The sequence below is a fragment of the Tyto alba genome, unplaced genomic scaffold, assembly GCF_018691265.1.
Source record: "Tyto alba isolate M040663 unplaced genomic scaffold, T.alba_DEE_v4.0 Super-Scaffold_1000006, whole genome shotgun sequence".
Classification (NCBI taxonomy): Eukaryota; Metazoa; Chordata; class Aves; order Strigiformes; family Tytonidae; genus Tyto; species Tyto alba.
The window spans coordinates 15,869,812-15,941,900 of record NW_024881272.1 but is presented as its reverse complement, the minus strand read 5'-3'; the positions used below and the strand labels follow the sequence as shown (position 1 = coordinate 15,941,900).

General features: G+C 40.1%; 1 long non-coding RNA gene across 1 annotated transcript; it reads left to right on the top strand.

Moving 5' to 3' along the window:
* The first annotated feature begins 33,283 nt into the window (after nt 1-33,283).
* Nucleotides 33,284-40,491, top strand: LOC116963565. The gene is made up of 3 exons (XR_004408279.1): nt 33,284-33,364; nt 34,685-34,911; nt 40,098-40,491. It is a non-coding gene; the product is annotated as an uncharacterized LOC116963565 (long non-coding RNA).
* Nucleotides 40,492-72,089: the final 31,598 nt, after the last annotated feature.

Below are 72,089 nucleotides of genomic sequence, written 5' to 3'. Positions count from 1 at the left end.
ACTTATAGAGGGAGGAAGGTATTGATTGTCACTAAAATGTTGCATTATGTCTTAAGAACTCTAGCTTTGCTCCTCATTGTCACAGCATCTAACTGACTTTGGATTAATAAAATTATTTCTAGGTTACACCTGGTTCATGATGTTGTAACTGAGCCCTTACCTATTTAGATAGATAAGCTCTCTGAAATAGGGAACATTAAAAATGTTAGTGGGGTACCAAGAAAAACAATCTTATTTTGGCAGGAATGCAGGTACCCTTCAAAAAAAAAAAAGGCTAACAAACATTGACGATGGAACTATTCATAAAAAGATGCCAGGACAAGCAAACTTACTAACTTTTTCAAAAATGTTTAAAATATGAAAAATGAGAAGTATGCAAATTACATTGTCCCCAAAAGAGGTTATTAAACACCAGTGTCACTTGTTTTTATTTGTTTAGGTTATTCATAAAATTGACTGCATATCTATCTATGTGAACTTTGCTGAAAATGCATGAGAACTCTGCAAACTCTTCCCTAGACTGCTGCTTTTCCGTAAGTTTTGTGGCTTCTGCATGTATGGGGTATAACATTAATTTAGGCCATGCTTCACTTCATATACCAATCCCAGAATGAAGAAATAAAATTTACTTGTACCTGAACAGAAGAAAACAGCTCTGTCATAATGCAGGAAAATTCAGTGGAACCACCACTAGAAAGAGTATAAATGTATAAATGATGTGTAATGGCTTTAGGTAAACAAAAAATAAATATATGGAAGTAATTTTATTATGTGTCTTTCAGGTTGTGGTTGTGGCCTTTTCTGTGAATTGATAATTATGTTGCAGTGATTGTAATATTGCAAGTTTTTGTTAGTACATTTTTAATTGTATCTGAACAATGACAAAATGAGTACAGAGATGTTAGAGCTGGAGAACAGAAACTTGAATCTGTGTTGTAGAATGAAATAGAGCTTGGATTCAGCTTACAAGCTAAATTGCTTTTGAAATAGTAGTATGGTAGTCAAAATATGAAATTATTTCGTGGATAAACTGGACCTTACCTTAATAGGTTCCTGTTCAAAAATATATTAAAACCACTGCAACAACATTTTTTTTGTGCTAAGTGTGTGAGTAAATATGTATACAGTTGAACACATTGTAGTAAAACAAATTGAAGATGTATGTAAAAAAATCCCCAAAATCAAAAGTCATCAAATGTTTAATGACCCCAGTATTTGGCATCATTGCAGCTGAAATTATCTGAAGACCCTTCTCTCCAGTTTAGTCTTTGCATCCGTTGTTAACACATGCAAATTCCAGCTTTTCCTTGTACAAGCAGCAGCCATGGCCACCCTGTTGCACTTACCACATTTCCTCTTTTAATGATTGGCATGTAACAGGTAGAGAGTAACATGTTGTTTTATTTGGAAACTTGTGGAAAATTAAAAACAAAACAAAACAAAACAACAAACAACCCACTGACAAATGAATTTTTGGTCACTCTTCTGCTTTCCGTCTCCAGACAAATAGGATTCCAGCCATGTGCCTAGCACTGCGTGATTGTTGCAAAGCAGACTTGGGGAATGTTCTCTTGGTCTAAGCCAGGTTGTCAGTTCTTTTGAAACAGTGTGTAACTGAAAAGGAGCAGTATGTACTGTATATAGTTAAGATACTTTCAGTAATCGTCACAATTAAAATACATATCTATTTTGCTATCACCCACCTTGTCCTTTGTTAGTGTTCACTTGGACAAGGTGGATTCTCTTTTATTTTTTAATTACTGTATCTGCTCAGTGACAGAGCAGGGTAATGTGGAAATGGTAGGGTGGGAGGAGAAGTGGGACATGAATTTGAAGTTTGGCCTGAAGAAGTTATGGTTCTTGATAGATGAGTGCTAATGTTTCTTATCTCTTCCAGCTTGTTTGTCTTTGTCTCCTCTGCCACACTCTCTGCAACCTTTAAGAAGGAGGCCAGACAGCAGAGATCCTTAACATCACAGTCATATTTCTCAAAGATACTGACTCTGTTTAAGGCTAAATTGTGCATATTTATCCTTAGCTGAAAAGGATCATTAGATTATGCCCCACGCTCACATGAAATCCATAGTAACATGTTCAATGAGCCTCTCCTCTCTTTTATGACATTATGGACTCAAGAATGTTACACATAAATAGGGCAAGATATGAAGCAGAGTGTATACTACTTTGAGCTGAGAGACATGCACCATAAATCAGGATATGTGTGCATAATTACAAGATATCAGAACAAGCCCCAAGGGTATTTTTAGCATTGTAAAATGTTAGATAGACCTGCTTTCCTACAGAACATTATCCTTCTCAATTCTCCACTCCTAGGTACCAGATAGTTTTGTTGGCCAGATTACTTGACACGGTAGCAGTGTGATAAATGGCAACTGCAAGAGTGTACTGTGTTTAATTGCACAATCAGAATTTAAAACTTACTCTGATTAAATTGTGCAGAGCCTCTGAACTAATTGTCTGAAAATGTCTTCAGGGTTGAGCACTTTCTTAGCTAATATTTGGATGTGAAAATCAAAAGCTTGGCTTTTCTACTGGTGTGCAATATTTTGGGGAAGGTAGCTCGACCTGGGTGAATCATAGAATTGTTTAGGTTGGAAAAGACCTCTAAGAGCATACAGTCCAACCATTAACCTAACATTAAGTCCACCAGTAAACCCTGTCTCTAAGTGCCACATCTACATGTCTTTTAAATACCTCCAGGGATGGTGACTCCACTTCTCTGGGCAGCCTGTTCCAGTGCTTGGTAATTCTTTCAGTGAAGAAATTGTTCTTCATATGCAATCTAAAGCTCCCTTGGTGCAACCTGAGGCCATTTCCTCTTGTCCTATTGCCTGTCACTTGGGAGAAGATACCAACACCCATCTCACTATAATCTCCTTTCAGGTAGATTTAGAGAGTGATAAGGTCTCCCCTCAGCCTCCTTTTCTCCAGGCTAAACAACCCCAGTTCCCTCAGCCGCTCCTCACAGGACTTGCACTCTAGACCTTTCACCAGCTTCATTGCCCTTCTTTGGACACACGATGAATGGCTTTGGGAAATGGAAAGAATAACAACATCATATTTTTAGAAATGATTGGCTATTAGAAATTTAATTTGTATACATGAAGTGTTTGAAAAGATTTAACAGGAGAGGGGAAGGATCTCTTTTGAGTTTAAATACTATTTTTTGTCTTTTTGTTAACATAGATATGAATATGAGTTTGATCATAATAGTACCTTGTATGTTTTTGAGGTAACTTTCTTCTTTTTTCTCTATTCCCAGGATAGCCTTTGCATCCATGCATTTTGGGAACACATCAGCCTTCTCCATGTACCTTGTCCTTGTTTCAATACTGAGCATTAGCTGTACCTTCTTGGCTGCCACTGTTCAGGACTGGCTTGATGAAAGCCCTCAGTGTATGTCCAGTGCTCAGGTTCACTGAGTGACATGGACTGGCACAGTCAGTGTCTTGGTCAGAATTCTCATTCTGATGTCTGTAAAACAACAACAACAACAAAAAACCTAAGCAACAACAAAAAAAAGAGTGAGATGGATAGCAATATTCCATCTTTTTGTATTGCCTACCTGGGCTGCCACTGTCTGAGGTGGCAGGAAGGAGGAGGATGGAAAACAAACCACTACTAAAATGAAAAAGGATGAGAAGTACCTTAATGATATGAAAAGCTGTGCTATTTTTTTTTTTTTTTAGTGGAAGCTTCTGTGCAGCCTGAGAGTGTGTATTTCCCATTGCAGCAGAGTTCAGGCTTAGGAGTACAGTTAGAGCTTTTATGTGATTATTGTTCCTAAGAGCAGATTTTAAACCTGCTGTTTAGTCAGCATTGATACTTACATCAAAACAGAAGGGAGTTTGTTTATACTATTTTCCTGCATTACCTGGCACTAAATTTCTAACCCCACCCCCAGTGTAATGAATCCAGATTCAGTTCTCCCTGGCTTGTTTAACTATTGCTTTTAAGAGTCCTGTGCCATCCCCTGTGCTATCCTACATTTGCACAAAGCCAAGACAGGATTCTTACCAGACCTTAAAAGTAGTTAACCCGTGTAATTTTGTAAGAGACTAACAAGCTTCCTTGAGTTTTCCTGTGTGTCATTCCTGTCTCAATGTAAAAAGAAGCACCATGGAGGGCAGGATGCCTTCAAATTGGTGCAGCAGGTGTGGTTGTAAAAGGGGATGGGAGAACAGAGGCAATGACCTCTCTTCTCTTTCCTTGGGGATGATAGGAGAGGGACATGTGAGATAATAGGTAGGAAAGATCTTATTTCATCCCCTTCATGGAAGAGTCTATATGAAAAAAGGCTGGCTTGCTCTTGCAATGAAACTCTCTACTGATACTGCAACACCTGTAATCTTTTCAATGAGTTTCTGAATATGAATTACTTGTCTTATTTTGTTATTCTTTTTTTCTGAAGGTGAAAATATAAATGTCTTTTAATGTGTTTCTAAGGTTCAAAAGGGAAGACCTCTGCACTGACTCAATTACCTGAAAGCCTCATATTCTGATATACTTTTACCTTTTGTGGAGCAACTAGCTGTCATTTAGCTTGACTTAGCCAATTTACTCATATCAATTAATCGGATAATGAGCCACAGGCAAGCTTTAGGTATCTTAAAACTATCCTCATTCCATCATTTACTGCAGGAGAAAATAGAATGTAAAATTTCCCCAAATTTTCTAAAAACGTATGTCTATTTTGGTAAGCTGGAATTGCCAAAACTGTATTTGTTCTCACTGTTCTATATTGTTCTCAAATCAATTTTTACATTGTTCTTCACTTCTTATTTGAACAGTGTAAAGATGTTCTCATGTCTTAAAGTGATGAGACCACTCATGATGCCTGAACATTTGCACCTATTGCTTAAATTGTGTACCTTGCACCAGTAGTTCTGTGAGTGTTTATTTGGTAGATATTTTAAAGGCTAATCATGAAGCTAGTTGGCTGTCATTTTATTCCTTGATCTAATAGATGAGAGAAGTCAAATTTGTGATATTCTGTTTACTGCTAGGGATATCTGGGTGGTTTGGTTTTTTTTTTTTTTTTTTTTTTTTAATTATTTATTTTTTATTTTATTTTTTTTGTGGCTTTATAAACCATTTATAACACGGCCTGAAATATTTTGGGATAAAAGGTGCTACACCAGCTAATGGGAACATTAAGCAATATGTGTTCCTAAAACAGACCTTATTCACCACTTAAAAATAAATGCAAAGAAAATGCTTTGCAATGTTATTAAACATTTAACAGCCTTAAAAATATATTTTTAATAACTGAGGGACTGATTCCTCTAATAAAATAGGCTTTTGGATTAATTTTTGGAAGATGTTAATTTTTATGCAATGGTAATATTCCACTACAGATTTTCACATATGCTGATAATAACATCAAAAGACCTTTAAAATTCACCTTATGAAGCATTCAGGGAACTTTTTTATTAAATATGGTGCTTGTAGTTTTATTATTGGTTGAATTACTATTTGACTTGTTATCTGCCTTTAAGTTTTATACTCCCATCTAGGTATATCAGTCAGTTTAGTCATACTAAGCCCTACTGATTTTGACAAGATGATACGGCTTTCAGCAGCAGTCTGGGGTTTCTGGACTTTTCACAGTGTAGATGGACTTCCAGGTTCCTGGAGGGCAGTCCTTTGCATCTTACAGATATCTCATCTGTGAGCAGACGATGTCAAAATGTATGTGTCACATTATATACTGTGATTAATTTCTAGGTGCCTGAAATATCACCCTTCCTGTGTAGAAGTGCTGGATCTATGACTTATGAGTCTGTCCACATGAACAGGTCTGTTTCTAATGTACAGTTCAAATGTATGCCTAAAGTAATTAAACACATATATCTAAATAAGGGCTATGTTCTTTTTTCAGATTTATATTACTGTTATTTATTTCAAAGCATTTCCAAGTCACACATGTTCTTATCAGGAGAAGTATAGCAGTGAGAAATTTTACGTTAGTCCTAAGCTAGACCTTGAAAATTAAGGGTAAGGGTTTTAAAGTTTTAATATGCATTTCCCAACAATCAGTATTTTCTCTTTTGAAAGGATTAATGAAACTCTTTAAAGCTGCATTTTGTGATGGCCTGCAGCATATTACTGAGGGCTCATTATCTTGTCAAAGCTCGTAAAATACGGACTCTGCAGGAGTGATGTTGTTACTCAGTGAGTTAATATGGAGTTAGCCTTTTTGCATGGTGCTGGGAGGAAAAATGCTACAGTAGATACAGATGGAGATGAAAATGCAGCACCCTGTGAGACTCTACCCACTGTACTGGTTCTAAATTTGTTTTGGACAAATTGAATTTGTTGCTCTTCAGTTTTCTTTCTGAAAACTCTCTTGTGACTTTATTGTCAGCTGAAGTGTTTATTGGCTGAGAAGTGCTTGCATTTTAGTGATAGATATGGTGATCTTGGTAAACACTTTGGGGCCTTTGTGATGCAATGTGCTGTGTAAGTGTTTGTGTCATTTTATGATGGAGTGGGCAGAAGCGTATTTAAATAAAAAGTAGAATAAAATGCCCACAGTTTCAGCAGCCATTAGTTTCATTAAAGCTAGTATAAGGATAAGAGTTAAATGATTTGTGGATATATACAAATGTCTTAAAGTAGAAAAGTAACACAGACTCCAATGCCATTATTGCTGGGAGAAGTGCCAGTGTTCTCATTATTTTTAATGACTTCCACACTGGGCCCTTAGTGACTGATGAGGTAAGCAGTTTCAGATGGGAAATGTGATATCCTCAGTGCTAGAAGGTGCTGAACGCCCTCAGCTGTTAGGGGCCATGGCCTTGCTCAGGGTAGTGTTAAAAGCAGCAGGCGAATTGTAGGTTAAAGGCAACCATAGCCACTTCTTCAGGAAGCAGGAGGAGAAAAAGGAAGTTTTTGCTAGGTTGTTTAATAAAGTAGAACAATCTAGATGATAAATATTGTGTGCGATGACACAGCTCCTGAACAAACATCCATTACTGCAGAAAGATAGGTACAAATAATATGTCTGCAGTGCTTTGGATTTTATCCTAATATTTAAAAAAAAAAAAAAAAAAGAGAGAGAGAGAAAAGGGAGAAAACCCAACTTCAGTAACTGTTTCTGTTTTAATAAAAAAGATAAGCATCTTGCAAAGGTCTGGAAGTTGTTAATAACAAAGTGATGAGTGTGAGAGGTGCTTACCTTGTAAGCAGGTGGCCTGTGGCTCCCATCTGCCTGATGTCCCTCTTCCTGCAATGCCAAACATGTTGGAGAGCCATGTCCCTTAGAAATCCCACCAGCACTCATATTGTCTGCTGGTGGGGAGGCAGTTCTTGGCTGTCTCCTGCTGTGTGGGAGGATATTTGCAAAAGCAACTTCTCCAAGAGGACCTGGGGAAGGAACCCAATTTGAAACACCTCTGCCTGCCTGCGGGGCTGCTTGACTCTGGGAATTAAGCAAGACATGCGAGTCAGGAGTATTGAACAGTAAATAAGGGGGATAGCAAATACTAGAAGTGTTTTAATGCTGAAAAAAGGATTTCTGCTGGACCCAGGTCCTTGGTTTTCACTCTTTCTGGCACGTATTTTTCTGTATTTTGAACAGGAGTCCAGGCAGGCCTTTGGCCATATCTACGCAGGCAAAGAGCCTTCCTACTTGCCTGCCAGCTAGCCTGGGGACAGGACATCCCTTACATTCCTTTCTGGCTGGGCATGTCTGTGTAGAAATGGTTCTTATTGGGCCCAGTATGTCAAAAATTAAAATATTTTCAGCATTTTAAAGTTGCTGTTCAGCACTCCAGGCAATGAAAAACATTGCTTGGTGCAGTGCAGGGAAGTTGTGTAGTGTCACTCATGTGATGATGAAATGTCTGCTTTGGAAGTTAAAATTACTGTAAAGATGACCCGGTGATAGCAGACAAACCTACAAATTTGGCAGATTTAAAGCAAATACAAAGCAGTATATTTTTATGGGATTTTTTTTATGCAATAGATTAAATGGTGTAGCTTGCTGACATGATACTTGGGAAGCTAAAAATATAAACAGGTTGCAAAGGTATTAGATAAATTCATGGAAGATTGGTTGACTGATGGCTATTAAAAGTGACAGTTGACATGAAGCCCCATTTTAAGAATCCCATAAATCACTGGTTGCTCAAATTTGGAGAAATAAAGCAGAGAAAGGCTTGTGCTTTGTGCTCCTCTTCAAGTTCCTGGACCTCTGTTACCGACCATCACAGAGATGGGGCACAGTGTTGGCCTTGCCCTGGATCCAATTCTGTATGTCTGCTCCAGTGTCCAAAGATTATCTGCAGGGTCAAATGCAGAGGTGAGAAGTTATCTTCTCATTTATATTTCAGCTGGGAGCCTTGCGGTTATTAGTAATGTTAATCCAAGCCAGGTGTGTGCTGGTGGTCCTGCTTGTTTTCAGGCACCCCAGATGTGGTCCCTCTCCAAACAGGGTAAATAACATTGCTCTGCAGTCTTAAAAGTAGCCACTGCAGCTGACACATGCACAGAGTTACAGCTAGTGGAAATTTAGGTGAGCACTCTACTGTATAAATTTTCACTACCCTCAAGTATACGTTACTTTAGACACATAGTAATATCCATAATTAAAATGCTCCCTTGAAGTAAATAATTAAATGAGGATTACAATTATGAGCCACAAAGTGACACAGGTGACAGGCTTACCTTAAGTAGGACAATTAAACTGTAAATTAAAATTAAACATCTTAATGAAATTAGAATATTATGTAATTATCTAAGAGTAATAGGTTAGGTCTGTATATGGCATCAATAAATCCTTTCTGAGATCTCTAGAAAACAGATTTTCTACTCTGTTGTTTTGCATCTGTGTTTTTAAAAAATATTTCCTAATCCAAATGGGAACAAAAGCTCTAAGTACATTTTCAGTGTTCTTTGGCAAAATTGATATTTTTATGGAAGAAGTTTGGTTTACTTAACATTTTCCCTTAGCAAACTCTTTTATTATTATTATTATTATTATTTTTAACATAGTAGAGATATTGAACCCTGTGGGATTGTTTGCTGCTGGAGAGATGCTTGTATGCCTGAGCATGGCTTGGGTATGGACTTGTTCAATGTTAAAAAAAGATAGTGCCATCTTTGCAGCTTCTCACTTGCTGTGTGAACAATAAATAGTTCTTGTTATTGGCACCTTTGTGCATGCTCAGAGATTATTTGGTACCAAATTACTTAATTATTTTATATATTTTGCATTTTAATTTTTAAAATTGTTCTTGTGAGAGTTAAAATAGAAGTTTTGTTTTATTCTGCTTTAAAAGAATAAATTTATTCGCTGGACAAGAAGTGACCCTAGATCTTAGCAATCCCTAAATCAAGGAGCTATGAGCTATGCAAAATGTGCTCTAAATGATACAAACATATTTTTTTTCCTCTATACTTTTCTTTTTCTTTTTTTTTTTTAAGCAAATCAATGTTGCAGAAAATAGTGGTAGTAAAGAAAATTTTGGAGAAAACCCTTGCGTTTTGGTCCAAATTCAAAAGACCCTTTCTGAAAAAAACATGTTGATTTTTAGGAAAAAAAAAAAAAAAAATAAAAGGTTTATTTTCCAAGAAAACTGTGTTTGAAAAAAACTGTAAATTAATGCTTCAGCTAGAAAAAAGAAAAATAAGATTGTTGTATCAAAACAGTGAATAAATTGAAGTATAAATTAGGATTAGACAAAGTGGATTTTTAAAAATAAATTTCAGGAGTTCTGTAAGCAGACTTAGGAGCTTTGAGCACCTCTAGTGTTAACCTTAGGGCCCCTTCTGGAGTTACAGACATTTTTGGCTTTGTCCAAGGGAGTAAGTTGACATGTGTTATGGGGTGCTGTTAGGGCTACTGTTGTATGTTAACAGCAAGATTTAGCAAATCCTTACTTGAATTAATAACCCTTTCTTCTGTAAGTAGTCTGACTTGGTTCAAGTTATTTTTGTGAATAAGAATGTTCTGAACATGTAAAGGATCTACACATTTAGGTCCTCAGCAGGTTACTGGCATGTAACCTCACTATCTGCAGACATCACAAAGCCTGGCTGAGCTGGTCAGTGCCTTCTTGGGAAGGATGGGCTGCTGTAGCTTGCTGGCATCTCAGCAGCTTTGATGATGTTGTTTATCAGAAATGTGGAGCTGCTTAGATAATTTTTTATGATATGTTACAATTGCATGGCATTGGGGTTTTTTATTTATTTAAAGTTTTATTAAATTAAATAATCAGAAAGTATGAAATTCTTAATAAAAAAAAAAAAAAGAGAGATTTTGATCGGAGTAATTCTGTATCCTTTGATAATCTGAATCACACCAGCCCGCTAAATCACAGTATCAAAAAATCACAAAATGTTTTTCATATTTTACTAGATCCTTCTATGCTGCAATTCTTAATCTCTGCTTCTAATATTATATTTTAGCCAAGTTATTAAGATGACAAGCAAGAAACCAATTTTGACAGCTTTGTTACTCTCAATTCAGAGAAAAGGAACAGAATTTTAATGTTTGAATATACAATCTTAAAGCCTGGAACAATTTAAATTGCTTTTTTAGATACTGTACTCAGTTTAGTAAAATATTTAGTGCTATTATGATAGTATAAACCATTAGGCTGCAATTACACTAACACAGCACAGAGACTAATAGTTCTGTTGGAACACAACAGTGATGCATGATTGTCCCATTAGGATCGGAAGTGTTGAAGCACTGAGTTTATTAAAAAAAATTAATCACTGTTACAGTCCTGATTTTGTTAGATTGTAATAAAAATATCTTATTTATAGATATAACTACTACTGTATCAACCTCTTAAAGAAGTATTTAAAAAAAAAAAAAATCCTAGTAAGGATTCTTTGGATTATAAGGTCTTTTGCCAGCTGGAAATCCAGAACTTCATCTATACTTTCCCGAAAGTGTTATTTAGGCAAATTGTACTGAGGCGTGTTTTCAGGACTTAAATGGAGCTATTTTTACAGGTATTTGAGAGCAGTGTTATAAAGGTTGCAAAAATATTTAGGTCACATTGTTGTCTAAATATTCTGTTTCAGAAATACCCAGACGTACATCCAGTGTATTCACATAATTTGGAAGACGGGTATAGATGAAATGTAGGAGGAAATATTTTATTTTTTGCTGCTTTGTTTAGCTTTTAAAGCATTTAATAAGAAAGTTTATATACATAGTCAAGTTTTCACAGCAACAGGGGAATAAGAAAATAAAAATGAGAATGTAAAATTTTAAAAAATGGGATCAGGCACTTAGGAGCTGCATTAGCACTGATAATAGCATCTAACTAGTAAAAAAAAGCTGATTTCATTTCAAATTGCTGGCATTCCTTTACATTTGTGCATGTGTTTCGGTAGCGTATCTGCCTGTGCTTAATATAATCAGAGAAGAGACTGCAAAATATCTGAACTAGTCACCACTGAGCTAATTGCTGGGGACTAAAAACTGCAGGTATTTGAAGATAATTCTCACTCCAACAATCCATGTAGTGAAAAATAAAGCATGAAAAAAAAATCACTCTCAGCTGAGAAATTCATTTGAGAAACTCATTTAAAAGTTTAAGAAGAATTAATTTCTGAGAGTGGAAAGAAAGGCTGAGTTTTGGGCTGAAAATTATTTGTGTGTACTTCAAAAGTAGAAGGAGAATGAGTTTTGCCTATGGTGACACACCCGTGCTCCTTCACTTGCCCTGGTTTTGCAGGGCTGGGCACGCAGCTAGCCGGGTGGCTGGTTGGTGTAAGGGCTGAGCCGCCCCCTGTGCGCCCGTGCTGCAGGATCGCACCCGTTGCAGCAGGGTTTGGAAAGAGATAAGCAGAGATCAGAGGGAATGTGAAGAGTGAGAAAAATGGGCAGATTGAAACCGTAGAGAAAGTGGGAAAATGAGAGTGTATGCGATACTGGCAGAAACAGTGATGTTCCTTACCCTAAACGATTCCTTGTCATGAGTAGTGGATGAAGAAAATTTTTAGACTTTTGACAGTTATTAGGTATAGTTAAACAGTGTTGTTGATGATAGATGGTTGCTCTTGCTTCTCTTAGTTTGGCTGACTTGCCTTTCACGTTCAAAAGTAGTTTAGGTCAGCGAAAATAGATTTTAAATTTAGATTGATTAAACATTGTTTAACTTGCATTCTCTGAAATATACGTAAAACATGCCAACTGTCTACATCTTCAATTAACCCCAACTTTAGTTTATGATAAAATTATGGTTTTGATTAATACTGAATAGGGATTTAAAAATGTGTGGGTATAGCTATTAAAAGACTGTATTAATGAGAAAGGGGTGTATTTTAATGCAGAATTAACAAGTATGACTCAAGGATAGGAGGTATTGCTTTAGAGAAATTATACCATTTAAATAAGGCTCTTGAAAATAACACATTAAAATGCCTTTAATGTTATAAATTCTTTGAATTCTGTCCATTAGCTTGATAGCAGTATGTTAGAAGTTAGTTTGTATGAGCTATGGTACAGAAGTGATCTGGACCCTATTTAAGGATGCTTTGATGGGGACAGATCTTTGAAGTAATGCAGAAATGAATGTGAACCTCTGACATTCACAGTCATATCATGGTCCCTGGATTTGGATCAGCAGCTGACCACATTCACCAAGCACCTGTGGTCTTGGGACTCTGTTGACTGCCATAGAAGACAGCCCTACAGTTGTTAATCTCCTCCAATAACACCAGTTTCTTAATGCCTGCAGAACACAATATTCTTGATTCTGGCTCTGCAGATCATGTGAGGCAAGGAAAAAGAAAAAAAAAAAAAGTAATTGGAAATATGGGAATGGCAGTATTAAAGAAACCTACTGCAAAGAAGCTTCTGTCTCTTCCTCCACAAATTCTATTTAAAGAATCCCAGTCAGAGTACCTCAGTGTACACAACACACAGACTTGTGATGTTTTCTGTGTATTTTAGAGACAAGTTGGATGTTAACTTCTCCCTTATTTGGGATGCTTTCTAACAAGATTTCCCTGCCTGTGGGCAATTGTCTCTTATCTAGATAATCTGGAAGAACTGCTACATAAAATGAAACAACAAAAGTGTTGTATAAAATACTTTAAATTGTGTATTAGCAAATGAATGAAAGAGTCTGGTCCAGCCTTTTAGGGCAAACCTGTTTTGTCCCCTGTACCATATAGAAGCACTGATAACAACTTTATTTTAAGTGGAGCTTGGAGTGAATCTATGCTTTGGCAAGTGGCTCCAGCTGCCTGTGCCTTGGCTTTGGCTGCATCCTCTGGCTGTTGTCCACAGTGCCTGTTGCAGGGTTTTGAAACTCTTAACCGGCCTGTTCTATTTTGCTGTTTAAATCGAACTCTGAATACTGTAGCTTTCTGAAGCTTGATCTTTTGTGACACTCGTGCAGGTTTTTTTGCCTGGTTTTCTAGAGGAATGAGGTGGATACAGCCATGCTGGTGTCTCCAGGGCACTCACTAACTGTTGAATGTGTTGCTGCATTTCAACCACATTTGATGACATGGGACAGAGCTTCAAAGATGCTAAGTTTCTTGGAGTACAGCTACATAAATACTGTATAACTGCTCACCTTTAGCTGAACGTTAGAGAGATGTTACACATCCCCAGTGGGGAAATCTTTGTCAAGACACCAGAAAAGCTGGAAGAGGAGATGCGAAGCCGTAGGCAGCCCGGCTGCTAGTGGTGCGGCTGCGGGGCCGCCGGCTGCCCCCGTGCCGCTGGTGCTTGCCCTGGGCTGGGCAGCTGGACAGGCTGGTGCCCCTCCGCCCCGCTGCTGCGGCCTCGTGCTGCAGCTGCGGGGTGGCCCAGCGTCTCGGGCAGCAGCCAGTGCTCACCCTGCGCGTCCTTCTCAAACGCAGCTGGGGAGATGGCACTTGCCGCTCTGGGGCAGGCGCTGGCCCGGGCTTAGGGCCACACAGGGTCTGGAAACCTCTCATTTATCTGACTCGTCTGTGTGCTCCTCTCCATATGTGTGGTATCCTTCCCAAGCTGTGCACCGTACATCTATCTCCCGTGTCTCTGGGGTACCCCCATGAGCTTTGCTGATGTCTTGTGCTAGCAGAGATAATCTTAGCACTGTCTTTCTTGATTCCAGTTTAATGCAGTTAGTTAGGATTTTTAAGTACTCTGACTTGTTTTTTCTCAAATACCAGCTGTCAGAAGCACACATAGGTCTCATGAAACAGGTGCAGTTTTTGAACTGATTTAAATGAAGGGAGAGACATTTGGTAAATATTAATTGGCAGGCACTCTGAGTAAGGACAGCAGACAAAATGGGAAAAAAAACATGAATTTGGGAGTGCCTCACAAGTGGGATTTCTTTTTTTTCGATTTCTGTATGTGTTTTAAGAAAAAGGAAAAGGCGTGCAGATATCATTTGATTCTGTTTCTGTGGAGCCCTTCAGGAGGCTGTATCTCTGACTCATTAAGTGGATGGGAGCATTTGTCAATTAATTGTGTGGCACCTCACAGTCATTATCTTTTTCATCAGCATTATTCCTGTCTTTGGTTCCTTCTATGTCTTATAATATTTGAAAAATGTAGTGAAAATGCTAACACAGGAAATCAACATGGAGCTTTTTTTTTCTCCAAGTAACACACATTGCACAAAGCTGACCTGAGAAGTATTGAACATGAAGTGAATATAGGAGTCCCAGCCCATTTTGAGTGCTACCTTGGTTTTACAACAGCTGTATTGCATTTTCCTAATCTATGGATCTACTTTACAAGAAATATTTTAGATGAAATTTCATGGATGGAGGTAAAGTAAGGAAAATGTCCTTTTATTTTCTTGTCTGCATGAACAAACAGAAAAAAAAATGTTTTTTATACTAGCTGGTACACTTTTACACATTTTTCAGTGCAATTTTTGTTTATTACTGACTGAAATAGGAACTTTGACATTGGAAAGAAGAACTCTTTGTGTCCAGACAGCAAGAAGGGTACAGATTGCCTCAGCCTCTTTCCCCCTTGTGACTTCTCTTCGTTTATGGACTAAATCCTCCGGTACTTGTGTGCTCAGAGTTTCACATGGAGCACTTCAACACAATGTGACTGCTTTGGGGAGCGGGAGGAATGGTGCACTTTTAACAAGTGTCCTTGAGGCAGAGAACAACAGGAAGGCACACTGCCTCGCATCCTCCTTTATTTATGCATATGGAGTGCAAAGTACCCACACTGGGGTCTGCTGTGGGAGAAGGCGCAGCGGTGTCACAGAGCTCTGAAAGTTCAATAAAAACAATGAAAGACGTGCAGCTTCTCTGTATCTGCTCTGCATAATGGTGACTGGTTTTTACTGTGCTTGGATGCTTAGTCGTCCTGGGATTTAGTGAAGGACATGGAAAACAAGTGCATTTGCTGTACCTACTTCCTGCTGATAGTCTGGAAATGGAACAAGTCAGAGAGAAATGTAGCTTTTTGGATCATTAAAAATCCATTTTCATTAAAAGCCAAGTATTGCAGTGACATACTTATTTATACATTCATCCCATGTCTGCCTATGCCTTACAGATAGAGTGAAAAGAGAGCCTTTTCATGAGTTTTAAAGCCTAAATGAAAGTAAAGCATTCTATTTACCTTGAATTACTTACATGGCATACTTGTTTCGTTTTTTCAGACTGTATTGGATGGCAATTACTCTGCATTCTTTCTTTACCACCAGTTCCTTTTGTCCTATGTATCTATCATTTGTTTTTATCTATATCTTTCACATATCTATCTATTTCCTCTTTGTGCTTAGAGTTGGTTGCAAATTATATTTGTGATGCAGGGAGCTTTCAATCTGACTGTCTTGATATTATTTTATGCAACTGTGACTACCGTAAAAATTGGCTTTACTGCCTCTTTTGTGTTATTGATTCAAGCCCATTTCAGAATTAACTTGTTTGGAATGATCTGGCAATGTTGTGTGCCCCAGGTTCTCTCAGGAAAAATTCATATCTCATAACTAAATGCAATAAAATGTTCAAATATATCTAAACATAGTTATATTTTGAATTTAGATGAAAACCTTATGGAGTCAGTCAAATATACAAGGCATGGGTAAGTTTTAGTTCTAGGCTTACAAGTACTGTATTGCAGAAAAAAGTATTCAGAGACCAACTTTTTCCTAGAGGTCTGTCCCTTATGTATGCTTTATGAAATGAGTAATCACATCATTCATGTTTCCATCATGAATTGGATGGACATAATTTTGACATTTTGACTGTAGGACTGTCTCTGTAATTTGAGATTATTGCCTTAATTCATTCAGGGATTCGGTCTTTCAAATTTTAGCGTTACATTTGTCCTCACAGTTAGGCAGAAATATTTGTGTGCTGACAGTCAGTGGAAAGTGATCTATAAAAATAAGTCTTCCCTCATTAATGTCTTGACTGGTCAATTTTGAACTTTCTGTTACAAACAGATAAAATTCAATGTTAATATAAACAGGGAAATTTATAATATGAGCTAATTGTAATGTTAAAATTCTCAGGTGTTAGAAATTTTTTAATGACACCGGATCTCAGTCCTGAACATCTTTAACTGATGCATAAGACCAGTTGTACCCTGGAAAGATCATCTTCAATTAAATTTTTTTTTCAGGTACTCACAATTGTGAGTACACTTTGAATGACCCAGCAATTTTAGCCTTTCTATTTTATCCAGACTCCTCTGCCCAGACGCACACCACAAAGGCAGCATCTCCTGAGTTACAGATTTCAGGAGTGGCAGCATGCCCTGGGCTGGTGGCAGGGGCTGGGCACCCGCTGGTGCCTGCACAGCCCTGACCCACCTCTGCTGCTGCTCGCTGCCCTGGGGCCCTGAGGGTGGCCCGGGCTCCAGTTCACTCTGGGAGCAGATTGGGCTTTTTTAGGCTGGTGGAAAAAAACTGTATGCCAGATATTCTTTAAAATGCGTTGGCAGTCATGGATCTGGAATACAAATTCTTCCTTTTTGTTTCCCTTCATAGCTTTTTTCCTGATTGGTCTGTCTTAGTTTTTTGCCTATCTTTTTATTGTCTTTCAGAGTACAGAGCCTTTCTTGAGTGGGTATATCAAATGTGTGGAGAGGAAAAAGCTACCCAGCGTGAGTACAAAGCAGATGCATGTATGTCCCGAGATGAGTGCATTATGGATAAAGAACTATTATCATTCTTCCCACATTTGCGTTTCCATCTACTTACGAGATATATACGTGTGCCTTGTTAGCAATGATGTTATAATGCAAAAGCTAGAGTTTTCATATCGGAGGAAACATATATTGTTAAATGAGCTGAGAACATTCTCCCAAGGGTTAGCATTTCTCTCGTACATGTGAAATCCTACTGAAATAAATGGCTCTATTATTTTAATTGGATCTTTTGGTATTAGAACATCTTTCTTTGTATTGCAGTAAAGAACTTTCTTTTTCTTCCTTCCCTGAAAATGTGAAATGAACAAACACAGGTGATGCATTAAAACATTTATGACTTCACTGATAGAAGACTATACCAATGTACGTAGATGCACATACACATATATAAATTAAATTCATATTTTATGATGTATCCCTCCATTCTCTCTGAAAATATACAAATAGGGTTTCTACTTTTAAAATAAGTATGATTAAAATTTTGCCTTGCTCTTTTGACTGATACCTTATTTACAGTACTAGTAATGACCAAGGCACTTAAAAAAAAAAAAACACCCAAGAAAAAATGTTCTGTTCTTTAATCAGAACATAGTAGAAATTTCTCAAAAAGGATTGTATCTGTTTAATAAATGAACAAATACATGGACTCTAATAAGCTTAACAGTTGTGAATATAATTTAGTTCTTCAAATAGTTGGACTGTGTGCTTAATTTGCTCCTGTGAGTGAGGAATTATGCAATATAATAGATTAAACTTCTATGGACTATTCTAATCTGTTTTGTAGAAGATCACAGAAGTGAGGAACTCTGTTTATCACATTGTGATCAAAAGCACAATAGAGTAGAAAATTTTCTGTGAACATAGGCTTGAAAACTAATTTGTTGGTATGTTTGTTTCCTCTCTTTTCTGCAGCTGTTCAATTACGAACTGTTACTGCTGGTCAGAAAACCAAATATCTATTCTCTAGGGTAGCTACACTGTACTCCAATGTTTGAAGATTTGGTTTCTTTTATAATTGGAATGAAATATTGATTTTTTTTTTTTTTTAAAAGGAATTCTCCCATTCCATCTGAATACTAGCTGAACATGCTCGTGTATGTCTGCACTGTGTTTAATAGATGTATCCAGTAATGATATACAGTAATGATAAACCTGAAAACAAAATTAATTGCAATTACAGAGGCAAAACCATTTTTAGTCATACAAAAAAGATCAAGGAATGATTTGTTATGAGCAAAATTAGAAGGTTATACAGTTATAATTTATTGAATTTTTGTGTTTGCCTGTTATCAATTCTGCTTAAGTTCTATAAGGGCAAATAAGATTTGAGAGGAAAAATGCTTGTAGACCAACTAGTTACCAAAACCTGGATAACAGCCCTTTTAGAAGTCATGAAATATTGCTGTTCAGCCCTGTACAGAGGGAGAATCCTGTGGCCATGTGTGGGATGAGGATCGCTCAGCAAAGCTTTGGCAGCTTTAATGTGGGGATGGGGGTCTTTGCAGGCACCAGCCTTTCCTGTGCACAGCTTGCAGAGGGATGCTGGCTTCAGTTATCATTGCATGCATGTGTAACTAAATATCTGCTGGTCATCTGTTTATTACCTAGGAGAAGAAAACACAACTGCAGTGACAAGCACTGAATTGTCCTCTTTTGGGTGTTTCTCAGTGGAAATGATGGATTTTGTTTTTCATCTTTTCATACAGAACGATCTGCTATTTTGAGCAAATTAACAAGATAACTTGCTACTTACAAAGTAGGTCAGAACTGCTCTAGCATAAATTGCAGTAGCTTTCTGGGAATTAGTGCTGCTTTCCCCATTTGCTTCACCAACAACCTGTCTCGGTGCGTGCAAACCTCCTGTTGGGTGCTGCTCTCGCTGGGTGCTGAGGGCTGCCCGGCTCAAGCCCACGGCTGTGGGGCTGCGCTGCCAAAACACGGGGTGCCTCGTTGGCACCTAAGCCTTGACACAGTGCACTGGAGCAAACAGTGTCTTGCAGCTGTTTCCATAACAACGCACTTGTTAGAAAATAAATGTTTGCTCCACTTTCACAATTGCCGTTTTGCTAAGAATTAATTGATAGCAATGTTTGTCCCCTTTTTGTGTTTGAGAGCATTTGTAGAAATAACCTGGAATTGTTTATGGGACAATGCAGCGTCTGAGACTGTTGCAGCTGGCTGTGCCCTACTGTGGACTTGGGTTGGTGAGGAGCAGGAGCTGTTAGAAAGCTCTCTGGGTTTGGTTGAAAGGTGGATCAGATCCTGATCTGCTCTGTAGGGCAGCCTGGGGAACAGCTGTGTTAATGGGTCTGGGAGCAGTGAGTGGTATGGCTGGCAGGAGAACAAGGCAGGAAAGGGCTGTGGGATGGGCACAGCTTCAGGTGACATCCTCTGTCACCAAACCTGGCTCTTGGGTCTCCTCCAAACTCTTACAGCCACCTCAGATAGTGTAGTGACCCATGTCAATCCTCACAAGTTAAATCCCAAGAGTGGAAAATGTACTGTGGTAGTCTTGTAACAGAGAGTGTATACTTGGCTATATTTTTGTTATTTTGGAATGTATAATCATGTATAAATGTGTAAGGGATGATTATTTCTTAATATTTCTTATAGTACCTCCTAATTTCAGTATTTAAAGACTGTGAATTCTGATTTTTAAGAAATCGGTTGTTTCAAAATTCCTGGAATTCAATCAGTAATACAGTCATTCAGATTTATAATTATTTCTGGAGATATGTAATTAGTTTTTTAATACAGGAAAGTTTTTTTTGTGGGAGGAAATTTTTGGCTGCTAGCTACTGGTTTTCTATATGAGGTGTAAGCCTGCGTGAATAAAGACTTGTAGAAAGCGGGCCAGAAGTTCAGCCATGGCAGCATTAGCAACTGCAGTAACTACTGTCATGCAGCACATTATTAGCTCAGCCGTATTTTTTTATCTTAATCTATTCTCATAGCAGGACACACTGATATCACTCAAAACTGAAATGTGTTTTCCTGCCCTGTTTGGGTTCTTTTCTACTGTGCCCACCAGTATGACAGCTATGTGCCACAACACCATGGCTAGTATCTGTAATTTGTCACGATAAGTGAAACTGATGTTTGTTGCCAATGTAAATAAGGGACCAAACACAACACAATTACCAACACAGGACCTTTGGACAGAGCTGAGTGATGTTGCAGTTGTTATTGCATCCTCATCAAAGCAGGGATTACTGAAGTGTTTGAGTCCTTGTTTAACTGTGGTTCATCTTTCAGCAGTATGAAAAGTCTCTTATCTGTCAGCTGTCAATCCACAAGGACACAGTATAAGAGCAGGTCCAGAGCAAAACTTCAGCTCTAGGGGACTGGAGATGGGTGAGCTGATCCTTGCTGCTAAACAGGCAGTACTATTTTGCCACCAGTTTAAGGGAAGCAAAATGCATAAACTGGACAAAGAATTAGTAATGGTAGAAAAATAAGCCCATTTTAAATAAGTGGGGCTTTACAGTCTATCCTTGTTTACTTTGAATAGGTGATTTATGTAAAGATCAAAGGAAAAGGTTGGGTTTTTTTGTTTGGTTTTTTTTTTTTTTTTTAAATCTTGGAGGCACATTTGATGCTGGGGAGTGGCTGTTCTTAGTGCAGGACTTTTAATTGAAACACTGTAGATCTTTCAAAAGACAGAGGAATTGGCTGGAGGAGAATAGATCTTTGTATTTGGTAGTCTCACTGTTCATACTGTGCAAATACTTTCTGAAGATGGTCTGAGACATTCTTGTAATTTGATATACACAGTGAGCTAAGTGAATACTGACCAGCTGAGGAAGGTGAATGAAAAGGGCACAGATCAATTTGATAATGACTAATTTGCTTAATGTCAATCTTGTGCTTTTAAATTTGTTCATAGAGAATTTTTCAATTACATTAGGATTGCTGCAAGAACTAGGAATAGAAAAGATGTATTTGAATTGATGAACTGCCTAACATGCATAAGGGCCATCTTTTGTTCTTGATTCTGCATATCATATGTTTTGTATAGGCTGAGCCTGTAACAAACTTAAAAACTGTTCTTGATCCAGGGGGTCTTTTTCCATATGGTTAGAACAAGCCTGAAGAATGCTATACAATTAGACTGGTAATTCAATATGTTGGTATAATATAGTGAGATGACATAACGTTAATCTTGCTAGAACCTAAACATGGCTTCTTTATCACCCAATGGCTTTATCAACCAACCAAAGGTGTTCTTTATTTCATAATTAGCCTGCTATTTGTATTGCTAATCTAACCACTAGAGAGAAACAAGGCCACATACCTAAGCTAGTAGACATTGTTGAATATTGACTTCAATATTGATGTAGTTGGAAGTTGGAGTTTTTTATGGCCTTTTTTTTTATTTGTGTTTTAATTTAACAAATTAAGAAGAAAATAATGTTTGCATCCTTTCAGGACTTACTACGAACATGAAGCATGGAGTCAAATGAGAGTATCAGTAAAGAGTGGTAAGTGCTGGATGGGCAACAGAATAGTGATGGGAGCTGAAGGGCAATGCAATTTACTTTGCAAAATGATGCGGGCATAAGTGGAGTAATGAATTCTTGTGTTAAAGTGTTTGAGTTTTGAAACCACATTTAAAATCTGTCCTGCAGATATGATCCTTCCAAAAAGTCTTTGAAAAACGACTGAAGCTATATTCTTAGACCAGTTACAGACCTCATACTCCTTGTTCATGCCAGATTTTTCCTTGGGGAAGAATACGTGTCTTTTTTCGTTATCTGACTTTTTATGGAGTATGTTGACAGCTCACATTATGAATAGTGTAGGGGCTGGATAAGGTCAGAACAAGAGGAGAGAGGTATAACAATAGGCTGTGTATTGAATCAAGACACAGAATGCATGGAGAAAGAAAGGAAGCCCTAAAATGTAGGAGCATAGTCTTGAGGAAGGGCCCCTTTGGATTACCACATCCAGACGCACCTGGGTCACACAGCACCTTGAGCTGGGAAGCCTCCACCCTACTCTCCCATGAGCCCCAAAACACGCACCTGCAGTACACCTGGTTCCTGCCATATGTATTGCTGGTGAAGTAGAGGTGCCTTAAAATCCTCACAGCAAATCTGAAGAACTTCATTTGGTTAAAGGCCACCTGGTTGAAGAAGGACTTGAAGGAACATCCAGGGGAACCACTGGAGTCACAGTTATTGTAAATATTGGGAGTCTGAACAGGCTCCAGGCATCGAGCTGCACTGGGGTCTCTCAAGTCTACATGGCTATGTTTAACTTCTCAGGAACACGGCGACTCATTGCCCATCTGCTGGTATAGCTATGTGTACCTTGCAGGATAAGAGTACAGCCTGCAGGATGCACCCAGGGCAGTCCGGCAGGAGCTGTCTGTGGGAGGAGAGCTTGAGGGAGATGGCTGTGCTGGGTGTCACCTGCTGGCTGGGCTCCCCTGGCTCTGGTCAGGCACAAATTCACTGTTTGCTGCCAGTTTAGGGACCAGGAGCTCAGAGAATGGAGAAAGGCAGACAGGGGTTGGATATCCACCCTGGCAGAGCTGGTAATGGGCAGCAGGGCAGCTGAGACTTGCCTTACTGAAAACAGAAATGCAAGGAGGGATAGCAGCCCTGCGGTAACCTACAATTGGCATCTCAAGCAGTGACTGTGAGACTTATAAACCAAGTCCTGCTGTTGTCGAAGTAGCTTAAATATTGGGCCAGACAAATTGATGAACTCAGCAAATCTTTTAAAGAGAAACTGTTGAAACTTTTTAGTTAAGTGCATGAGGCCGGTTTGCCTTGTTTATTCAACAGTGATGCACAGCTGAATTGTCTTGTTAGGGAATATCTAGTCTGAATGTTTTCCTTTCAAAGGCTCTTTATTTGTCTTCTGATTTTTAGTTCTGTCTACTTGTTTATTGAATTTTGTTATTCTTTTCATATAATATCTGGATTGGTGACATTGGCAAGGAAAAGCAGTGGAGACAGAATATTAGACTGTTGAGGCATATATAAGGTGACCTAGAGAGGTAAATTTTGGAGACTTATGTTCCTGAAATATTACTTAAATATCCCGTATCACACAGTGAGAGCTTTTCTCTTGGCTGAAAAGGGAACAAGAGGGATTCCTGAGCACAGGGTTTCCAATAAGCTGAGCTGTTTGTGGTTCTTGATAAACTACTGAGGAAAAGGTGGGACCTCTGCTCTCCCAGGCCTTCTCTTTACCCAGAGCTGACCCAGCAGCAGTTTTCTATATTTTCACTAAAATTCATGGGTGGAAAAAATTCTGCACATGGCACATGTGCAGCTGAGAGGGATATGAAGAAACATGAGGGAGGTAATTCTGCAGGAGAGCACTGCTTTTTCAGGAAACCTGCCTCTGCTCCACTTGGGATGCTGTGGCTTGCCAAAGCGCAATACAGTGCAGGGGAGGTCATTTCACTTTCTGTGGAAATAGATAAATAAATGGTGTACTTGCTTGATTATTTTTTTTTTTTAGCAGTACCTTGGCTGTGTGAATATGTTACAGCTATATACCTCATTCATTTTTGCTTACTGCAAGTACACTTTGGAAAATTAATAGAGAGTAAGTAAAGCAGCAGCTCCCAGAAAAAGATTGGAAGAAACAAAGAGCATCCTTTAAAGCAAAACATTAATGCTAATAGTGTTTGAAATATGCATTAGATGCATTTACATATTTATGTAATGTGAAAGACAAAGGGGTGTTTTGTGATTTTTTTTTTTTTTTTCTTTTGTGTCTATACATTCTTTTGGTTTATTTTCATTTTTACTTTCAAAATAATAGGCACCTCCTTTCAAATGGGGGCCTCTAAACAGTGTCTGATTTGGTGATGTCCAAACTTCAGAACATGGAATTTCTGTTCACTTTTGCTGATTTGAATTTATGAATGCAGGTTTTTCAGTCTTCTACTTGAAATATCTTCTTAAAATCAAGTGTTCTGTGAAATAATTTCCTATTTATGACTAATATTTGTGCTTAGGAAGCCTATCCCAACCTATCATAGACATAGTTAAAACAATAATTTAAGTTTAAGGAGCCAGACTTTGTGCACCCCCCCCAAAGCAGAAGGATACTACTAGGAGGCTTCTATTTTACAATAAGCATGTGACTTGTTTTTAACTTGAAAGTGCCCACTTACAAATATCCTGTATCTTACTCACTAGTGATTTTGTTCCACTGTGCAGTGTCATTTTCATCTTTCTCCCTTCTTTCCAACTCCTTTTCCCCTTCTTCCTCCTCTTTTTTTTTTTTCCTTTGTTCTACAACCTTTTTATATTTTGTATAGATTTCCCTCCCCTCTGACATTTTTACTATTTTAAAGCATAAAATAGGGCCTCTCTTCTCCTTCTGCAGCTGTGACCCCATCCCCTGCTGTACCAAATTGACACTTCTGTGAGCAGCGGCACTAGTCAGTCAGTCGAAGGCTGCTGCTTTCACAAGTGTTGATTTAGTGCAGCAGGGGATGATGTGCCAGCTGTAAAGCTCAGACAGAAGAAATAATAATAAAAAAACCTATGAAAAATCTTATAATAAGAGGGGAAAAATAAAGGGAGTTTGGGGAGAAAAGGTGGGAAGGAGAAAGGGAGTGGGGAGGGGCCAGTCATGGGGAGGGAGGGGACCAGAGGTCCCAGCAGGGCAGTGGGGTACCCGGCTGCCCAGGGGGCAGTGGGATGGGTGGGAGGGCAGCCCATGAGCAAATGCTTCTCCTCCTTCACTCTCTTGCTGCTTACAAGAAACTCTTGTGACTGACAGGACAGAGCGGCGCTGCCTCAACACGCTGAGGTTTTGTATTTCTACCAAACTGGAGAGTTATTTTGGGATAAAATCTTGGTGACAGGGGTGGAGGATTTAAAATATGACTAAGGGAGTGAGCGGCACCTGTGCTCTAGAGTTACTTAATATTTGCAAATGCAACTTTTGGGCAACAAGATACTTGGTATTCTCATTCTTTGGTTATACATTGTATGGTCTATGGGTGTACAGACTGAATTTCTTAGAAATACATGAATAGCACATTGTTATTTAAAGCACATAAACGGAGAGTTCCTTCTAAACCAGCCCTGATTTACCTTCAGCAATGTTCCAAGAGGAAATAGTTTACAACTTATTGGTGTGAAAGTATTTAATAAGAATTGTATTTCTGCTGTAGAACTAATAAAATTCCGTGAGGGTTCTGATAGGCTAACATTTTCTAATGCAGTCTCCAAGTGCTCAGAGAGTCTGTTCATCCCCACTGCTTTATTCTTGCTAAGTTCTGCAGGTATTTTCCGAAGGGAAGCAAAGCCCTGGCTTTCCATTCGCTCAGGGGTTGTGTGGCAGGTGCCAGCAGTGTCCGCTCAGCGACCATGTCCGTGGCGGTGCCAGCAGGGTCACAGCTAGGCACTGATGTAGCACATCTGCACAATGCAAGGTCTGTGCCCTCGGCTGGCGCTGCCAGGCAGCATTGGGCTGCACACTGATGGTTCCTCTGCAGCCAGAGTCTCCCCTCCCACCCAGGACAGCAGCTGCAGTGAATGGTACAGGCTCATCCAGTCTTCCTTCATGCCTTGCTGCTGCATAAAAGGCAAACCTTACCGAGGGGGCTCAAGCTGCTGGACTGAGAGAGGCTCTTGCAATATTCTCCTGTATCTGTTGCTGTTGGATCAGCCCTTCACCAGTCACCAAAAAGAAAGAGAAACAACCCTTTTTGATCCAAAATGGAATAGTCCTGAAGTTTTGTTTTGTCGGGAAAAAGTTGAAAAAAATAAAATGCTGTAGGTTATATTTACTGCTTACTTTTTTAAAAATAATTTTCATTCTCAGCCACTGACCCAGGAAATTAATTATTCCTATGGCCCTAATATTTAACTACTCACCAGTGATCTGGAGCGGTGAATGAAATACACTATGTGCTAAATATTAATATTAGTAGTGATATAAATGTATAATAAGACAGGATGATTTCAAGATGGACATGCAGAATATAATTCAGAGTATACTTTCCAAATTAAGTTCAGCATCTGCTTTTATTGTGTACAAGTCAATATGACAGACTGTAATGTTCATTAACACTGTTCACAGTGTCAAGTGGGTTAAACTAAATAGGAATTAGTGCAGGAAGGTGTGTGGTTTTGACCAGTGATCAAGACAGTAGCTCTGATTCAACGTAGCCTGTCCTTGTCAGCAGAGGCTTGAAAGGTGTTAATACATGTGTAACAAACATTAGTGTTTGTTTAAATTTGATTATGCGTACATTTGCCAGGTTTGTGTTGAGAGTGGAAATTTTCAAAGACACTTGGGAAGCCCTTTTCTTCTAAGTTTATTTCAGACCATAGGTTTGGGTTCTCTTTAAATTAAGGGAAATAAGGACATTCTTAAAATTAAGCATGTACTTGAAAACTGGTGGACTAAGTTAATATTTGGCAGCTCTTGGGAAAAACTTCCATCATATGAAAAACATCTGCTTTTCAGCATTTGAAGAGATGCTTTGCAATAGGCTTTCACAGTGATCACCTTTGTAATCTCATTGTTCATCATATTAACTGAAGAAGATCCTTTCTGATAACCTTTGTCTGTTCAGGGTGTGCTTGCAAACAATCAAAGGGCTGAAGAAACTCAGAAAGAGAAAAGACATAATAGATAATTCAGTCCATTTTTCTGCCAATGTAGGATTATTTCATAGAGAACATTTTTTAGTGTTATGTCAACTCTAGTTTTTAAAATCCCAAGTGAAAGCTTCCATATCTCTCCTTGGGAGACTATTTCACAGGCTAATACATCTCACTGTCATGAAGATTTTCCTGATACTCTATTGAGTTTAAGCTTTTTCTTTCCATTATTTCTAGTTATATCCTTTTCCCTTGATGGCTTTACACACTTCAAATATTTATAGATTATTATATTTTTCCCTTAAGAAGTTGTTCTTGAAACTTTCTTCAGTTTATCAATATCTTTTTGTTTTTGAAAAACCCACCTAAGACCTTCTAGGCTGAGAACTACATTTACTATCAAACCATACTACAGTCAAATGCTCCCCACAGCGTTTTCTTCAGGTCCTTTTTCTCAAGGTTCAACAAACATAGGATATCCTAGCTTAAGAGAAATTTGATAAGTAGAATATTTTCATCAGTGATTTGTGAAAGGTCCTGCTGCTTTCTTTCTGCTTCTCAATGCACAGGTCTTCTGGCTGTTGTGAATGAAGACACCTGGCTGCTACTTAGTTCTTAATCTCCCACCTCTGGGTGCTCTGCTCCACAGAAAGCCTGAATCCTTCTTAGTCCTTGTACTTCTGCAGCTCACACAACATTTGCTTCATTCTTAAGTGCAACTGCTGTGCTCAGAGCTCAGGATATTTCCAGGGAAACAGAAGGCAAGAGAAGGAGGGTGATGCTTTACACTAGTGTGAGGTCTGGTTTGGAAGTCCTAGGTTGAATTTTAGCTCCTTGTTTGTGAGAAGCTAAAATATGTCCATGAAAGCAAATACAGAGAGATTTAACAAGTTCTCAGGTGGACTTACTAGAATAGACCAGTCCCGTGCTTGTATAGCTCAGGGTTGCAGAAGGGGGGCCAGCCCGTGCCAGCTCCAAGCACAGGCAAGTCGGTGCATTACTGTCACTGAGAGACAGGTTCTGCTTCTCTGTGCAACCTTTCCCTGCCACAGAAGAGAAGCAGTAGCAGTCTTCTGCTGCGTGCTGATGGATGCTGGTGCTATATAGACCACCTTCTGTAGGCAACGGGAAAAATTTGCGTTCTTTTTAATGCAACTAAGATTGTTACTATTAGTGACAACTGTTAATTCTAGCTTGCAGAGCAGGGAAACTGAAACGGCTTACATGATATTTGACTGTCATTTCTAGCTTGATGTTCTAAGGGAATTCTGTCTGTCTGTCAACCATCTCTAATTACTGTTGAGCACAATGGACATTTTCACAGCTGAGTCTAGTGGTGGTGAAGGTCACAACTGTACACAAAATTGCACAAATCCACTATTTGGTGTCCTGGCTGGCAAACATGGTGTGTACCTAAGCACATCACTTCTAGGTAGCAGTGAAGCAGCCCAGGAAGGTTTTTGGAGAGACACTGTGGGGAAGGAGGGCATGGTAGGGAGTTTGGGCACTTGTGAGTGAACCACAAGGCAGAAAGTAGTGTTTTCTTGCTCAAAGAGCTTGAGCCTTTCCCAAGGATTTTTCAGACTGACACCCAATGCTTGTCTAATTGTTCTCCCAGAATCAATAGTTAAACGCTCATTGATTTCTGCTGACACGCGATGCTTAGGATTCCAGCTGTATTGCTGAACTTGAGATTTCCATGTTTCACAGAGGCTTACCTGCCACATCCATCTGCCACCTTCTGAAGTTTTAAGCACAGTGTTTCCACAAGAAGTGTGCAGGTTGGGAATGCCACTCTGGGTGCCCTTGTAGCCTTTGTAGATGCTACTACCTACCAGGCTGCTGTTTCTCCATCCATTTCACAGGGAAAGCCTCTGCCTCGTGTGCTTATTCCCAGGTCTGCGTGTCTCAGAATGGCAGCTTTCTGCTATTCTCTCCCTTTTGTTTATTCCAAAGCATTTTCCCTATATATTTTAGCTGACATTTGTGTAAGAGATTTTTTTATTTTATTCCTTTTTGTGTGTCTAATTTCTATACATTGCTATATATACTTTCTGCTTTACTTATGCTTGCAATATTTTCCAGATTCACATCTTCCACAACTCTTGACAGTGAAATTTACTGCCTAATACAGACAATTCCATGCCTTTATTTCTGTATTTAATTTTAAAGAGATTACTTTCCACTGTATTTCTAAAACAGGTATAAAGAACAACGTTTACTAGCAAGTTTGCCTTAGCTTCTTTTCATTGAGAAATGGAATAAAAAGAGTAATCATATTACACTTCTGCTGACTACTCTGCTTGACTGATTTGCAGGGTATTTGCTCTTAACATGTTGTAAGAGTTAAAAAAAAAAAAGTGTCAAACTTTTTTTGGCACCCGGCTACAGTAGATCCTGTTAGAAGAAACATATGGCCTCACACTAACAGTGTTAAAGCACTGCTAAAGTATTGCATGCATGACATTGACAAATTTCCCCGCGGCTTTTTGTTTTCTGTGCTATTAAGCATTCAAAGTCCAGTATTTCATTACCACTGATGATACGGAGAACCTTATTGACATTCTATCCATCTGTTCATAACATGCATTATTAAATGTGAAGCAACTAGTAGGTAGGAGTGCACTTGCCAGCTGTACAATGAATTCTCAGCAGTTTGGTGCCCTCTATAAATTTTCTAGTATTCTGCCAGTTTCTCAACATAATTTGCAATGGGGATTTTTTTTTTTTTTTGGTGCTGCACATTTTATAGAGAAAAGTTGCTTCAAAAGAATTCTCTATTTTGTTATCCTTAATGTGCAATCTTTAGATATAGTTTCAAAAAGCCCAGGAGTCTTTTAACATACAAAGACTGTCTCTGATATCAGATCTCACTAAACCCAGTTTTGTTTGGTTTTGTGTTTGTGGTGTGTGGTTTTTTTTTTTTTGTTTTTTTTTTTTTTTTTTTTGTTTTTTTTTTTTTTTTTTTTTTTTTTGTTTTTTTTTTTTTTTTCCCCCTAGGAGCAAATCTGCTGATTACCTATGAACAGCACAATAGGGCTCCAGTGAGTTACACTATTCATATATTTTTGGAACCCAGAGGAATTGGTTTGACTATTTACAGATTATAACAGTTGGTAGTTGAATGTTTTATTTTCGTTCCCAGTTGGTACAATATGTTCACAGCTGATGCTAATGGCTTGCCCATTTGATATCACATATGGTCCACTATTTGGGTCTCCTAAAGCTTTCTTTTGTGGTCAGGCTGCTTTAAAACTCCCATATATTTAGGTTTGTTCTGTCTGCTGGGAGGATGACTATGAAACTCTGAAACTTGGCAGGTGTAGAGAAAATCAGCACTTCTGTTGATAAAGATTCAAAGAATTTGGGTCAAAATGTCCAAGAAATAATAGTCTTATATAAAATTGAATACAAACAAATGCCTTAGCAGATCACATGCAATTTAAAAAGAAATGTCCTTTTACTTTTCCTTGTCTTTGGAGGGTAACTCAAACACAGCTTCAATGTTTCAGCACCATTGAGTGTCATCGGGACTACTTTCAGTGGGTGTTCTGTTGCAATGGAAAACAATTTATGCATAATTTGTATTTATATTTTTATTTGAATATTACTTTTCTGTTAACATTTTATGAAAGGAGAAGACCTGAAAAAGCAAAGTAATTTTTCCTTTAGTTTCTAGAATAAGATCATAGGAAGAGTGAACTAAACCAATATGAGAACAAAAATTAAAATTACAAGCCTGTCTTGAAGCTCTTATCCTATGATGCACAAGTGTTTATACTGACTCTAAAACATAACTGATAAAGCCACAATTTTATAAAAAGATTACTTCCAAAACTATTGTATTACCCTCTGAGACCTGAAATTCTCATTTATTCACAGGAGTAGATCATAATAGCTCTAATTCCCTGAGAAGTGGGCATTGTATGATAATTGAGCAGGCTAGTATATTAATTGTCCTCCACTTCACCTCTAGATGTTTAACTCCTTATCTAGTCAACCAGCAAACAATAATACTCATTTATTTGTGCTTTACTGTTCAAGTAATTTTTCTAACTGGGTAATTTATTAGAAATAAAGCAGAATAAGTGTATTCATGTGGAAGGGACATTGAAACCATGTTAGATTAACACATTAAATGTCATTTACTGGGAGGATAGGGGTCTTATGGTTGTATTTTTCAGCCATACAACTTTAGCTGAATAATAGCAATGTGATTTTGCATGCAGGAGTATTTCTCTAATGGGACAGATATAGCAGTTCTTATCACATGGCTACTGCTTTCCTATGGCCTCTTTGTTCTCTCTCACTGATGCTTGTTAGGAGAACAGGTAAGTGTGTCTTGGAAGCGGTGTGTGTGCCTGCAACATCTAGCTCCTGTCACTGGACTGAATGAGGCAACTGTTTGTAGGAGAGAAGCTCTGGCTTGTTTAGTTTAAGATAAAAGTATGCATGTTGCTGGTTTAGAGTAAGCCTCTGGAAACAGACTGAAACAGAGCTGAAGTAGGAGGCTTTTTCAGGTGAATAAAGTAAGTATTCATCCTGGAACACTACAGAGGAAACTATCATTTTCTCTTCAGGTGGAAAAGCAAAGTTTTTGCAAGTGAAACTAGTAGATAGGAAGTAAAATTCTGCCCTCTACTATAAGCGGTCTCAGAAAATTACAGTAATGCTTTAGCATGCTAAGAAGTTCACCTACCTTGAAATGTCTTAAAAAAAGACTTGAGGAAATCAAATTATTAATGAATAATCTCAGCAAAGGACTGGTTGGCTAATGATATGGTACAAAGCACTTGTTAGGCAAGACTTGGTCAAAATTTGGAGAACTGACAGTACCTAAAAGAGCTTAAAAAGTTAGCAACATGTTGCCTCTAGCAACTTATTAGATAGAAATGGAAGATTATGCAGGAAGAATTTGGACTCATTGGACACAGTTTAAATTAAATGATGTTCAGGAAAGGACACATTTCTCATGAATAGCAGAACTAAATGTTAAGAACTAGAAACAATACTGTTGAAACATTATTTTCTTAGTCTTATATAAATAAATCACAAGCCCAGGAGCAATAGCTTGTGCTTTGGCTTGTGGATGTCTAACAAAACCTGGATATCACAGTGCAAAAAATAGTCATAACTTGGGTATCCTATGTACATCAGTATGTCCCCAGGGGTCCATATACATCATATTTGGGGTGACTAAGCCTGGTTTGAGGGCATTGTGGTAGTCTTGGCATGGCACTGTGGCTGCACCAGCAGCACTTGTCCACAGCTAGCTGTGGAAGAGCAGCAGGGCAGCGTGGCAGCAGCCCTACTGCTCGTTGTGGGGGTGGTGTGTCTTGTGCCCTCTCCGACACCAGAACACCACCTTCAGAGGCAATCATGGTATGTCCCCTGTGTGCTGGACAGCCTCTCCTTCCCTCTGCTGCATGGGCACTGGCCTCACTGCAGCCTTGGGGCAATGGCTGCAAAGTATGCAGAATGCTCATGCAAAGGTGGGTTTTGCAGTATATTGTCCATGCTGAGGAGATGCTGTTAGAAAGAAGAGTTATGCTCACTATAGCCTCTGACTAAAGAGACACAAATCTAGTGGTGAGTGCTTAATAACCTTCATCCTTAAGTATTCAAAGCAGCTGAGGACCTGTGATGTTAAAGTTGACACCAAGCCTGTGTGGGTTGCCAGATCTATAATGGAAGAGCATGGCTGAGAGGAAACCTCTTGCCTCTGTATGTTAGTGACATAGGCTTGGATTGTAAACCTGAACCCATATTTTGTGAGAGAGAAAACAGAGAGATCAATTGGGTATTGTCTTACAGTGCATTTATAACTGATGATTTTTGCTTCCGAACAAGTTTGTTTTACCCAATTAAAAAACAAGTTACTGCTTCAGGCAGGCTTCTCTGTATAAGAAGTCGGAGTTATCCTCACCATTAAACCACCAGTATTTTGGATCACTCCTCCTCCTCAAGCATTATATATAATTTTAAAATCCACGTAGTGAATCTCACTTTATGAAAAGGAAAGTTTTGCTGATCTGTTTTTATTTATGGCTCTCTAATACAGGCTTTGCGGTAGTATCCAACCAATTTTAGGAACATATGCAAGTATGCAAGGACAGGATAATTTCTGATTGATACTTGGAGAATTATGTGTTTCCCAGGGGACTTTTTTCTCCTCATTTGTTAATATGATTTATTACTATTATTTTACCACCCAAAACATGTGAGTGCTTCAGCAGAAACCTCTTCCTGTGATATTCCTCTTCTCTCTGGGACCATGCAGCAGGGGTGAGTAGCCACACTAGACACTACCCTGCTGTCAGGGGCTCCTTCCAAGCACAGCAACTGCCAAAACCCCTGAGCCCAACACTGATGTTCTGCGGGCAGCTTGGGCTTCCTGTGCCTCATCAGCTGAGTGGCTGTTATCCACCCTGGGCCAACACTGAAGCTGTAGGTCAGACCCCTCAAACAGACACCAAAATACTGACCTCACTCTCTACCCCCAGAATTCTTTAATTCCTGAAACAGTAAGATCTTTGCAGCTCTCCACTAAATATACTTACCCCTTCTTGTTTCACCAGAGGAAAGACCTGGGGCTGGGGCTTGCTGAGGAGGAGAAGACCATGTGAAAATGATTTGTTCATCTGTGATCAGCACACTGTGGAAGGTGAGGGGTGGGATGGACTCGAAGCCAGACTCATCTTGGGAAAAGCTTGATTAGAAAATATCATCAAATTGTAATTTATCAGCTCTAGATATATTTTGGGGAGTCCTCTCTCCTGAATGGGATTAAATTACATATAGTGTTCACACAGAGTCTTCTGCAACAATGTAAATGAGTTGTTAACACAGCACTTCATTGCAATAATAATTCAAAGCTACTAGCAGGCTTGATGGGTCTGCAATAAATGTTTTATTATTTAGGAAAAATACACTCTACAAGTTGCAATGTGCCATGCTCATTCATGCTGTAAATCAACAAAGATCAGCAGACTGAATAGGAAAATGAAAAGCTTATTTAGGAACTGACACAAGCTTTCAGATGAGCAGGGATGGCTGAAGTTAACTGCATTCATTTTTCTTTGCTTGTCACAGTTGCCACTTGAATTTCACTGCTAAAGATTGTACATAGTTTTGCTTTATGAAATTATATATACAGCAACAGTATTTGCATTTATATAGGCTTAGTTATAATAAAGTTAAACCTAACACACCCCCTTGCCTCCACAAACAAACAAACCAACCAGCCAACCAGAAACCTCAATATTAAAATAATATTTATCCCTCAGTTTTTATAGATCTGAATAGGATTCATCTAAATGGTTCCTACTGACTGCTTTAAAGGCCTGAAACCTAGTGACCAGGTGAAATGCAGGAGTGCAAAGCTATGGCTGCCCCTCCAACTTCAGCTCTCTTGTAAGGCTACCTCTGCCCTCACATGGATAATAACACAGTTTTCTTTTAATATGTGCCTGATGAGTGGTGAGTGAAGGCACAGATTGGGTGGAAGGGTTGAGAGACTGGGATTAACATGGTGCTCATGGCGTGGTGATAAATTGTCTGAAATCGGCTCCACTACCATCCTCTTCCCCAGCATGTGAAGACCCTCATTTGAAGTTTGCAGCATGAAAATGCAGGTGTTTAATGCTGAGCAATGGCTTGTCCTGAAAACTGGACATGTTTGAACATGGTGTAAAACCCTTTCCAAACTGTACATTGATATCCTTAGAGAGATGTGACTACTTCAGTAGGTTCTACAAGGGGAAGGAGGAACCAGGATGAGAAGACAAGTGAGTCAAGATAATATATTCCATGCAAGCCAACTTCAGAAATGTTGTGGGGGTTTTTTGTTTGTTTTTGTTTTTTGTTTTTTTGGTTTTTTTTTTTTGTTTGTTTGTTTGTTTATTTTTCCTCAGAAAGGAAAGAAGAGAACATGAAAATATTTTTTTAAAGCATTTACCTGATGATGCCACACCTCTGGTCATAGGTCTCCAGAGAGAAGAGCTGCTTTGTGCATGGAAATTCAGCTGGACCTGCCTGATGAAGATGTCAGCAGGCACTGGGCATAGGAGGAGGATGCACCTGGACCAGAATGGGACAGAGCAGAGCATGTCCTGATGAGTGTGCACAAGCTTCTGACTGCAACACCATCCTGAGAAAGCTGCCTGTGGATGGAGGGAACAGTAGGAGGAAAGCCAGCAGGTCTCTGTTCAGGTTTGTGTCCACTGGTATGTGTGTGTGTATTTGAATGTGTATTTGTGTGAATGTGAACGTTCATCTGTGTACACAGACAGACACAAAGCAGTTTTTGGTTCTCTGCAGTTATCTGTGGATTTCTTCTAGTCTGGCAGGTGCATGTGCCTGCCAGTGAATTGATGTTTTCCCAGTGCTTTTGTTTATGGAGTTACTTAGCCAGCTGCAAATCCACTGACCATCTCAAATATCCATTTTCAGTCGGTCAGTTTGCATCACTTAAATCTACCATGATTTTGTTGCAGTGCCATACATGACTGTAGGAGAGGAGCCTAATCTTGTAGACACCAAAACTGCCTCTGTGCTGGGAAGGCTGTGTGTATTTTCAAATGAAAATACAACAGTTTTGTTGCAGGACTTTGTTCCATTGACTTGGTCTTGAACCTGGTGTTGGGCTGTTCAGATGGCATCTCTGGTGTAAGCATCCTGCAGCAGGAGGCAATCTCCTTGAGATAGGTTGTCTGTGCCCCAGCGAGTGAGCCTGAGTTTGGTATGTTCCTCCAGCCCCCAGGAGTACTGGTGAGGCCCTGATGATGATGCTGGCTGGTGCTGGGGCACCATAAACTCCTGTGGCTGGGCAAAGCTGAGGCCTAGGTGTCATGTCATGCTGGGGAGGCTTCAGGAGTGTTACCCTGAATTTTCTCATTCTCTTGAGTTTTAAAAACTGTACTTTAACTTTTCAACCCTAGAAATATTTTAAGGATATACATGATATGTGACAGTCCCTTCGAAGTGATGTGTTACCTTCCCCAAACTATTTAACTTATTTTGTCAACCAGGAAAGTGAAATGACTACCCCCCTTGGAAGTGTAATAATGAGTGCTTTGTTTCTGAGAATAGTATCTGCAAAAAATTTGATTTGGAGAGCTGTCTTAGACTTACTTCAAATAGAATTATATGAAGCTTTTGTCATCATGTTAATTTAAGAAAAAGGCAAACATAAGTCAAAGACTCTAAAAAACTCACAGAGATAGTCTATAGTGTAGGTTTTGCTTTTGTTTCACAGAAAAAAAGTTTTGCTTCTTGAGCCAGCCATTTATACGCTAAAGAAAGTCCAATTAAGATGACTGAATTTTAAGTGTCATAAAATATAGAAGGCAAAGGACACTTAATTATAGATGTGCTGCCAGGCACCAATATAACAAAAGAAATAATGTTCACCTACAACACAAATACTGCCTAATACATTTGGTGTAATAAAGATACAATATACAGTCTAAACACACACTTCTAAATAGTTCAAAAAGCTGTATCTTCTGATTTTCATGAAGCTGTTTTCCAATTATCAACACAGTTTAAGAAAAAAGTAGTATTTTTTTAATATTGAGACCTTCAACTTTGTTCACAGGTTGAAGAAAAAGCATCATGCATTAAGACAAAAATGTCACATAAGAAAATGGATTTGTGACCCAGAAGAATGTATAATTGATGTGTGTGGTTGTCTGGATGGTAGAATAACAATAGCAACCATTAGAGATGAGAGCTGGAACTAGTCAGGCAGTGAGGCAGGATGTATTTTATAGGTCATCTGGGCTCCATTCAGATCTACAGGTTGCTATTCCTTCTCCATACTTGAAAGCATTTAATGGATTATTACAAAAGGAAAAGGATAGTATGCAATAATGGTTTAAATTGAAGCTCTGTATATATATCACCACTGTGTGACTTCTAAATGAATGCTTCATTTTTAAAATTCTCCCATGACATACTTGAAAGTTTGCCAGAGCATCAAGGAATTAAAACAATGAATTGACCAGCAGCAAGAGTAAAGGACACTGAATAGTACAGTAGAAACAGTTTTTCTTTCTCATGGCATGGACAATAATAAATAAGAAAAATTCACCAAGAAAGGTTTTTCCAAAGCTGCTGTCTATCCTCCTCAAGGCAGATGAGCTGGTTTTGTTCTATGTTGTTTCATAATATTAAATTTAAATTAAGAAAAAAAGAGAGTTCTGGAAAGAGGCTTAACTGTCCAAACCATCAAAACTAAAAGAGCATAATACTGAAGTCAAATTCAGAATCCCTCCTTGACTGGAAAATGCTTCTTTCATATCAAAATTGATACAAGTTAAAGGGTGGAGAATTTTTTTGCTTTGTTTCACACGAACATAAAAGTTTTATTCCTGCTTTTAATGGGTAGTATTTTACAAATGTAATGGAACATAATTTTACCAGGTTTCCCTAAGGGAAAGTCATGGCATGATTACACAGGCAGTCCCATCTCATTTAGTATAATGCTTACAATATACATGCAAATATACTTAGACAACTCAAGTTAGACATAGATTGAATGGCATTCAGATAATCATAGAGCAGTGCAGATGCTGAAGAAAGTTTTGCAGGAGAAATATGTATTGAATGACTGGTCCCTTGCAGCCACACATGCCCTCAAGTAATGTTTCTCTGTGATGCAGAATATTCAAGCTGTGCCAGACGGAAGTACCTGGCACGTGTACATTTGGTGATTCAGGCTGAACATCTCATCTTGGTCCTGTTTCAAGGGACATGCCAGCAAACAGTGAGAGAGATGGGTAAAGGGGATGAGAGCCCCTGTGGCTTACAGTGTCCCCAGCAGCAGGGCCAGCCTGGAGAAGGAGCCATCCCCTTGCTGGCAGAGGTCTTGCACTGTCCCTTGGGATAACTGGCTGCAGGGGGGTGGGACACAGAGGGGCTCTGTGGGCATGGGAGGAGGTTCAAGTCAGGTCAGAGGCACAGGGGGACAGAGCTGGGAAATTCAGGCCAATGGAGTTTGATCGACAAACTCATTACACATGAAATTTTTCAGCTAGGGATTAAATAAATCTGTAAGTTATAAATAATAAAATAATGATTTAACACAATGCAGTGCAAGATGCAATTTCAGCATGTTGGATGTAAAAAACAAGTAAAAATCTGTGTTATAAGCTAGTATGAAAGGTCTTATATTTAAGGGAATTGTAGGGGTGCTCTTTCTGGGGTGGCTTGTGCATTGATGAAGGAGACACCTGTAAGAAAAATTATCTGAATCTTCTGTTTGTTTTTTGTTTTTTTTTTTTTTTTTTTTTTATGGGGTATGATTGAGAAATTTTAAAACATTCTACTAGCACATGTGAGGGTATTGTATTCCCTAGTCCATGAACAATACAGTGTATTTTGCTTCCAGTCTATTTGTTTTTGCTGAATTCATGCCAGACTCTTCTAAGATTTGGTTCTCATTTAACCTGATGGAGATCATGGTACTATCACAGAGATCAGATAAACCATCCCAAGTTTTCATCCGTGAAGTGGTGCAAAAGTCTAGTCTACATGAACCTAGTCTTGACACTGCCTATTTGGAGATGCACAAAAGAAGCAATTGTAACCTGCTTGGAGTCAAAGCAACAGCAGTTTTTAGAGCTCTCCCGCAGGACTGCTGGCAGCAGAGCAGCTGCCTCTGCACTGGTGCTTGGAGCTGCTGCTGTAGCTGACATCTGGATTGTAGGCGTGAGGCCAGCAGTGGGCCTGGCAGATACCGCCCTGTTTGGGTAGGCAGAGCCTTTCTCGTTCTTTTTGGCAAGGTCGAGGAACAGCAAAGAAATAATAAAAAATGAAGTACAGAAGCTCAACATCTGTCTGTGAGATTTCTCTTAAACTTTCCTACTGTCAATGTTAGTAGCTCAGATCTATAAGAACAGCAATAGATAGATTAGTGCAAAATCTGTATTACAGATATATGCCTCTGCAGTGGAGAAAACTGGATAAAGGCAATATTATAAAAAATAGTTGTTTGTTTGGTATTGTAGTTAGCACTCTCTGTTCCTTGACACATTTGAAGCCAAACTGATATTTAGCGTTTGAGAGGAATATTTGATTAATATGTTTTTGCTTTATTTTCTATGCATTTCTGTTTGCCACATGTCAATTACCTGCCAATACTCAGGCATGTGAATTGTATCAATTTCTTTTTACTTAAGTGTAAAATTTATCATTCAGATAAACTAACACCTCAGTCAGTATCAGACTCAGAAAATATTTGCTCTTCCTTGTTCATTAGTTAGAATTTCATCTATGAGCCTGGGGTGGGTAAATTTCTGACTGCATCTTATTTAAACTCTAAAAACATATCCTTTGTTCAGTGACAAGGGGTACCCCAGGGCTGTGCCTTCCCAGCTCAGGCTTCTAGAGGATAAAGTTACTTTCCATCACAACCTTGTCCCACAAGACTGCCTTGTTTGTCTGTCTTTTTATGTCTAAGGATGTGTTTTCAGGTGGAATGTAACACTGAATTAAAGTTTTTTTGTTTGCTTGCTTTTAAAGATTAACAACAGCTTAGTATGAGCACTGATGTAGGCGATCCTGTTGGATGTCCCAGGCTCTATGCCTGCTGCTGCTGTTTTCCTCTGCAGTACAAAGAGATGGCTCTGGTTCTGCTATTTGTAAAACAGCTTTAGCTGTTTTTTTAGAGGACATTTGTAAACCCCGTAAACTGGTAATATTGTTTAATACCAGCCAGAAACACAGTATGGGAGATTTTGGTTTAACCAAGGCTTGTTTCAGTTGTAGTAAAATTCAGACAAATGAAGAAAACGTGTGAAGTAAGTGAACCAAAACTACAGTGCTTTAAGGTCCTCTGCAGATGATGTCATTCAAAAGGAAAATGGCCTTAGTTCATGGTACCATAATCCTCTTTTACAGTAAAGTCAGGCCACTTTACCTCTCAGTGAGAATGTCCACACAGGAGTTTAATGCATTTTACCTCACATGCATTATCGTCATGAGTTGAGTCAATTTAACTTAACTTTCATGAATGATCTTTTGTAGAAAACCCTATAGACATAGATATAGGGTACAAGTTTTATTTGAAGCATAGTCATGTAGCCATGCCCTTAATATGACATGGGGTTTATGTAACCATGTTAAGTGATAAGTGAGAACTGCTTTGCAAGTTGTTCGCATACATCCTGATCCCACAGGGTAATAAAATTAATTCTTTATTTGTGACTGCACTGCCCAGAAATACTTGGAAAGCCTCAGTATAAGTGCTTGGCATTTGTTCACATGCTGGGCACTGCAACACCAGCGACTCTTCACACACAATTCCAAATTCTGGAATTTTGGGGATGAGCCTCAAGAAAAATGAATCCTGTGATTACTCTTAGTTCAGTCTATCCTCTGTGGTTTTTTTGCAGGCCAAAGATAAAATGATACTAATCACTTCAGAGGAACTTTGTCTAACATGGTTATAATATCAACAGAATGCCAGAAACCTCTCTCAACTTGTGTGGAGATCTTCAATCCATACCTGATGGGAAGGAAGGAACAGTGTTCTTTAAGGGAATGACATTTTTAATGCCAGAAGAATGGTAATGTCCAACAGGACAAGATAGTGCTGGAGGCATGCAATGCTGCACAATGTCAGCAGAAACCAAGATTATGGAAGTCTATCTGTTTTGAACAGATTAGAGAACCACCGACCACCAGGGATGTCCCATGGCAATGAGAGTCTTTGTTGTTTCTCAGCTGATTCGACTGGACACCAAGGCAAACAGAATGAAAGATGTCATCAGTGTGATGCTTGTCTCCTGGGTGGTGAGTACCAGCTGTCTCAGACCACCATTGATAACTTCGTGAAGCTGCTGTGGTCAGGAAGCCCCACAGCCACTTCTTGGCCTTCCATAACAGGCGTCGTTGTTCAGCAAAAGAAAGCAGTGTTATGCTTAGATAATGTTAGGTGGTGAGTCTCCATGGGCTGCTAGTGTGGGATGCTCCAGAAAGGCTGAGTACAGTGGGCTTTTCTGCTCTGTGGCTAAAGAAGTCCCTTGCTAAGAAGCTGGGAAGGAGGTGGCCAATATTCAGAAACATAGTAGGTGCATGAGAAATGCTGAGATGGCTGCTGTTTTCCTGGTCACTGTTCCCAGCAGATGGGAAGCACAGGCTGTGTAGGTAGCATTGAGAGATTTACGCTGCTGTGTAAGTGCTACTGCTGCAGCATGTTGCCTCTTATTTAAGTTCCTCTTGTCATCACACGACAGGAGGTGCAGCAAGTGCTAGGAGCAGTGTTCCCTGGTGCACCACAGGAGGAGTGAGGAATTCTTTGCAGATTGTTTAAACCTTTCTTTCTGGTTTGAGCAGTTTACTTCATAGTGACTTTGGCCTAAAGATGAGGGCACTAATAAAGGTGTTATGTAAAAACATTATTGACATTTGAGGCCTTAAGACTGTATTTGAAGAGTTCAAGTTCGCCCTGTCTTATGTTATTTTTTATCTTAGCAGTGTTTGTGTACCATGCCTTTTGGAGTTAATGCATAACAACTCAAGGTGGCTAAAAGTGTATGGCATTAATGAAACTGTGAGCCACATAAAAGACTAAATTGCTTTTTCTCTTTCTGTAATCGCCACTATAATAAAAGCTGCCTTTACTGTAAAATTTTTCAGGGTTAACTCCTGCAGAGCTCCCAGCTTGATGAGGGAGAAGTGTGATTAGAGGTGTGTAGAAGGGGGAGAACAGTTGACTAATAGTAATTAGGGGTGCTTGAAGGCTGTAGGCAGCAGAGGGCAAAAGTTGTAACTGTACTCCCCAGTTCCCAGATGAATTGCAGTGTAATGAGTAAGGGTCAGCTGTGGTCCCTCAGCAGAGCAGCTCTGGAAACCCTGCCCTGCTTGCATCCTTTTCAGCAACCCTGCTGAACACGGCAGAGAGTGACAGGAAGGGGATGGAGTGGACAGTTGTGTCTGCAGGTCAGGGGAAAAACAGAATGAAGGTTTTTGTATTCTCTGTGGCCACTTTTTTGAACAATAACATAAATATTTTGGAGTGAGAGGGCAGGTGGGGCAGTCCCCTTACATGTGTGGGTGAGCAGAAGTTCTAGGCACCAGAGCAAGGGAAGAATTTAGTGAATGTGCAGGATTTCCAATGGGATAAGCATAACTCCATGCCAGTAAATATGCCATCCCTATATTAATCCTAAATCTAAACAAATCTCCTTTTACAGAAAGATCAGGAGTGTGTGCTTAAGTATTAGATAATTCGCTGCATACTAAATGTTGCTAATGTAATATATTGCTGAAAATTAAAAAGATCATCCACCAAAGGTATGTAGGCATTGAATTGGTTTTACAAATCTACTTTTGTTTTTAAAATGGAATAAAAATGCTATGTCATTATAATCTGAGGGACTGCCTTTGCTAGAGAGATTAAAAATACTCTGCAGTATTCACATGGTCAAACAATGCAAACGCTAACAAATACTGATGATGAATGCTTGTCTTGCTTTCAGGATCCTATATGATTTGTTCTGTTTTGTTGTTCGTTTTTTTCCTATTAGAATAGAAAATAATTTTGAGAGCATGGAAAACAGTAGATTTAAAAAAAATGTCTCAAATACCATTTCATCCAGAAAAAGGTTTAGAATAAGTAACCTGCTGTGTTAGAAAAGGTTGCTAATTATCTGAATTTCACTGTGGTTTAATTAGCAGCATCTACAGTAGGATGTGGGAGGTGGTGCTTATCACCTGCCAAGGAAAATGTTGTCTTTTGGAGGAGGGTAAGTGATGTTAACCAAAATACAGCCTCATTTTAGATCTTCAATAACATTCCCTTTAAAGCATTTTGATGGGCAGAGGTGATTTGGCCTTAAGCAATTAAGAGAGTGGAGAACAGAGGTACTAGTGCCCCGACTGTCTCCAACCCAGGGCCTGGGCAGGTCAGAGAGCCACCAGCATCCTCAGTGCTTGCTGTGAAAGGAGATGGCTCTCACTGAAAGAGGGTCTCAGGGTGCAGCTGGATGGGGCACATTGCACCCAATAACTCCTTACAATTAGAGCAGAAATTAAAACAAGGGGGAGTGTCAGTTCAGGTGTATCAGAATAATAGTTAGCTCTCTGTGAACCAGATGCCTGTTAGCAGAGGCAAAATATTTCTGGTAAAGCGTGCTCCGTCTTGATGTTATACTTTCTTTGTAGTCCTTGTTAGCTGTTTTAATAAATGCAGTCTTTAATTTTCTTTGAATATACCTTATAACTAAGGGAGTTGGGTACAGGTTGAGGCCATTTGTTATGGACAGCTCTGCCCATAGCAGCTGGACACATAGACACACAGAAATGGTGGAATTGTCTTAACGAGGTGACGGGTCTGAGCTGGAAGTTGCTGGGGTCAGCAGAAAAGTGGCATTTAATGTCCACTGGATCAAACAAAACAAGGTTTAATCCTTACCTTAGGTTAGACTTGGTAAAGTTTCTGTAATCCAAGACAATAATTTTCTTGCCTGCTCTGTGTGTTTCCAAACATTTTTATTCTTCGTCCAGAGGTCAAGATGCAGAAAGCCGGTATCCAGGATAGAGGCAGTCTGCTGAGATATGTAGTAGTTTCTATTTTAGCAAATATTTCAGCAATAATTTCACATTCACAAAGATGTTCTGGGTTCTTTCTGTTTAGAAATGGCAAGGAGTGTATTTGGTGTATTTCTGCTTTGTAATGGAGGAGAATAAAATGGGACATTCATTTTCCATAAACAGGATTAAAGACTAAAAGATATTTTGGACTTCTTTATGATGGTGTCCATGATGATTTTGAATGTATTAGGCAAAGCAGAAAAGATAAAAAAGCTAATCTGCAGATCATAAGTAAATATTTTTTTCACTGATTCAGTCCATGAATGCTAGAGTCAAAAAAGAAAAGAAAAAGTACGGTTTTCTCTTATTTTGATATTTTTGTAATAGGCACACAATAAGAACCAGAGAGGGGTTGCTTTATGACATTTTTGTAATTTTTATTCCCCTCCTGCTAACTTTTCACTCATGTCCAGCAATCTATCTCTCTTTCTCTCACTGCTGGGAGTGAGCGACCCTTGCATGGCTCCCCATGCTGGGGCTCCTTGCTACTCCAGAGGTGCTAGTTGTCCTTTTCTCTCATATCATCTAATTGATAATATAATAACTTAATCCCAGAGCATATCTTCCCAATATGCTTTTACTGCAGCTTGAAATCCTCTGTTTCAGACCTAAAGAATGGCTTATTTGCTTGTGTATTTTTCCCCCCTAACTCTAATAGTTGGTCTAATAAAAGATATAACTTCTCCCCATAAACCTTAGCTCTCTAGCTTGCATATTTGTTCCTTGGGGGCAGCAAGCATGAAAACAATCTCCTGCAAGCTAGAAAACAAGCTTGGAGATTCCTTGTAGGATCAAACTGTAGACACTGAAATATAGATTTAATCTTTAAACTACTTCTCTGACCCCATTCCACCCAATTTGAATATGCATTGGTCTTGAGAATGGAAGCAGAAGTATTCCCAAGATTTTCCAGTCTGATGCTGGTCCGAATGACCCTGTCCTGCCTGCACAACCAGAAGTCCCAGTAGAGAAGGACCTGAGAGTTCTGGCCATATTTTAGTGGGAGGGCCATATTTTATGAGGGGCATAGGGGCCCTGTTCAGAGGCAGGAACCTGAACAACAGCTGGAGTTCCATTGTGGTGGTGCCAGTGATGCCCCAGAGAGGCCAGAGGCGTATGGGGGGAGAGGGACAGTTTGTGCAGTGCTGGTGACCATCCCTTACCCCAGCATGTCACCTGCAGGCAGACTGGGGCAGAGAGGATCAGGGCACAGCCAAGCCCATGGTTGTCCCCGAGGTCACCATTTATGAGAAGTGTGGCTTTGCCTTTATATATGTTTTTGCATTTGAGTGTATTGCAGGACATGGGTGACCTGCCATTCCTAGGTTTGTGAGCACGATTTGCTCATGAGAGGTTGGCTGTGGTATTGTTTGCACAGCTCTCAGCCTTTGGGTGGAAATACTGGTGGGGGTTTTCCCCTGAAATAAGTTGCATTGGCTATTTGTAGCTAGTCAGCCTTGCCAGATGAAAAATCCTGAACCTGTTTCTTAAACCAGACAATAAAATATGATGCAGCAAACCAAAACAGTGGGTCTGATCCCATGCTAGGGCAAGCTTCTGGGTCATTCAAAGCAGTCAGACCTTATAATACTGAAACTGATGGTTTGGAAAGCGCTTAATCCATCCATATTTTTTGAAAGTGTCTTCATCAGCTGGTGGCCTTTAACTTTTGACAAGAGATACTGATGTAAGAGATTGGGAAAGTTTATGAGTCATAGAGGTTCTTGCTTCACTCACTTGTAATTTCTAGTGCAAATGAGTAGTCAGCCTGCACTCAGCTGAGAAAGAAACAGCAGTGTACAAAGTAAGTAGAGCAGATTAATTAAATTGGCTGTTCTTGTTAACTCTTTATGGTAGTAAAAAAGCTAGTAACATTACATAAGATTAAAAGGCAACAAGATAAAAGAATATAATGCATCATTACCACTCATTGCCCCCATGTATTGTTATGGGACAGTCTAGACTCATAGTTAGTTAATTCAAAACATAATTAGAAATTTATATAAATAAGTGTTCATTACATTAAGAAGCATTAAAACATAGTTATAAGCACTCCAAGTCACCAGACAGCCACACAACATAGTTTGGACTGTTACTCTTCAGTGGATAGTCATCTTTGTGGGTTTTCTAGCAATATCTTTGGAGTATGTGGTGCTGCCTGATGCAAGGGGGCAAGCAGAGAGCCCCCAGTAGTGCAGTGCAGTCGCCACCTCCCTGTTAAAGGGGCAATCCTGATACCTGGCTCTGCTGTTGCTATTTAGCATCTCCCCATGTTTATGTCTCTTAAAATGAAATGCATGAGTATGTTCCTAATTCCCTATGTTTGCTGATTTGCACTTCTTGCAGAAATGCTTCTCGTCACCTGAAGCTGATGAGAAAAGCTGATTTAGGGCACCGAGGAAACCTTGTCCTTGCTCCCAGATGCAGTGAGGATGCTCTGTATTCAGCTGGCATTGTGTGCTTTTGCTCATGATGGCCCTTCTGAACTGTGGGGTGAAATATGGGTATGGAGGGAATGAATTTCACACCTATTGATTACTGGGAAAGAGAAAAAAATGTAAAGGAAGGTGTCATTGGTACAAGATGACCCCCTAGCTCAGAGCTAGGCAGTGTTGCGGTCTCAACCCCTTGCTATGGGGCCCTGAGCTATTTGGTGTTTGTGGGATGCATCTGGGCTACCCTGTGTGTCAGCATTGAAACTTGAGACTTTTCAGCCTTCCTCCTCCTGAAGTCTGCACACCAGCTCCCTGCCTGGCTTTCTGCACTGCTGGGGCCAGGAGGGTCGAGCAGGTTTAGTGCCAGGTCTGGGTGCAGCTGACAGGGGCAGGGGGGCACAGCCAGGCCCCTTCCCTAGCCCAGCTGGATTGGGGAGCAGGGCCTTGCATCAGGTGTGCTCCAGTTCTCCTGGGCTGCTGGAGCTGCTGTTTCTGCTCTGAGATACACTTTGCTCTTCCCCCTGTGCCCTGTTGCTGCTTGTGCAGAGGCTGTCACAAGCACCTGGTTCAATCATCACTGTACGGATGGCATTGCCCCCTTGCAGGATGTGCTACGAAGTAGTGCAGGATGTCACTAAAGGCTCAGAGAGCATCTTCTGTAAAGCTAGGAGTTCTGCCATTGCCCAGGCGGCGCCACATGCAGCCATGCACTTCTTGGATGTAATTTTCATCTGTTTGGGGTATGGCCCGCAAACTTTGAATACAGGAAACATCTCAGATGAAGAAAGACCGCATTTTGACAGAGTCCCCAGAAGGGTGGGAGTGTTTGTGAGGAGCCAAGGAAAGCCTTGCTGCGTGATCAGCCTGGGTGTAAAAGCTGGTGACTGACAGACTAGCGGTCGCTGGTAGGGAGATCAGGTATAGAGCAGAAGTAGCAGCTGGGATCAATACACCACGTGGCTTAGTCGGCAGCACTGGCCAAGACAAGCCAATATTTAAGGCGGGATGGACAAACAGTGGGGCCCGAGACAAAGGGAGGAGTAGGAAAGAGTGGCGAGGTGGAGGCGGTGAGTGGGAGACAGCAGCAGGGAGCAGCAGGGAGCTGTGCTGGGCGGCCGGCAGTGCGAGATGCCGGGCCTGGCCAGTGAGGATGCGGGCAGTGGCAAGAGCGGCATGGGTTTCCTGTGCTGGGAGCTCTGTAGAGGCATGTTTCATCGCTTGGCAGCACGTTAGTGAGGATCCTCGGTTTGACTGGGAGCTTGCGGAATGCCATTTCAGTTCTGTGAAGTGTGCGTTAATTGCTGCGCTGCAATCTTGCCATTGCCACCATCCAGTACAAGGGAAGTGTGTGTGCTGTAAGGTTTGTACAGAGCTGCCTCATGCTTCTCTGATGCCTGCTTTCGTTCAGATGCATCATGCTGCTGATCTACTTTACTGGGTTTTAACCCAACCAAAGGAAAGCCTTCAAGCACTGCTTAAAAAGAATAAAATTATAGTTGTACTTTAGGGAGAAAGAATGATCTCTTTTGGCATTGTGCTGTTATCGCAAATACATGTGTGTGATTTATCCTAATTAAAAAAATATGACAGACATAAGCCAGAGAAATGTCTGTAAATGACACAATCTGGTCCTGTCTTTGTTTATCACTATCATAATGCATTGCTGGCCTCCTAAAATGATTAGCCTTTGTTATTTGCTATCAGCCACAAGCTCTTGCTTGGGAAACTAAAAGGTGTGCAATAGTAAAGCAGAATGTGAGCATTTCAGTGTGGGATTGACGTTTCACTTAGTTATGCTTGATCCCTCTTTCCTGCTTTTTTTTTTTTTGCATTTATTTTCTCTCTATCTGTTTAGCGGGCAGGACGCTATTTTTCTAGCCTGTTGTTGAAATGCAGAAATCTGGAGTGGAGTTCAGAATTTTCTCTTCCTTAGAGTGAATTAAAGGGTTATCCGCTACATAAAGCCACATCTATCAAATTAACACTGGTCATTTCCCCATGTGTGTCAAGTAAGTTTTCAGATCAAACCAGACCTCTGAAGGGATATACACTCATGCATTGAAGAAAGATGCTGTGATATTCTGTATCAAGAAGGTTAAACTCATCAGATTCTATGTAAACACTCATTTTACCCCAGCTAACCTGTAAAGATTTCATTTTGCTTCATTTATCTTCTCCCTTACCCTATGCTAAACCATCCCCAGCTTCGATGAAAGAATCATGTCTCCATTCATTTCCTATCTTGCTGAATTGCCTTCGCATTTCCTATCATCTGCACATAATCCTATTCTCTCCATTATTGTCTTAATACCAAGTACAGCACAAGATAATGGATAGGCACTGTAATAACAGTGTGGCCTGTAGGAGCCCCTCGAGGGAAATATCTTTGACGCTGGTAGAATATTAATGCATCCCAGGTCCCTGATCTTCCTCTTTCACTTCATCTCCTGTTTTCTAAACTACATAATGACTTTCATATACATGACAAAAGCATTAGAACAGAAAAAGATTCATTGATGAGCAGCAGGGCTGTGTGATATTAAGAAGCACTATTCTCAGTTCTTTGTACAATTTTTGACCACCATCAGAGACAGTGTATGCAGGTAATTTCTGATTTGAATAGATACAGGCATAAAGAAGCATTATTGTACTCTGTTAATCCGAATGGCCCATCACAGGCACTGCATGAAAATAAATTAAAATGTAATTCTTCAATAATGCATCTGTCTACAGGATGATTTTCAGCAGATTAAAAACAAACAACTTGATATCACTTAGAAAGGCTAGTGGATTGTTTTTGAGAAGCTTAATCATCAGCAGATTATGAATGGAACAGTAAATCAAAGCAGGGTATGTTAAACAATGTAGATTGTGTTGTAGCGGCAATTTACTGTATATAATTTTTTACTAAAAGGGAAAAATTGATTTTTGTGAGCGTAAACATTGAATCCTCTGAGAATTTAGCTGCTATTATTGAAAAGGGGAATGTTAAAATGTTATTCTTGTCATGTAGGAGCAATAACCTTTCATTCCTCTTATAAGAAACAGAAGTTTGGTCCCGTTAGGGCTGCCTTTAAGCATAACTCCTTTTCTCATTTTAATTCCCTTTTGTGACAAACTCTAACTTTTGCTATCATACTTTGCTAGTGTACTCCTGATTCATCCCCGTCCCCAAACCAGCTGTGCACCCTGGTGAAGGGGAAAAACCTCAGAACTTCTCTTTTGTGCCAGAAGGAGTTTGCCAAACTCACACTGTGGGCTTTTGCTTTTAAGCACAGAGATCTACCAACAGACATCCCTCAGCTGCTTGTCATCAAGGTCTGGTTTTAACTGTTCCTGGTGTTGGGTTTCAGGAGAAATTGCAGGTTGGGTGCTCCACATCAGCCCTGTCTCTCCCTGCCTGCTGCCAGCTGCTGTAGGAGAAGAGCAGCTACTGACCATCAATCATTACAGATAGTATCTGAGGAGAAAGGGAGAAATTATTTAAAATCAAGGGAACTGAGTTAGGAGCAGGAGGCAAGCAGCGTCTGGTGCTGGCAGCATGCTGGAGAGGAGAAAGACTAAAGTCTGGGAGGATCGAGGGTGAGAGGCAATGTAGGAAAGTCCTGATGGAATGTGTTTTTGAGATTAAAAAAATAAAGCAAATACTTTAAAATTAATTTCATATTAAATCAAAGATTAAGAAAATCCTCACAAAATGCACAGGTATCCTGTGCTTTAAAAGCATGGCTGTTTTCCCTTGTTTCCTGCCAAGTATATGCTAAGGAACATCTTCCAACTTCAGTGCTCAATCCTGACCCAGGCTTGCATGGGGCTCTGAGGAGTCCAAGGAAATGTCAGGGCAAGTGACTGAAGCCATACTAAAAGAAATCTGTCCCGAGAGGAAAAGAGGAGACAGTCTGTCTATTCCTGGGCCTACTTTTGTTTTATTTATGCTCTAATTTTATTTTCAGATAATTCATTTGATTGATTTCACTGCTTTTAATGTTATTTCTTCTGTTTTGAACTCGTGTGGTTCTGTGAAATAGTCTCATATTGAATTATGCTGCTTTTGCGTTTTAAACTGTGCTCAGCAGGGTGGAAGAATAATACATGTGAATCTAAGAGACATTGCACTGTACATCAGAACGCTGAAGCTGTCCCTTTGAAACCTGGTAAAAACTATGCTAGCAAGTTCTGTTGCTATCATTATAAATGCAATGCCTTTTCTTTCACATGTGTTTACTTGCCAAGAGAAAAAATGACATCCTGTGTGACACTGGTAGTGTGGGATCCCAGTTTATGAGACTGTAAACAAGAAGAGGTGAGAAAGAACTCAGTTTGTTACTTTGAGAATTCATTTAAAAATTGTTGCGGTCTAAATTTAGGTCTGGAATCAAAATATTAAGTTGTTTTTTTCACTTGCTTTTAAAAAATGAGTCTGGCGTACGGATTTTGTTACTCTTATCTGTCCTAAAATGAGGAGAGAAATTAATTTAAAATCACATTCTAAAAATCAGACTCCCAAAATCTTCTGCAGCCTCCTTATCAGCATTTGGAGGGCTGCAGCGCTGAGGCAACCACTCTTCCTGGGCTCTGGGAAGGTCCTTGTGAGCCTGACAAACCAAAGCCCAGTTTATGTGCAGAGGCCCTTTACAGCTTTGCTTGTATTTATTGCCCTTACTGTGAATGTCACACTGCTATGATGTTTGCTGTAACATAGTGTTACTAATGTGGTGAGAATAGGAAAATCAAAGACCCCTAGCAAAGGCTTGACATCCAGTTTTGCTGGTTTTGCATGGGCTCAGAGCAGGAGGCAAGCAACTTTTCATCCTCAGAAGCACAAAACCAAGCTTTGTAAAAAGGAATAATTTTTTTTTTTTTTTCTTTTCAATACTGGAAGCCCAAGCACATCACAGTCTCAGCCCTCAAAAGAGCTGTATCTTGTACTTTGGTTCAGCTTTATCAAATGAAGAAATACTTCGAAGATGTTCAGACTATCTTGTAAGAACGATAAAAATGGATGTATTTGTTTTCAGGCTTGGTTGTAGGTGAAGCCAAGCCAAGCCAGGCGGGTCAGGAGCCTGCCGCAGTTGGGAATTTATCTAGGGCATGAGAACCATCTCAAAGCATGTGAGTGGGTCCTCCTGGGGACTTTGAGTTGGGTGGTCATGGCTTGGGAGATTGCTAAATTGTATGTTTAAAGAAGGATACATGCTATCTTCCAAGGGGTTGAATGAACAGATTTCAGTTAAAACCCTTATTTTCAAATGTATTTCCTACTGTGTGTATTAATTAGGTCCCTGTGATCTGCTGCACCATCAGGTTGTAAGGCTGAGGGTGGTGGGTTTTTTCACAGTTACCGTCTTCTGCTTGTGGGGCCTTTTGTCAGAAGAAAGCACACCATATGCACCTTTCAGAACCCCCCCATTCACTTGGCTTCTGTTTGTTGTTTCTGACTTACTAAATGTTGTTATTTTTTTTTTTTTTCTTTCCTCTTACAATCACCTTCAGGTTTTTGACCAGGGAAAAAGTACTGTCTTTGTAGGGGTGAAGTACAACTTTGATGTCTTTGGTACACTGCGTTCTTCCTGTAACCTCTGGCATACAGCAAAAGTATCTTTTAAAATGACTTCTAACAATTAAGGTCAATTTTATCATTCAAATACAGTTTTAAGAAACAAGATGAACTTTGCTTATGACTTTTTTTGTCATTATATTGTTTTTTAAAAAAAGCTTCTGAATTATATAGTTGAATGTTGAAGTTTTACAACTTGTTATGTCTCTTCTTTTTAAAAGTATATTTCTAGCAAGTAATCTAATTAAATTATCATAAACCACTTTCTCTGTTCTATATAGCTGTATTTCTACTTTCAAGAACAAAATGCCCTCCATTAGAGTATCTTTGATACTATCATTTTTCATATTTTAAGAGATACTGTGTGCACTGTGTGTGAAATACACTTGAAAGGATTTTATGATAGCAGTTCATGTTGTTTCTAATCTTAATCCAGGCATCACTAATTTCGTGTTTGCAAGTAAACATGATAATGAATGAGAATCCTTCTAGAATTGTAATTGGTGTCGCTCTTTTGTATTCTGGGTTTCAAATCTGTGTGTAATTGTCAGTGCCCTATAGAAATGTTAATTATCCTGAATAATCCTGTTTGCCTTGATCTGGCTGGAGCAGTCCTAATCAGTAAGAAGGTATCACCCAAGAAAGTTAGAACAGAATGAGGCATTAAAATAATGCAAAGAAATTGAGAGGTACAGTTGCAGCTAGGATGGGGAACGCTATGGGACTGGAGAAAGAAGGACTCATGGGATGAAAGAAGTGGAGTGGGTTTTGTTTAGTAGAAATGGAGAAGACCACCTAAAAAGGGTACAGTTTGAAGCGGCTGCAAGATAGAGAGCTGGGGCCACAGAATAGCATCCCCTTCCTGCCCTGGGACTTGAGATGCTAGATGTCTATTCCTCCGCATGTGCGCATGCATTTTGTGATGGTGCAAAAAGGAAGAAATGTGATTGTCTGTGCTTTTTTGCTCCTTGAGTACTGTGTATACTTCTCAGTACTGTGGTAACTAGTGGACGCGATGGGCGGACAAGGAGGGTGCAGCAAGCAGGGACTGGAGGGGCAAGGAGCTGCACTGGCTCTGGTGGTGCTGTTCAGAAAACTGCATTTGCTGCTAGATGCACTGCCCTTTCACTGCACAGCTTCCTTGGGCTTATTCCCACTGTACGTAGAAAGAGAAGTTGCTGCAGTATCTCCCACGGCATCTGTTAATAGCAATCAGATGTCTTTCAGAGGTGGTGATTGCAAGTAAGAGTAGGGTGGCTGCAGTACAGTTGGGTCAGTATATTTGGATAATGTATCTAGGATATGTTGGTGCACCAGGCTCTGTTATCTGTAGGACATGTGAGCATATGGTTAGTGAGTGAGGCATACAATCAAGTATGGTGTAGGCTTCTACTCAAAATGGCAATTCTCAGTTGAACTGCAAATTTAGAAGTCAATGTGCAAAACCTGAACTTGTCATAGCAGTAAAAATGAACAGTCTGGATAATCATACTCAGCTGTTTGCAGAGAGGGGAACTGGGAGCCCTGTTATCTCAATTATGGAGTCCTCTGAGTTTTCTCAAAGTGGAGGGGGCAGTCAGTGAATTTGAGGAATAATAAACTCTGAAAGTTATAATCCTCTGAAATCATAGAGAACAGGATGATTGCTTGTAGCTTGAATCAACATTTGTGAAACTTTGAATCAGTGTGTTCATGATAACATGGACAGCAAACCCCATACTGTGCTGGGAAAGGAAAAACTATGGTTCTAGAGCACAAAAAAGGTTCTGGTTTATAATTTTTTTTTTTTTGCGTTAATGTAAATTTTTGGTTAGTTGCTACATTAATAGAATGCTTTGCTCACATCATGTTCAAATTTGGATTGCAAAGGCATGGATTTTTGTAGTAAGACCTTATGTAATTATATGTAGGAAGTTGTTGAATAATTTGTAATGTTTAATGATTAATTTATGGTTTATCAGGATGCTTGCCAACTAGTATTTTCCTTCTTTGTTGTTTGTTGATCCCAGGTTACACAGTTTTGTTTTCTTGGGGGGGATTTCTGTGTTATTATTCATATAATATTTATTGTTACCATATCTTGTATGATACAGATTACATATTAGTTTGCAGCCACTTTACTGTGGTGTCTCCTACTTGATCATCCATTTTACTTGCTGGAGACAGTGTCTTTGATAGCAAAGTGGAAGCAGAGTCATTTCTAGTGAATTCAAGCAGACCAAAACTCTGCTGTGTAGCAGCACTGGGCCCCTTTCACAGGCTTCAGTATGTACCTTTCGTTATCAGGGGCTCTACTTGAGTGAGCTCATTTCTGCTGTTGCTCTATCAGCATCCCGTTTCCTTGGAAATGCGGGGAGACTGAAAGCTCTCCCCCCAGACACTGTTGCAGGAACATTAATTACCTTCTAATTTAAAAATGAGAATACTATAGTTTTCTCCTTAATGGACTTCTAGACTCTACTATGTGGAGATTAAAGTGAATTAAAGAACTCTGCAAGAAATCTTTCACGGACACCACATTTTGCACTCACATTAAACCTCTACTCAAATCACTCCCCTGACTCCCTCCTGATAAAGTTTCATATTTTTTTCAGAATGTGATTGATCTCATTAAAAGGCGTTAACACCTCTTTAATCCCATCATCAAATTAATCCCGTTGATACTGTTAGTATCTTTGTAATGAAATACAGAGAAAAATAAAACTGTAATTTGGCCTTTTCAGATTTTCAGTGCAGCTCAACTGACATGCTGAATTGTACCAGCCCTCATGCAGTCAAGAGATGCCCTAAAAAAGCTCTTAGCCCTGATTATCCGTTGGAACAATGGCTGTGTCTCTAATTTTAGACAGCCGCAAGCAGGGTGATTCTCTGTGAAGAAGCAGGACATTTTGTGCTGCGTTCCCTTCTCAGGAACGTGAACTCTTCCCCGCCTGCTTAAAGCCCTGCTGTTTACAAGCCTGAGATCTTCTTGTAAACACGCACTTCTGCACCGTGCCCTCGAACGGCTTCAGCATTTAGCACTGTCCTATGCACAGACACCAGCACTATATCCTTGCCCTCTCAGCACTCTGTGGCCTGCTGTTCACACCTCTTAAAGTAAATTTTGTATTTTTATGTAAAAGCTGTGGTGTCTGACTGTAACTTTTGTACTGCTGCCCTCTCCCAAAGAATGTTTCATGTTATTGTATACAGTTTTCCTGGATAACCTTTTATTTTCTCAGAAATACAGAATATAAATATTCACTTAGAGCACATCTCCTAAATCAATGACGTACTGTTGATGGGAGTTAAAGTTTCACAAAAATACCATTGTTAGGCAAGGTTTTGTACAGCAGCTACAAACTAGATGGAGAAAAATTTGCAACTGTGGATAATTTGTTATCTACATATCCCTGATGACTGAATTGAACACCTGTAACTGAGAACACTTTTGTAACACTACTTTTAAGTGGGAAAGTTACTGAATATAGAAAAAAAACCCAACCAAACAAAAAAAAGCCCCAAAAAACACAAACCACCAGGAAACCTTAACAATAACAGAAGTTGAGTATAGATTTGGAAGAGGGAATATGTAAAATGCCTAATTAAGAATAAAGAAAAACCCTGTGTTGAAGTTTTAAAACCCGGATGAGCATTGTGTGTGGAAATAAAGCATTCCCAAAGGCAAATGCTGCAAAAAAAGGATTCCCTGCATTTTTTATTCATTTCCATTACCTTGGTTTTAAAATTGGCTCCTCCAGAACATATACATTTCGAGAAGTACCTGCAGCGTGCTGCTATGTGTATTGTCACATGATACCAGGGCAGGCTGTGTTCTACTCTCTTCCAGGTGACATTCTTGGCACCATTTTAAATTGCTTTGTCCCCCTAATGGAAGTGATGACTGAGAGTAGATGTTGTTCATGTCTCTTAGCTACCCACTCATTGTCTTCTGTTGTGATTCTTTAACTTCTAGAGTGTATTTTGGGCATCGCTGTTACGCAACCATCTGGTAGCTCTTGAATTTACGGAATCTGCCAGGGGTACATGTGCTGACATTCAAAAAGAGAGTAAAAGACTACTAGCCAAAATATTCCCCCTTTTGTTTAACAGATAATATTTGTCTTGTACTTGGCACAACATACAGTTCTTCTTTAGAAGTAAAATTCAAATTAAAAAGATCTTCTGGAATTCATCAAGCTGTACTCTAACTGCTGGTTGAGTTGCTTTCATACGGATATTCCTACCACCAAACACACAGTAGTATTTGCATGCAGGAAAACCTCTGTGCTACAAATCGGTGGTGCAAACCCTTGAGTTGTGTGTGAACTGAGCTACACCTATTGTCTACTTGCTTTTCTGTATGAAGGTTTTAAACCTGTCACATTACAGTTTCTGTCAGAGGGAGCTTTGCAGTGGGTGCTTCCAGACCCTGTGAAGAGGATGTGGCATCTCCCCATGTGCAGCTGCCTTGGCAGGTCTGTTCTTCCCTGCTACCAGCAACCCCTGGTCAACCACAAAAGGTTTGCCTTTAGTATTCGATCAGCAAACAGTGAATATATTGGAAGGGTTCCCTTTTACCATGCAGAAGACACTAAAGGAAACTGTTTTGCCTAATTGTACATGTATATTTACTTTATTAGTTTTTTACTTCTCTTTAGTGGTGCAGTGAGCAAAACTTACATTTCTATGTAGAAGGCTGCTAATGCCAAACCCTCTGCCACTGACATCAAAATTAATTTTTCTGGGGTTTCTAATGAAAGCACAAGGAGAGCCTTTTCCATACTTACCTCTTCTGGTGGTATCTCTCATGCATATTAGAAAGCAGTTGCGAAATCTTCCATATAGCGCTGAATTATTTTACAGACGTGTGACACGGTTAGCTGAGTTTTCATAAAGTCCTAGAAAGCAAGTTCTGAACTTTTTAAGGTTAAATAAGCTTAATTAAGACTAACAGAAAATGTATATCAAACTGTCATGTATAGATAGAAGTACTGTTTACAAATGTCTTGTTCTAACCTACATGCATACATGTACTGCAAAAGCTGCAGTGATTTTCATACTACTGAGGTTTTCCATATCAACCCTAAATCAATGGACAAAATCATAGGATCTTGTTAATTCTTTCCATAGTAGCTCTTGCCAACAGAACATGACACCAACAGAACATGGCAAATAACTGTAGTCTAAAGGCTGTTCAGGAGGCAGCAGGACAACGCTGTATGTGGAGCCATTTCAGAAAGATTTAACAAGGATATGGCATCTCTGGGTAAGCAGTAGTTCGCATATGATGTGACCAATTTATTTTGTGGCTGGGTGCTGAAACAAATCACTGCTTTTTGCTAAAAATACCAATCAAACAAATCCCTGCTGGACACTTAGTCGAGGTGGATTTTCTCACCCTGTGCTTGCAGCAGAGAGCAGTGCACTGAAGTCACACTTACAGCATCGGTGGTGGGAATGCAGCAGTGTGGGGTTCAAATGACCTGATGAATCCAGGCAGAGAGAGCAGGAATCTCTTTGGTAACCAGACTCTATGTGCCAGTCCAGAGAGCTGGGGCAAGCACACAAAAGGAGATGTTTACAGGTTGTAGTAAAGTAACATGGGCTTTACAGCTTCTGTAGTGTCTCTTATTGACCTCCAGTAAGTTATGGACTGGAGTATATTGCTACAAGCTTGTCAATATAGTTTTAAGCTGAGGAAAGAGTAAATAATTTATCTGAAGATTACAACACGGTCATGTTAAATACTGTGGCAGACCAGCTGTGGGTAGGATGGCATCGTGGTGGGTGGGCAGAGGCAACTGCCCTGGAGCTGTGCGGGTCTGGGCAGTCCTGGGGGACCCACTCTGTGGGGCACAGGGCCATGACTCCTTGGGCAGCCATGAGATCCAGTTTCTCCATTGCTTTTACAACAGTCACTGGTGCAGTTTGATTTGTGAGTCTGCTTGTGGAAAAAATATTTCTTTTAAATATCCACTTTATTCTCCATTTGCCTTATATTTTGGTTTAAAACAGGCAGAAAACTTAATAAAGGATATTGAATGTAGTTCCTTCTGCTGAGATGGCACACGTGTAACAAAGCATGAGGGTCTTCCTGTTCCTCAAGTTTACAAACAGAAACTTCTTTCCAGTATACCGCTCCTATAAGGAATAGCATGTTTGAATTCAAAATGAGCACTTTAGGGATGCTGGACTGACACATCTGAACCAACACAGAATTATTTACTTGCTGCAAGTATTAGCTGGGAATTTTTGAGAGATTTAATTCAGCTGCAAGAAAGCATACCTTGAATAATGACAAAGGCTTATGTCCTCAGTACTTAGTATTGTTGCAGGAACAATTCTATCTTTATATCTCTATAGATAAAACAAATACATGGATTATCCATCAAATGTATTTTTAGTGTAAGCAAGATGTTATGGGTTTTTCTGTAGCTCATATGTAAAATTTTTATTTACGATTTTTTTTTTTTTTACTGTGTTTTATTTCTGGAGAGCCAGTGGTCAGCAAGGAGAATGACTCCATGGTGACTTTTTTTATAACAACTTTTTGTGACATTCTTTGTCATATTTTGGTGCATTTAATAGTAAAATAACAGCACAAGTTAGTGGTGATCACAGTGAGAACCTAGGGGAAAACAATGGAAGGCTCCCATTTTAATTTAAACAATGTAAAACCACATCTGTACTGTCAGTGTCTCTGGTAGAATATTCTAGGTGTAATGTGACAACTGTCAAAGGTAGCACAGTTAATCCACCTACAAGTATTACCTCCTGCCAACACAGGCCACTAAAAACATGCATCAAAAGGGACGAAAGTATTTTATAGTGTGACAGTCAAAAAGACACCTTATGATGCATGTCAATATTATTGTAGCTATCTGGGGTGCTAAAGGTAATAAAATACTGTGCGTTAATGTGAGGGAGAGTGATTTTTACAGAAGTCAAGTTTTTGTACTAGCCTTTGCCTTTTAACAGACAAGGGGAAAGTCAGTCTTTGTTTTACATATGAGCATAGACATGCCAAAATCTCAAATGTGTGTGTGTTGGAGCTGTGCAAATGAGGGCATGTTGGCCAGAGGAAGTGGAGGAAACTCCAGCTTCCTAATAGCTTCAGGATTTGTTTGCTTTTACTTCCCCTTCAAGTAACTTGTTGGCAAATCCTGCATAGCACCAAAGGCAAAAAAGACGTTTTTCATTCCTGGGAGAAGCAAGATACGAGTTCCGTGACTTCTGTGGCAGGGGTGCACAGTGGCCAGGAAGCTGCACCCTGGAGGTGCTTCACTCACCAGCTGCAGGGAAACAAGACAGGTCATCTGAAGGGAAATACCCTTCTCCAGGACTTAATGTAGTCCAATGCTGAGGCTGTCAGTGAGGCATATTTGGGTTGCGATGGGGGATGTACAACACAGGTTATTACCAATCGAGTTGCACAGAGAGTGCAAACTATTGGGTGCTGCAATAACTTGTCTGCTGAAGATGATGCTGTCCTTCGGGACATTCAGGGCATAGTAAATATTATTTAAAATGTGCTAAAAGGACACAGCATGCAAGTGAATTGTAATGCATTGAGGTGGAAATGTGATAAACTAATCTTAGCCTTTGACAATACTCTGTACCACTTCAATTCTTGGAGAAAATTATAAGCTTCTGATAAAATAATAGGAAAACCAGAAAACACAAGCCTATTTTAGTGGTGTAAACCAAGCTGGCAACTAAGCACCCCACAGCTGCTCACTCACTCCTCCCCTGTGGGATAGGGGAGAGAATTGGAAGAGTAATAGTGAGAGAACTCATGGGTTGAGATAAAGATAATTTAATAGGTAAACCAAAAGCCATGAATGTAAGCAAAGCAAAACAAAGAATTCATTCCCCTATTTCCATGGCCAGGCAGGGCTCAGCCATCCTCAGGACAGCCGGGCTCCATCACGCGTAACGGTGACTTGAGAAGACAAATGCCATCAATCGAATGTCCCGCCTTCCTCCTTCTTCCTCCAGCTTTATATGCTGAGCATGACATCATATGGTGTGGACACTTCAGGGTGTCCTGCTCCCACGTGGACTCATTCACTGGTCACAGTCCCTTCACACCGCAGTTCCAGCCTGTCCAGCAGAGCAGCACAGGAACAGCAGCGATGCCCTGGCCGTCTGCCAGCCCAGGCACATCACCATTGCTGTTATCAAAATGTTCCCAGGCACAGCAGAGTAAGATGGTAAGCAGTACGGCGAGCAGCGAAAGCAAAAGCACCACTAACCAGCACTAGATTCCAATACACAGTGAGGTAAGCAAGCCTCACGGCAAGCACAGGAGCCTGGCAACTGATAGCTAAACAGCAATAACAGCTATAAATTCGATCTAGCACATTCCAATCAAATCTGTCATTATCTCGAACCCTTTGAGCCCCAGGTTGGGTGCCAAAAAGGACTGCTAAGTCTACCCCAACCAAAATTAGCACATGGGTCTTTCATCTGCTTTCATCTCTTCAGTTCACAGAAGTGAATGGGGTACAGGAGTGAAAGGCAGAGGTGGGAAGGATTGTGATTATACTGAGAATAGGGGGTATGATCGAGTAAGATAAGACTAAAGAAGAAAGAATACTTTATGTAAGCTTGAAGGGGAAGAACGTGGTATGTTGCAAAACAAGAGAAGAATAAAGAATTGTTAGTCTATATTATTCCTCCTGGAATTATATACATATAAAATAAATATAAATAAAATGTATTAGTCTTTCTAGTGGGGCTGCAGCAAGACTGTTGCTAAGGGATGAGCTGCCAGAATAATAATGAAGAGTGTTGCTATAAATTCTCTTAAAGAGGATTTTTTTTTTGGTTTTAAGAGGAATTTTACTAGTGTGGCTTTACTAAGGAAGTTTTGAGCAGAACTGTTGTTCTAGAACAATCACTGCAGGTTAATGTGAGCATATTGAAGGCAGAATTAGGCAGTCAGGGTGTAGTGGTTAGATGTGAACTACTGACTGTATTCAAACTGAATGATAGCAGAAATACCAGGGTAAGTAGAGGAGCATTAGCAGTTTAATCTCACTTGTTTCCATCTTTTGGAAGGAAGGTGGAAGGGCAGGAAGAGAAAGTAGTACCACAAAATAACTTGAAGAAAATGATACCAAGAGGTGTACAGAACCTGGAAAGACCTAAAGGGCCTATTTCTAATCAATAACACCTTCAAGATATAAACAGTGTAAAAGACAAAGGAGTTATTCACCATCTGAGGTGGAGACAAGAAGGAGGGTCTGAGGCAAATGCAGAGTAGTTTAGGATAATTATTAAGCAAAGTTCTCAATAGGATGGTTTGCTCTTGAATTTGTGACTGTGCTCTCTAATGTGCAATGTTTTGATAAAGTGCAAAATTCGCCTTGGAATGCATTTGGAAAAAAGATCATGTTGCAGCAATACACTGAAGTTCTCCTTCATCCTGTGCTCAAACTCTGCTCAGAGACCAAATATGCAGGATAACGTTTCTTCTTACAGGGTAGGGAGGAAAGCTTATCCCTTTCCAGCAGAGAGCAGGGTCATTTTTTGGGAGATGCTCTTCAGTGTGGCATATTAAATACACAGCTCAAGTTTGGAATAATGTGTTTTTTATGCAGAGTTTGGGGAACACTCCTTCCATGGTGATGGGCTTTGTGGAGGGTGGGATGCACCTGGTGGAGGCTGTGAGACTTCTACTGAAATGCACTGGAAAGAGACAGTGCTGTATTAGACAAAAAGGTTAAGTATAACCTTGAATTCACAGGCTTGAAAGATGAGCAAAATGAGTAGAAAGGGAAATAGAATCCTTCTTTCTTTTCTTTCTAGCCTGTTAGTTTCACTGTTTTCAGAGAAATCCTTTCCTGGGCTAAGATCATTTAAGCTCTTTCATTCATACAACAAATTAATGATGGTGTGTGTGGTGTGCAGAGTGGAAGAGACAGCGAAGAATAAAAAAATTCAGTTTTTTAGCTAATATCAGCAGATGCTGATCCACATCATGTGACTTGCTGTAACCTGATGTAACGCTCTGTGTTTAGGGTCACAGAACAAGGACCTGTCTTGAAGGAATTGCTCTTTTTTCCACAACGAAGACAGTGAAGAAGTTAGGAAAAATATTGGTCGCTATTGGCAGGGTTATTTTCTGTTCTTCTCTTATATATTGCCTATTGGAGATGGAAGTCCCCATGTTGCAGTTCTGTGGTGGTATGTGGAGGGGAGCAGGCAGGAGTGAGGGGGGGATGGCCACTGTGCAGTGTGGCTTTTATCCTAGAGTGTCAGTCTCCGCAGTGGCTTTATAGGAGCTCTGCTTTATGTCTCAGTGTAGAGAGTTGCCAGGAGAGGGGGAAAAATGGGGGAAAACAAGATTTGATTTATAAAGCTGGCTCACCACTTGAGCAAGGAGCATTGGTGATGTATCAGTGACTATACCAGGCTTTCAGGTACGCAAGTTTTGGCTGTAGGGCTGTACCTCCTCAATCGTGTGTTAAAGATTAAGGAAAGGCTCCAATAGCCTAAATTGTCAGTCCCCCTGCATGTATTCATGTGAGCATCAGCTTGTGCTACATGTTCGGGTGATGCTGTTCCTTGTTCAACACAACCATCAGCTTCTTGGAGCATCTGCCTTTTGCTCACACCATGATTAAATTGTACAGGGAGAACATGTGTTTCTCTTATCTCCCTGCAGCCCTTTCGATATGACTGTGTTTTAGGTTTGACAAGGGGAGGCGAGAGTGCACATAGAAGTACATGGGTTTGAGTTTGTTCTTTTTGGTGCTTTCATACTGCAAAGATCAATAATTTACCTTCTGTCAGGTGAAACCAGAATATTAGTTGCATTATTTTTTGAATGCTCGTGTAGTGTGTGTAAATGGATCTTAGCTTGCTGAAGTCCTGTTTGCAGCCCTGCCATGCTTTGGTGTCAGGGGAGCTACACTGAGCTGTGCTGGCTGAATGTATGGCTTTCAGAACTCTATATGTGAATAAATATTGCTAACAGGAGTCAGAGAAGAGGGGCAATCATCAACAAACTGGTGGTTTGATGGGGCTGGTACTATTTTGGTTTAGGCCACCCATTGAATTGGATTTTTCACCCACAGTAATGGTTTTTTTTGTTGTTGTTTGCCACCTTCTCAGATACACCTCCTGCTCTTGATTTAGCTCATCATCTAAACATAAAGCAGAGCTTTAGGGTGATTTCCAGTGCTCTCTAAAAGGCCAGTCAGACCTTACCCAGCTTTACATGACTGCCAGTGCTTCCTGTAAATGGCAGGTGTGCAGAAATGCCATGCTAACGTTCTAGTGGAGTATGTTTTCAGCTGAACCCAGAGCAAGTGTTGCTGCTCAACCTGGTCTCCCTGGTGCAGCGGCGGTGCAGGGGCTGAGGCACCTGACAGGTCCCGGCCCCCTCCTGCTCCTGAAACGCTGCCCAGTGTGGGAATGTGGTCCCCAGTGCCTGTGACCCCTCCCAGCCAGCTGCCTGGCTCTCTGCTCGCAGGTTTGGGCTCACCAAGTGGGCGCCTGGCACTGAGGAGTGCTCGCTGTGGGGGGAGCGATGCCTGCTCAGCATCGTCCTCGGGCGGTGCAGAGGTTCCTCAGATAGGCATTTTGCTTTGTTATCTCTTTGCAAATACTATGCCTGGAAAATATTATAGTGCCACGTAAAATGTTGCTTACTTTACATTAATTCTGAAAAAACGCTGGTAATAATCACCTACCAGCATGCAGCAGTTCCCTCTGTGTTCAGAGGCATCAATTGCCTGCTGCAGCGCTGCTCTTAGGCCCACGGCGCTGCTCTCTGTGCTACCATGAATAAATGTAATTCTCTGATCACATCTCTCATTTGTGCATTGATTTTGAACTAATGATGTGTTTGTGTGTGCATACCTAGGGAAAAAAAAACAGTATTATATGCTAGAGTTCCTTCTCTGTGTTGGACTGTGTAGCTCAGGGCTGTCATGGAGGTACTGCATGTAGCACTGCTGCTGTGACTGGATTTTTATGAAGTCCTTGGAAAGATTTAATTAAAACTGTTTTCTAGATTTCATCTTCTGCAGGAGCGGCCTTTTATAGGTTCTACCCATGGGGTATTGTTTATCCAGTTTAAGGTATTTAAATGCAGAATATTATTCTGGTGTATTTATTCTGTGGAAATCTAGACTTAATTTTTTTCCCAAGCAGTTTGCCGTTAGGTGGAGCAGATGGAGTCCACATTCTGAAACTGCTATGAGAGATGAGATTGAAGAGTTTGACTCTCTTCTGCATTGTGTCAAAAGCCTGCAGGTAACTTGGCCTCGCTGTGTCTGAACATCATAAGTATTTCTTATAGTTTTATTAAAACACTTTCATACATATCACTGTCGTTTATCTTATTCTGTACTTAACCAAATACATTTTTCTCCTTGAGATTTTCTCCAGTTCTGGTTACTGTGCTTCTGTTCGGTTTGTCCATACAAGCTATTCTCTTAATCTTTATTGCTTGGTTGCTTGCAGGGGTTGCTTATGAATTGAATATTGTGATGTTTCCAGGTGTTGCTACAAGTGCAACATGAGGGCACATCTCTTACACTGCCATTACACAAGAACTCAGATTCCTCAAGTTTATTGGTGTGCAAATCACAGCTGACAATTCAGCCAAATCATGAAGTTATCTATGAGGGTGCTGTGATGAAAACACCCGCTGCCCTCCTGCGCTGGAAATTCCCTTGTCAGACTTGGTTATCCACAGATCTTTTCCCCATACATCATCACTGTTTTGAAGCCTCCTCTGCTTCAGAGAATCTCTCACCACAAACACAATTGACTTTTCTTAGTGAAAATTGAGCCACAGCAAATTTCTTCGATGATCAATTCTGTTCACCCACAAGATATGACTGGCCCTTTTCCTCAGACCCCAATCAATGCCTTCTTCCTTTGACTTGCTTCTGCTTTCTATCTTATGCTTATTTATTTATGCAGCCACATTCCCAGTTCATTCCTGGTCCTATACAAAGAGTTCAGGTTTGAACCTCTACTGCACAGGATGTCTCCAAATTCAGGAACATTTTCTTTGATTAAAATTTAGTCCTTATGCTTTTGCAGATCATTTGCAATGACAGAAGCTCACCCTGCTCAGGCACTTTTGGCTTGTTCCAGCCTATTCCTAGCTCCATCAAATCCTTTCCACTCTTGCTGACCCCCAGCCCTTGGTGTCATCCCTGAATCTCCTTCCAGCCTTCGCAGGCAGGCGGGCAGGTCCCGGGGGGGCCGAGATGCGGGGCCGTGCCAGCTGCAACACGGGCCCCTGCCTGGCTCTGCCCACCCTGTGGGGAAGTGACCTGAGCGACTCAGGGTACATATCTAATTTTGAACTGGTGTGCTTTTGAGTTACGCTGTATGAAACCACACAACGACTCCTAACACTTACAATATAATTTCCCCCTGTTAGCTTTCATTTTTTAATGTAGCACTAGTTCTGCATTGTTATTAATTTTATGTATCCTTTATCATATTCGTCAGTAAACCTCCAGCAGACAGAAAGCAGTGGGGTGTGTTTGTAGCACTACAGCTACCAGGGCTTGGCAAAATAGCAGTGTAAAAATCATTTGCATTAGAACTAATAAAGGCAGCTGGAATGGACCCCAAAATATGTTCAATAAACCAATAAGAGTGACTGCTGATTATACTCCTACTTTAGTAAAAGTAACTGGTTTTCATTCAATGTTTAGAGTACTGTAATTGTGTAGTGTAGTTATTTTACTCGCAATTTAAATCTAATATAATGGTCAATGCCTGCCTCTAAATGCTGACAGTTTGCTAACAATTTCCGGTCTCATGCTTCATGCATTTTATTTCCTCCATATAAGGGTAGGGTGAATGTCTCACCATGTAGATTGCTGTAACTCCTGGTAAATGCTGATTCTTTTGTTGTGATCATTATAGCTATCACTTTAGGGAATAAAGGCATGTTATGTTTTGTTTTGTTTTTTTTTTTTCACCCCAATTCCTGTATTCAGGGTTTTCCAGAAATCTTCTGGACGAGTAGAGAGATCATACTTAGGAAAAGAATTACATGAATTAACCATTTAACAGAATTATTTGAAAATCTAGATGCTAACATGCTGTTGTAGATTCTGTCTCCATTCCCCCCTAGCAAGCACAGCTTATCTATTCCATGGAAATGATTTATTTAAGATAGAAGTGTCAGACCTTGAGACAATAATATCCTACCAGATCTGCATGTCTTCAAAATATGTGCTTATTCTGAAACATGCACATATTGGCTTTCATAAAAGAACATGCCAGTTTTTTTCCTTGTTTGATGCATGCCAGCAATTTTTATAAAGAGGGTAACTGATAGACATTCTTAATAATAATGACAAATAAATAACATCTCTTTCCCACAGTGCTTGACAATGCAAGGATTTTGTGCAGGATTACTATAGGCAAAAATAACAAGCAGAATTTGCCTGTACTCTGTGCCATACGTGAAACAACAAATCAGTCCATACTAAGTTCATTTAGCCATATTTTACATCTTCTAGAACTGGAATTGTGCAGCCTACAAAACAATTTATATTTTATCTGTACCATCTAATTAATTAAATGGCCCCAGAGTACCAGACTCACAAATCTCGTTAATAGCTGAATACTGAAATAAAGGCTGTTCACCCCTACTAGAATAATATTTGCATATCTCCACCTGCGATGGGTAATAAGTACCTGCCACAAATCAGAATTATGAATTTTGTACGCCTAACAAAACCGCAGGGGAAATTATACCTCAGACATTCCATAATAATTGCAGCTAAGCTGTTTAGTGCCATCCACTTATTCTGCCTGAAGTGTTTAAAGCAGCAACAGTTGTAAATGAATTCAGGCACACATTCAAGAGAAAATGTTTTAAAAAGTTTTTCTGTCTTGCCATATGTAATTATCTTTATAGAAATGTTCAGCTACAAGTTAGAACATGCTCACATTTAAAATTGCAAATTAAAAAGTAAGCTCCTCCAATTAAAGTAGGTTTTATAAGAATGTTTTTTAAAGTTTACTATGATGATATAGGAAACAGCTTGGCCTGTGTTTATCCCATTGGTCTCTCAGAACTGGTGATCTGGTCTACAAATGACTGCAGCAAAGAGCCTGATTTTACAGCGCTTCTTTCCCCAGTAACATGCAATTCCTCAGGGAGAGTTAACTGTTAAGGCTTGGACAAAAATATACTGCAATGTAGATAGTCTTTCATAGGCCAGGGAATTGGGACATTGAAGTAGGCAGCACAAGTTGCCTCCAGTTTGTTTATTTTCATGACAGGAATGGAAACTGCAAATGGAGCAGAGCTGGGAAGGAAGAGTGGTGAGATGCTGGTGGTACCAGATTCTGGATGGGAGTGTAAAGAAATGATAACACCCAAGTTTACACTCTATATAGTGATTTGACTTCCAGAGAGCCCCAAAGCTCTTTATAAGCATGGGTCCTGCTCAGTCACTCTCATTAGGACAACTCTAAGAACCAGATCATTCTTTCCTTTGGGCAGACAGGGTGCTCAGTGAGTGTGTCATGAACCTGTCCTCTATGAGTGTGTATCTGCTGCTTGCGGCACTATGTAACAGTTCCCAGTTTACCAACAGAAGTGAAGAGACCGGGGCACGGGCAGTGCTTTTGAAGCTATAGCAGTGCATGGTGCATGTTCCACCTCCGTCTCTGGATGAAAATATGGAGACACAGGCCAGCACCTGTCCCTGTGGGATCCCTGGTCCCGGTGTGCCTCTCTGCAGGATCTGGCACGGGACAGGTCTTTGTTACTGCAGACGTGAGGCATTAGGCAGCTGACTGGTGACAGTCCTGCCATGTCTCGTGATGTGAATGCATGAATCATTGCATTACAGATTTTAGAGAAGGCAACAGATCAACAAAAATAACTCCTCCTTCACCCTGAAGTGTTCTCACTGAACACTTTGTGTTTTATGAAGAGCTTGGCTTCCCCTCTTCGCAGCAGAGGAGAACAGAGCAGAAACCACAGTTGGAACAGTAGTTGTGGTCACTGAAATCAGCTCATCATTTTAAAGCTAGTTTTCTGATTTTGAGGACTTTTCTCTTAATAATGCCCACCACAAGCAAGCCTGGGGATGCTTGTGTAGGCTGGGGCTGGCAGTACACTGGAGGGAAGGGAGACACAGGGAAACCCCATTTCCACCAGATCAGAAGGGCAGAGGCAGCCCAGAAGAGGACACAGAGTAGTGGGGTGGACAGATCAGGGTGTCCCTGAGAAAACCATGTCCTGGAAGGGGGCTGGCAGTTTGGATAAGCATTCAAATGCATATGTGTGTACAGACAGCCAAACTCACCTCAGGGCTAGGTTTAAGCTATTATAACAGCAGCCGCTGTAGCCTTATAACACAAGAATATAACCTCGCTGTACCACTTGCTGCCCCTCCAGAAGAGGAGCAGGAGGAGGTAGGAGCGGATCGCTCTTGGAGAGGCGGTGGTACCCTCTGCCGAGCCCCCTGGGAAGGAGGCCCCGTGGCACTGCAGCTCCTGTGCCTATAAACGTCCACATCTGTATGCCGCGAGGGTAGCAGTCATTTTGCCGGTGTTCTAGTAAAGGATTAAAAAGTAATTAGGATTTATATATGTTCAAAAGGAAGGGGCACAGTGCAGCGAGTCACAAGGAGGTGATTAAGTCAGGTTGTCTGGCTCTGCTTAGACTGACAGCAGTGAGTCTGAGAGTTTAGGAAAATATCTGATAGCCTATTACCATGATGAAGTGTAGCTTAAAACTACATTTTATATTTTAGAGGACTAACAGACAAGGTCCCTATGGATTTTTTTTTTTTTCATATTACATAAAATGACTATAGAAGCTGAACCATAATCTCTCACTAACTTACACATTAGCCCAGGGCAATAAAGATGTTTTTATTGGAGGCAGATTTCATGAAAAGTTGTTCGGTTTTATCTCTGAATATTGTACTATGCTGAAGGCATTTAAGTATCCTGTTGGGACACTCTGTCCTGGAAAGCAGTTACTCTCGACAGGACAGCGAGGTCATTGGAAAAACTCTGCTTTCTGATGAAGTGCTGCAGGATCCTGCCCTTTCCCCTCTGCTCATCTCCTGCTCTTTTGCCTTAGCTGTAAGCAGGGGCCAAACTACAATTTCAGACTGCAATCCCTGCTTGCTCTCTGACAGATGTGGATCTGGCACTGGCATCCAAACAGGGCTGAAGAGGGGAGGCCCTGGTCCTCCAGCCTGCTTCCTCAAGTCTTGCCATGTCCTCCTTCCTGGCTCCTTGCCGGTGGTGCAGGATCCTGGATCTCCAGCAAGGTCCTCAGGTCTGCTCTCCACACCTTTTACCTGGGCTGTTCCCCAAAACAGCAGGCTAATTCCCTGCCACAAGTTGCCACTTTTCCTGTCTTGGCTGGAAGCAGTTAAAATGCTTGCCTCAACTCCCATCATCTTATCTTGATTCTTCACAGCATCATTTTCTCTAATCTTGACAAAGGCAGCACTGCTTACCACCACCCATCCAGAGCATTGTGGCAACCGCCCCTTCCCTAACAGCTCACACTGGCCAGGCTGCCTCTCTGTATGCATCCCTTCCTGATAATTTTCTTGATTTCACAGAAAGCGTAACTCGCTTGACGTCAGGCCTCTTACACCCATCACTCAGTATCAGCCAGCAACTGTCTCTTGGCACTCGCTGTCATTACAGGATGGTTGCATTTTCTATCCAGCCCTTCATGCCTTCTCCGCCTATTCCTGCACTTTCCCTCTCTTTGGTTGGCAGCAGTGCCTCATGAATATCCATAAGCCTGGCTTTTAGCTGTGATTCAGCACTGTGTGTTTGCCTCCGTGGCTTGTATGTTTGGAGGACTATTGATAGTTCAGGGGTCCTCTCTGTCTCTCAGGTGGTCCCTGCTCCCCCGCAGACACTCAACCTCTCCTCTGGATTTTGCAGTTCCATTCAGTTTTTGTAGAAGCTCAAATACATACAAAAGGTGGGAGAGTATCCTCTCTAAAGCCAAAGACTTTAGAGTCTAGACTAGACAGCTAGTGGCTAATAGCATCAGAAAATGCTCATTGTACTGCTATATGAATGCAGCAGAGTATGGCCTTACTTGGGCTTAGTCCCTTTCCAGCTGTATTTGTATCAGCTTGCCTCTGTCTGGAAGGCAGATGAGGAGCTGGCATTAGTGATTTCTTTCCATAAACTATTATGCAGAGGATAATCTCTGATTGATGAGGTCGTGCCCCACTACCTTACAAAGGAACACATGTGTCTCTCCTAGATCTAAACCTAAGGCCATACTTGGCAATCAGTCAGCAGTTCCTCATTGATTATGACTGGCAGGGATTTTTATTATGCTTATTTTTTGTTTTATTTCCTTCATTTATCTACATCTACCAAATATTTCTGTTTAATCTTTCAATCTATAAAAAGTACAGATTTCATCTTATACAGTTCTTTACTATGTGTGATAAAAAGATGGTTTTCCCTTTACCTTGCACTTTCCATTCATATTGTAATTTTTTGTTCAAGCTTAAGCAGTCCACATTTCATTAAAAAAACCCACACTATTCATATTTCTTTCATCCCTATAAGATGGTAAAAGCAATGTTGCTTTGATGAAATTTGGCAGGTAAGAGGATCTAGTTGAATCATTTCAAACCCCTGGAGTTTTGGGCCTCCAGCTATTATGGTAGAGCAGCTATGAGTATTCAAAAATTGGTCCTTTGTTTGCACTGAATTTCCAAGCCATCTGTAGCACACAAAAGCCACAGCTCTCTTTATAGTTCAGAATGAATATTTAAAAGTTCAGTTTTAGATTTTATTTGTAGCACTTCAGGTCTCTCTATCCCATCTGTCTTGCGTCTCAGAGCAGTTGCATTAAACTGTACTCGGCAAAGTCAGAACTTAGTCTTAGAACTGAAGGTAAACCCTGGTTCCTTTTCATTTGGTACTGCAGAGTAGGCACATGCATGATCAGGATCTGCACAGAGGACTGATAACATATGGTTTTATTTATTCACATGCTGTAAATTATTATTAGAATATTAACAAGCAGCTGCAAATATCAGGTCATGCATTCTGAACCTTGCTGTATGCTCTTGTAGTGCAGCAGAAAAAACCAAACATCTGCACGAGTGCTGCTTGCTCTGGATGGGTGTAACGTGGCGGAGGAGTGTGGCACCCCGGCGCGGCTGTCCCGCAGCACCCGTCCCAACCTGGGCTGCCCCTCCTCCGGGAAGCCGGCCTCAGACCCGCACGCTGAGCCTCCGCTCTCAGAGCGCGGCTGGAAGTGAGAGGTGCCCCCGGAGAAGGGGAAGGTGCAGGACGTGTCGCAATGGGAGGGGGTTGGATTTGTGCTGGCTGGTGTGGAGGAGGGCCTAGGGAAAAGGGGGTGGAACTGCTCACTTCAGACAGCGTTGACATATGCATTCACGTTCGTATATACATGTCTGCCTATTTAATGGAAAATTTAAAAATAATTAACAGTTTCTTTAAATTATAAAAAAATAACTCTTGATGGTAATTTACCCTGTTAGAGTATCATCATCTGCTTAAATCAGATTCAGTATTTTGTATCTAAGCTTTAACTGCATCAGTCAACAATGTGTGGGTTTTTTTCTCTGTTGTGTTTAACCAGATACCTGCAGTCACCTATTCTGACTCAGTGGTATAAAGAGAGAAGCGCTACATCTTTCATTAAAAGTGAGAATCATCTTCCTCTCATTAAGACATTCTTCAGTTCTGGTAAATCATTCATCCTTAATTTTCATTCTGTGCCCTGTCTTGAGTTGTAGTGGGATGTTTGTTAGACTCTTGAGGTGTAAATGAATCACTACCCTTAATGTATATCTTCTCTTTAATATTTTTTAATATATAAATTTATGTTTATATATATGTGTGTGTGTGTGCATCTCCATCCCTTTCTGGAAAAAATGAGTGAAATATATACATTAATATGTACTACTATGAAAAACTTCCCTATCTCAACAAGACCTTAAATATAAAAATCATTGCAATTCACCATGTAAAGTATGTCCTAATGGCTCTGTTGTCTTCATATGAAATGAAATTAAATGAAGACTATAGTATCCTGAACTGAGGTCCAGGGATTAACTAAAGAACTAGATCTTGTAAACCCAACAGTTTACATTCTTAAGAGTAAATGATACACCATCATCTTATCAGTTAAACTTAGAAGGGTAAGAATTATTTGAGTTATTGTACTTTTACTTTAGGATACAAGCAATTCTACAGTATTTAATAGTAATTTAAAGTAGATTCTTATAGTTATTCAGATAGAGCTTTTCAGAAAGTTGTGTGCAAGTCTATTAGGTGTGTGTTTTCATCGTTTCTCACTCAGGTCTTCCATAAGGCCAGATTCTTGCTTTTCCAAAGATGAACACTTTATATAGTATATTAACTAACTTTCACACTAATCTGTGCAGGTTTAGATCACTTTAAAGAACAAACGGAGTAATGAAAAAAGTAATACTTTTTTTCTGAATTGAATAAAACCTGGGGAATGAACTGTTGCTTCTGATAGTGCTGACTCCAGAATGGAGCTCTGAACCTTACTGGGAGTCATAGCAAAGCGCTTCATGGCTGCATTTCCATGAAGAGAAAGGATGTTTTTACAGTGGTGGGTTGCCTCTTTTCCTAATGAAAGGCAGCCTTACCTTCTGGCTTTGCATTTCCTTACATGTTCCTGTATGAGCTCTTTTTCCTTACGCTTTAAAAGAATGAGCTTCTCTTTTCTACAGATCTCTGTCATCTACTGCTAGTGGTACCTCGAGAATAGATGGTCACAGAAGTGAACTGTGTTTCTAGATGCATATGGCATA